The sequence below is a fragment of the Diceros bicornis genome, chromosome 27 (genome assembly GCF_020826845.1).
Source record: "Diceros bicornis minor isolate mBicDic1 chromosome 27, mDicBic1.mat.cur, whole genome shotgun sequence".
Lineage (NCBI taxonomy): Eukaryota > Metazoa > Chordata > Mammalia > Perissodactyla > Rhinocerotidae > Diceros > Diceros bicornis.
The window spans coordinates 26,298,363-26,370,451 of NC_080766.1; the positions used below are offsets into that span (position 1 = coordinate 26,298,363).

The 72,089-nt window shown below is 34.4% G+C and overlaps 1 long non-coding RNA gene across 1 annotated transcript; it reads right to left on the minus strand.

Moving 5' to 3' along the window:
- Positions 1-24,293: 24,293 nt before the first annotated feature.
- On the minus strand, positions 24,294-24,893 carry LOC131392791 (uncharacterized). Its single transcript, XR_009215785.1, has 2 exons — positions 24,834-24,893; positions 24,294-24,622 (listed from the first exon to the last, which is right to left on the minus strand). It is a non-coding gene; the product is annotated as an uncharacterized LOC131392791 (long non-coding RNA).
- Positions 24,894-72,089: the final 47,196 nt, after the last annotated feature.

Here is a 72,089-nt window from a genome sequence, read left to right on the forward strand (position 1 = left end):
AATTTCTGCTACAAATCAAAGAAAATTTCTACATTTTTAATGTAAATTTCTTTTTAAAAATATTATATGATTTTTGGGGCCAGCCTGGTGGCATACTAGTTAAGTTCATGTGCTCCGTTTCTGTGGCCTGGGGTTCACTGGTTCAGATCCTGGGCACAGACCTACTCACCAATAATCAAGCTATGCTGTAGTGGCATCTCACATACAAAATAGAGGAATATTGGCGTGGATGTTAGCTTAGGGCCAATTCTTCTCACCAAAAAAAAAAAAAAAAAAATTTGACATGATTTTGATGCCTTTCTCATTCATGAGATGTTTTATTAATCTATCAACAACGGTAACAGATTTTATTAAATTTATCTCCCTAATATCCCCCACTTGACTTCTTCTAGGGGGCATCTTAATATTTTCTCAAAATCCAGCACAAAACCCAATCTTCCATAAAGTTTGCAAGAGCATTCCTTCAGAAAGTGACTGTTGTTCTTCTGGAAACAGCATGATTTCCAAAAATTTGCTCCATAAAACATTCTGACCCTTGATATGATTTTTTATCAATTTTGTTTTTAATTAAGTCTGGAAAGTACTGTATATTATAGCCCCTCTTTTAGAGATTGAAAAAGCAGATTAGTTATTAAAAGTTCAGAAATTTTCTGAAGTAGTAAACCAAATTAGCTTGATTTAACCCAGGTATTTCTAAATGTATTTGATGATGGAAGCTTTCTCCCATCTTCTAAGATATTTTAACAACTTCTTGAACTGCATTTAACGTATCTCAGTTTAAGAAAAGCTGCATTATAGAAAGTAGATAAAATTGATTGGTGATTAATTTATATACTACTTTATGATATTCTTCATTAGACTGAAATTGGCTAAGTTTTCTTATTTACCTTTTTAGACACTTATGAGTGCATTGAGTATTGCCTTTCTTAGTTCTCCCAAAATATCTAGCAAAAGACAAGCATAGAAATATATTTAAATATATATATATAATTGAAGATGCAGAAAGGCTAAAAATAAGAGATAACATCATATTTAATTCATTAAAATTACGTTGAAATATTTCAGACATAAAAATGGTATAAAAAATAGTATAGAGAATAGTATATACATACTACTTAAGCTTAAAATATAAAACTTCAGACTAAGGGTTGAAGATGCTTGTATATTCCTTCCTGGTGGCATTTTACGCTCTCTTTTTAGAGGAAACCACTATCCTGAAGTTATCGTTCCTCATTTTCAAAAGCTTTTTAAATAATTTATTACAAACCCTGTATCCTTAAACAGTAGAGTCTATCAATTTATGTATTTTATACTTTACATAAATTGTTGCACTGTGTATATTTTTATTAATTCTCTTACTTATAATTATATTTTTGATATTCAGCTATATTGAAAATACTAAAAATTTAGGCATATTTAATACTGAATAGAATTATATTATACAAATACAGTATAATACATATGGTCAATCTTTGGTTGATGTATATTTAAATATTCTGATTTGTTGGTGCTTGAAATAATATTTCTGTGAATATTCTTGAACACAGCTCGATTAGCATTGTGGAATGCATTTCATTATACTTGTGGGAGTAGAATTTCTGCACCATGATATATGCACACCATTAACTTTAGTTGTGGACCAGTTACTTATTATTGGGTAATAAATAACCTCCAAAACACTGTGGCTTAAAACAATCATTTGCATTCATTCACATGACAGTGGGCTGGCTGGGATGACTGGGATAATGGAGACAGCTAAAATGGCTTAAATGATGAGAGGCCTGGATCCTCTGGCTTAAGGGCTCGTGTACTCTAGTCCAGGAGTCAACAAATTAACATACCACAAACCAAATCTTGCCTGTGGCCTGATTTTATATGACCCATGAGCTATGAATGCTTTTACACTTTTTCAAAAAGAAAAAGGAAAACACAAAGAGGTAGAACAGAGTCCTTATGTGGTCCTCAAAGTCGAAATTATTTATTGGGCGATCCTTTATAGAAATAAAACAAGAACAAAACTTTGCTGACTGCTGATAGTCAGCTAGCTAGGGCTGCTTCAAATGGCAATGTCAAGGCTGTCATAGGGAAGGGAGAGGGCAAGCCCCAGCGAACAAACACTTCCCGAGGCTCTGCTTGTGTTAGGATTGCAAATCTCTCATTGGTGAAAGCGTTCACTTAGCCAACTCCAGTAGAGACCCAGAGAAGTGTGGTCCGTGGAGAGTCATTACCGCAGTATTCTACCAGAAGTGCGCATTGCCAATTGGCTCTCCAAATTTCTTATGACAGTATACTTCCCTATAAGTAGTGAAAAAGGGTTCCTATTGTTCCTCACTCTCTCCACTACCTGATATTTCAGACTGAAAACTTTTTGCCTAACTGACATATATAAAATTGTATCTCATTGGAATTTTCTTCTGCGTTTCCCTGAATATTAGGTAATTTGAGTATGTTTCCATATGTTTATTCATAATTCATATTGTCTATTTTGTGACTCTTTTGTTCATGTCTTTAATTTTATATTGGCCTTTTAAAAAGGTAGCCTTTATCTAATTGATTTGAAGGAAATTTCTGTATATATTCTGCATATTATATGTTCCAAATAACTTTTTCTATTTTTTCTTGTCTTTTCACGTTTGACAGTGTGTTTTGATATAGATAAGTTTATAATAGTTATGAAGAAAAATGTATTGATCTTGTGTTTTCTTTAAGAAATTATTTTCCTTGCCAAAGTCATAAAAATATTTTTCTATAGTTACTTCTAATATTTTTAAAGTTCTCCTTTTCATGTTTAGATCTTTGACATAACAAGAATACATTTTTGTAAAGCATTTTTTATAAAAGTGAAATTTTCTCCAAAGGAGAAAAAATTGACCAAACGGCATTAACTGAAGATTCTGTTACCTCTACATTGATACAAAATTCCAATTTTGTCAAATGTCTTTTTTTTGTGCAACTGGGTTTACTTTAATTCTATTCTACTCTATTAGTCTATTTGCTCCTTGCATCAATGTATCTTATCATCTCAATTACAATGGCTTTACAATATTTCTGGTAAGACGAGCCCCTGTATCTTATTATTTTTCCTCAGTATTTGCCTGTTAATTTTGTTGATCTGTGGTGATCTTTGGTGACACACATATACAAACACACACACACACACACACACACACATATGCACAGATACAAACAAGCGATTTATTCAAGTCTTCGGAAACTCCCAGTTGAGATTGTTACTAGAATTGTAATGACTTATGATTTATGGTTTAATTTAGGAGACATATACATATTTATGATACTGAATCTTTCTATGCACGAACATAATATATCTGTTTATTTATATAGAAACTCTTTAATGTCTTAACAAAGTTTCATAATTTTTTCCATTTAGGTGTCATACTCTGTTATTACTGAGAATTTATGAACTAGAATCTTGCTCAGTTTTAGTCAATGACTCATGTATATTTTAGAAGAATGTATATATATACATATAATTTATAGATGCAGCATTCCATATACATGTATTTGATCAAATGTTTTAATTGTGCCATTAAATCTTCACTATTTTTTCTTATTTTCTGTCTACTCAATCTAGGAATTACTGAAATGGTATTACAAAGCTACCAAAGTGAAAGGGTGATTGTGAATACGTCAATTTCTCCTTGAGTCTCATCAGCTTCTGTCATGTGTCTTTATATATTTTGAAGCTCTGTTACTAAGTACATTGAGGTTTATTGATAATTGTATCTTCTTAATGAATTGAACTACATATCATTAAGTAGAGAATCTCCTTTCACTTGATAGTTTTTTTGCTTTACAATCTAATTTCTCTGTTCTTAATATAGCTATTTTAGATTAATTTAAGTTCATGTTCATCTGGTATATATTTTTCTTTCTTTTAATTCATATCATATTCTAGGTCTATCTCTTATACATGGTATGTGGTGGATTTTTTAAAATAGAATATTACAAGCTCTGTCTTTACTGAAAAATTTAATTCACTTACATTTATTGTGTTTACTGGCAAATATAGATTCTTTTCTACCATCTTGCATAGTACTTTTTATTTGCTGTTTTTCCTTTGCATATGTTTGCATTTTTAGAATTCACTTTTGAGGTATAACTTATACAACAAAAGAAAATTTCTCCAGGATCTTATTCTGTTTAAGTGTCAGAGAAAATCTCTTACTATTTCACTTCAAAATAATCTATAACTTGGCTATTTGTTCAATTCAGAATGTAAAGACAAAATTAAAATACAATTTTTTCTACGCAGGACTGGAGAAAGAAATTCTAATAGCCTGAACTGAGACTAAACTCAGTTCCTCAGATTCTCCTTTATCTATTTGTTTTTCTCCTTTCATGTGCTAAACTGATATTTCTTTATCTACTACCCTGTCACCTGAGAAAAATGCTAATCTCTCTTTGATAATGGCCGTGTGTTACTACAAGGGTTGATACTGTTTATTTGTTGCAGAGTCTTTGCTCTCTGAACTGAAGCTCCTCATCAGCGTGGAGGGGAGCAAAGGGGAAGGAAGGTGCACTGTGATGAATGGAAGCTGTGGGAGAAGGAGTAGAGGATTGAGGAGGTGATATTGGAGGGCGAGCCAATCAGCGTGGTGATGGATTTCCCTCTGGAATCCTAGGCTCTTGCTCTCTCCCACAGGGAGAGAGAGAACAGTGAATGACTCTGCTTCTCAAATCTGCTCTGCCTTTTCTGTTACCTTTTGTATTCTCTCCTTTCTTCCTTTTGATTGCCCAAGTTTTTCTTCCATTATTTTTGTTTTCTGTTAGGAAATTTTTATATTTTTATTTATCCATGGTTATCACTCAATTTTAATACTCATACATACTTGAGTAGTCTAAACTTAACTTAGTCAACTAAATCCTCCTCCCAAACACTAGAATAATAGCTTATTTCAATGCACAACTATTGGTTGACAGCTGGTTATATTCTATCAAAATTTTGATGATAATGTAATACCTTGTGCTTATTTTATCATTATAGAGATGTTTGCTTTTTTACTCCTTAAGAGGTATTCTCTCCTTCCTTGAACTGCTTTAAAGATGTCTCCTATTGGTGCCCTGATGTTTTATTATATTGTTCCTAAATCTGAATATAATTTTTTATAACCCATTTGGAAATTACAGTTAATTCTTAACCTCATAATTCATATATTATGTCAGTTTTAGAAAATCATGAGTCCAAATTTTTTGAATACTGCTTACCACCATGTTTGTTCTATTACTTTCTTCTGGAACTCCAGTTGAACATATATTTATGCTATTCTATTCCCGATGTCTCTTAACTATCCTTTCCCAACTCCTTGTCTTTTTTTGTGCTGAATCTGTGTGGCATTCTGTGCACAACTTCATATATTTCTTCAAGTTGACTAGTTCTCCTTTTGGTTGTGCAAATTATATATTTGGATGCAAATTAACTTTTGTTATCTATCTTTTACGTAAAATTGTTATGAATTTCAATTATACTATTAGTAAATTCTTGAATTTCTATTTTCTTTTGAAGTATGATTCTTTTGACGATAGTATATACCCTTCTCAAGTTTTTGTTAACCTTTTAGGCTTTTGAACAAATTATTTTATTTTCTTTGTCTTAAAATTCAAATATCTGAAGATATTAGGATCTATTTCTGGTCTTTATTTTCTCTGCTAACTCTTCCAACTTTTTAGCTTTTTTTCCCATGTTTGAAATTTGGATTGTGTGATCAGGGAAGGTGATTTTAATCTGTGGGAAATTTCGGAAGCTGTCTTGAGTACATTTCTTCACAGAGGATTTTTGTTTGTTTCTGCTGTATGCCCTAGAAGCCCACTCACTCTCACTCAAGAAATACTTTGATTCATTGTCAGCATGGAGTTTCCTGACACACTGGGAGTTCAAAGTCTAAATATTTGTGCGATCTATGAATTTCAAATAGACAGGAGAAACTTGATTTTTGATTCTTACCCAGAAGCCAGGCCACCGAATTACATTTCCTTCTAGTTCTCCTTTCCCTTAGCGTGGGTCTTTTCCAGTCCATACTTTTCCCGAGCATGTGGCCCTTCAAAAGTGTAAATGAATGTGTAGGCCTCAGATCCACTTTCTCACTTTATTCTGGCTTAAGATGACTTAGCCTCCTTTAAAATCAAGCCTCTGTTTATTTGGAAAAATTGGAAAAGACCTCTAAGTCAGCTTCTGCTTTATATATTATAGAGTTTATATATGTATTTCTTTTACATGTCTTATATTTTACATGTATACACATTTCATAATTACATGCGTGTATTCAGAATAGAAAATGCCTCATATTACTATAAACAACTTTTGTCTACTATTGAAAGGAATTTTTATGAAAATCATCTTAGAAAAAGTAGAACTTGCTGTGTAGAGAGTGATACTTCCTTAATTTATGGCCAACAATGACATGCAAAGGCAAATCAATATAAATAAACACATTTTGCCCCCCCTTGATAATATGATAATTTTTATTTATATGGAACTAATTTAGCAGTTAGATAGAAAACGTATGTAGTGTTTAAATATATTTTTAAAATACACTTTCCTAAATTTAAGCAAAAATAAAATTTTTTAAATATGTTTTATATATATTTTCACAATTTAGGATTCAATATGTTCATATTTTTATTCAAGTTACCATCACGTGTCATTTGTTTTTAATAAATACTCAAAGATGAATAAATGAAAGAACTTTCATCAGAAAGCTGTATACATATAATGGCTTTAAACTGTTAATTTTAAATGATAAGCAAGAACCAGAGAGTTTCCAAGTCTAATTTTAATAATACATTAAATATATTTAATATATTAAATATAACCTAGGTCTGCATAGTTAAGTTAAAAGTTGCATAAGTGAAAATATTTACTTGGAAATTTCAACAACAGACATTAACAATTTTCAACACTACTATGATATCTCTATTTTAATTCCACATTATTTCTCTTTAGATAGAATTTTCTATTTACATAGTTAGGTAAAATAGTAAATTTGTAGAGCATTTGCAAAGCAATAATGATTGTGCAGTATTAGCACCTCATGAAATTTGTGAATCTTTAATAGCCTGCCTAGTCACATTTAAAAATCATTGAAATTCATTCACTTTAGCTGCAGACTTTAAAAAATATATTCTAGGACTATTTCAACATAAACTGATTTAGCCCATGCTACAAGCCCTGCCCCACCAGCCAAAATATATTTTTAATATTTTTTCCTTAGATATATTGATTCCCAGGTACTTGCTTAGTGATGTGATAATGATTTGGTCCCCAAACCACACAAGTTTCAAAATTCTGTGAGATTCATTACCCTCCTATCCCCCAACTGATGCACCATTGGCATAGGAACATGGTTTAAGGCAATTTATATGCAGGCTAAGTAATGCAGAGAGTGAGGCAATTATCCCAGTGAGTTATCTACATTGATTAAACTCACCTTCGAGTTGCTCTCTTCTCCAAATCATTTGACGAACATACACAGGTAGTAGATCCAGTTAAAATTATAATTCCCTCCATTCACCAGGTAATACTTTTCTTCCATCATAGAAAGAGAACTCATCTGAAAGATTACGATTGGAAATAAGTAAAAGCCTGTCATTCACGTAGGACAGTGATTCTCAGCTTTCCTGTGCATCAGAATCATCTGGAGAGCTTGTCAAAAGAAATTGCTGGGCCCCCCTCCTGGAATTCCTGATTCGGTGGGTCTAGGGTAGGGCCTGAGAATTTGTGTTTCTAATAAGTTCCCAGGTAATGATGATGATGCCGTTCGAGGCTCCACACTTTAAGAACTGTTGACCTATGTTACTATTAAAGAATTGATCACGTTGTAACATTCAGAGTAAATAAGGAATATTTACAACACACTCCCATCTTCAGAGCAAACTTAGATTTTTATATATACATATATATATGTGTATATATATATATATATCAGGGGCTTAGCCTTCCTCCTTGCCACTAGCTGTTAGCTGACCAGCTATGTCTATTAGCTATTAATTAACTTGCTGACCTACATTCCCATTGTATCTCTCCAATTGTGTATAATAAATAAAATGTTGACTGAAATAATCACTTGCCCAGAGTTTAAGACTTACAATTCTTTAGAATGTTGAATCAGTTCCATTAAATAGTTTCTCCATTAAAAAAATTGAATATAAACCAAAGGAGTTCAAGAAGGAGTGTGAGACAGGTTTTGTGAATCAACTAGGTAGACAGATCATCAAATTTTAACTTAAAGTGTCTTTTTGACAGAAGTAATTGACTACCATGGTCTGCTTAAGTGGAGGAAATCTGACTTAGGGGTATGCAATGGCGTACTTATATGTGTGGAAAGAGGCTGTGGGCAAAGTAAAGGGCTCATTCAGTCACAGTGATGCATTCCCTATGGCATCTGAAAATATTGTAGATTTCATGGATTCTGGGACTGCTCAGACTTCTCCCATTTTGGAGTTGCCACATAAAATACAGAATGCCCAGTTAAATTGAATTTCAAATAAACAAGTATTTTTTTTATCATAAGTATATCTGAAATATTACATGGCGCATACTTTACCAGAAAGTATTTGCTATTTATCTGAGCACCAAATTTAATTGGGTATTGTTATTTGCTAAAACTGGCAACTTTTTTTTGTGTGTGTGAGGAGATGAGCCCTGTGCTAACATCTGCCAATCCTTCTCTTATTTTTTTTTTTTTTTTTTTGCTGAGGAAGACTGGCCGTGGGCTGACATCCATGCCCATCTTCCTCCACTTTATATGGGACGCTGCCACAGCATGCCCTGACAAGCGGTGCGTCTTTGCGCGCCCGGGATCCGAACTGGCAAACCCCGGGCTGCTGCAGCAGAGCACGTGCACTTAACCGCTTGTGCCACCCGGCTGGCCCCAGCTGCTGTATTCTAATTGGACTTGCTCATGTGAAAGGTTGGCAGGAGCCCTATGAGCGTGTATATTTAGTTATGAGTAGAGTCTTTTTCTTTTTTCCCCTCTAAATATATCGTTGTTTGTATGATGCAGTGTTTAATCAGGGAAACAGAACTCTATTGAGTATTAACACCTTACACATTTGTTGGAGAAGTTGAGGAAGAGAAGGTGCAAAAGGAAAAAGTTAGTAACCAAACTCCTGAAACACTCGTGTAGTTTGTCAAGTCAAAACTGGCAAGAAAATCTGGGAAGCCAGGCGTGGCCAGCTGCCGGAGTGGGACTGTGAGAGACAGCTAGTGGAGAAGCTCATGGAAAGCTCCTGCCGCTGCCTTTGGAGGTGAGCCTACGGGAACCAAGGATATTATGGCCGCCTGGTGATTGAACATACAGGATAAAGATCGCTCTTTTAGAGCGAAGCTGGAATTGGAGATACAGATTTAAGAATGGTGCAGTATACTGCTACTATACCTGCTCTTACCACACACACTGTTTCAGGTTGTTAAATTGTAAACCTCCTGTTAGTAAGGAGATGGGCTTAATTGAATCCTCACAGCTGTGTCTTGGTTTATGTCAAAACAGTAAAGCTTTTTAAATCTGTGGTAAATAAGTTTGAATCAAAGCTCTATAGAAAAAATAGAGAACAAAGAGATGACTGGTTGCTTAAAAAAGGCAGGGAGGACGCTTAATTTTTTTTTTTTTTTTACTTTCCTAACCCATACTTTCTTATGAAAACAAGATTAGAAGGAACTGAGGTAAAGACATTGATCCTCCTGATTGGTAGATGTTTATTGTTGATGAAAGTAAGAGTAAGGTGTATCTTCTATATCTCCTAGCCTCTCCATTTTGGCATAATGCCAAAAGAGTATTCTACATATGTGAACATAATATAGGCTATAGTCTATTTTGATTAAATTGTCTAGTCAATTTAAACAGCCATTAAAATCAGGCAACTAGTTTGGATTTCCCTGCCATCTGAGCAGCCTAGGCTGCTCTGTCACAGATCAACCCAACACTGTGTTGGTCGCGTTCATTCTGAGTCTGCAATTTAGTCCTTCAATTCACTCTCTCAAGCAGGAAAATCAGTCAAATGGTAGATGGCTTCACAGTTAAATTACAGTCAAAATCATCTGAACAACTTAATCCTCTACATTCTGTCATTTTTTAATATCTATATTTTTAAAATTTTCTAAGTAAAATGTATTGATTTAATAAATAAATTTTAAAAATCTAGTAGTTTTATCTTGTACAAGTGCATAGAATATACATCAGTTTAAAGACTTAAAACTATTAAGATGATACAAATAGCAAGTACTTATTTTTATTGTTTCAAACTCTGCTCTTTTAAACCGTCTTGCATTTTTCACCACATGCCAGTTTCTCAGAATAAGGAATGACTTATTTTGGGGGTGGAGCTATTAGTGCTGCATACTGTGAATCATCTGATGCTTTAATAATGCAGAGCTTGTCTTCAGTTATATTCCATTACTTAGCATAGAAATAGCCCACTTACAAAATATTCTTTGTTAGTATTGCTCCATGACTTTCTATATAAATTGAACGTTTCTCAACGTCTGGAATAAAACATCGGTTTTAAAATTTCTGCACCGCCATTTTCTATTATAATGGGATCAGAGAAATATCACAAAGTAAACTAATTTGACAGATATTATGAAATTATTAACCTTCTATGGTGTTTCTTAGAGATTTATTTTATTGTCTTCACTTTTGTTTACACAAATAAGTATACTGGTACACTATTTATTAGTGATAAGTTTATAAATATGTTCTAATAGTATTTTTTCTGTAAAATTTTTTTTTGTAATTTTATTTTATTTATTTTTTTCCCCCAAAGCCCCAGTAGATATTTGTATGTCATAGCTGCACATCCCCCTAGTTGCCGCATGTGGGACGCGGCCTCAGCATGGCCGGAGAAGCGGTGCGATGGTGCAAGGCCGGAATCCGAACCCGGGCGCCAGCAACGGAGCTCGCACACCCAACCGCTAAGCCACGGGGCAGGCCCTTTTCTGTAAAATTTATTAAGCAATTTGTTATTCTTTAAATGTAGAATAAAAGAAAAACGATATATGGACCCTTTTCATAGTGCACCATTCCTTTGAATATTTCCAGTCTATTATTTCAAATTGAATGATAATACATTACAGCAGCAGGCACTCATTGAACAAGCTACTCTTATCTGTACACTTCTGCTACTGATTACTAAGAAAAGAAGACCTCATTTTGGAGATAGACATTTTGGTTACTTAGCAACAAACAAAAGATCAAATTCAAGGATTTAAGATAATGGAGAGGAGATAAACACAGGTATATATGAATGAATGCTTAAAATATTCATTTGAAATATAGAAAACTGCAAACTGTAGTGCATTCCACCAGCTGCCCTGAAGCTTGTTGGTGGGATTCACAATCTTTTTCCTGCTTGCCCACCCCCCCAACTCATGGATCCCCACTAAGGCCCAGGAGCTCTTCTGCATACTGTTTGTTAAGTGAAAGTGATTTGTCACTTAAACATGAATATATGTCTAAGAAAATTCTAAGCGAAGATTTGCCTCTCTGTATAGGTAACTCTCGGAGCACTTAGTGCACATGGAGGAAAAACGCCAAATGGAAAAGAGTTATAAAACACATATGAGGCTCTGTCCTGTTTGCTTCACTTTTGATAATACCCTAAATTTAAAGGAACATGATTCATTTAATCCTAAAAAATATTTACTTCCTCCATTTTATACAATGAAAAATTCATATAAGCATTTTTTGAATTAATGACTCTAAATTGCTTTTGATGTATATACATACATATATATCACCTTCATATATTCATAATTTGTATATGTGAAGATTGTAAATATTAAAATTATGTGATTAAATTACAATATTTCATGAACTAATGTAAAGATGAGATTGAAATAGGAAAGAGGGCATCTATGTCCCAAATGCCAGATCTCCCAGTGGTATTAACAACTTCTAAGAAAGATTGCATCTTGTGAACCCTAACAGTTAAGCAGAAATGAGAGAAAACACCTTTGAAGAGTGTCTACATCTATCATATGCTCAAGCCAGTGGACTGGCTTGGATTTAAAAAAAATAAACCAATGATTTGTCACTTAAACATAAATGTATGTCTAAGAAAAAAATAATGACTTCTGGCATTTATTCTCCAATTTAAGGCTCACATATAATTTGCAGAAAAAAAATAGATACACCGGAGGGAGGATCATAATAGCCACCATTAGCTTCTCTGCTTCCAATTAAAGCCTTCATTTCTAGCACAAATAATGAAACAGAAAAATTAATAAATGGGCCTTCCTTCAAAGTTGATCTCAGCATACATTTTTTTTAATCTACTTTGGAAGACAACCAGAAATACACAGCATAAGTTGTTTCGTTTTGTTTTAAATAAAACAGAACTGAAGTGGGAAGCCTTTTGGGAAAGTCTATGAATTATTTTGAGCCATTTTTCCAGAATGTTTTAAAATTAGAGTAATCTAGTCACAATCTATGTGTCCCTAGGAAAATTCCTTAACATTTGTCTTCTCTTCTATTTTATAAAGTGACAGAATTGTGTTTTGGTTAAATGAATTAATATGAAGGTAAATATAGATATAGAGATCTGCCTCAGGGCAGAGTTTTAGGCAACACACAGATATATAGACAGAATTAGGTCAATAGAAGTTTCAGAGCCTCTGTACAACCAGGCAGAAGGGGCAAGGTTAGTACAGCATTTGAAGAGAAGTGACTAGAAGTTTCAAAATTGTAAAGCCATAGTTTTTACCCATAGATATATAGGCAGTCAATGTAAGATGCCCTTCTCTGTAGAAAAAATGAGGCTGAAGGACAATTCAGGCTAGAACAGCAATGCCCTCTGCTGAGAGAGCAGATCAGTCAGTGCCCTGAAGAATGGCACAGTTCAAGATGTGGAAGTCTTGAAAATTTTGGTTCTGACAATTTGTCAGGGCCAGTGATCTCAAACACCACCCTCCAGAGGATGGTTGACAATCAAGACTTTGTCACTGATAATGGAACCACAGTTGGCTGATTAAATCATCCCTTCTTGAGAAATGAAGCCGTGATATGATAATCCCAGATTTATGTTACTGATAACATTTGGACTGGGTAATGAAGAGTAGAAAGAAGAGAATTAAAATATTTAGTAAAATTTTAAGTAAAGATAATTTTATTTAATTGTTTTAACTTTGATCTCTTTGTAACTTTAAAATTAGTGGACTTCTTCCCAGGAAATTCGTAACAGTGCTGAGTTTGTTTTTAAATTTGGGACATTTTATGTTGCTGGCATTCTACTCTTGGAGCATCTTCATGTTGCCTTTTATTTCTTGCAAAACCTTGAATGGACTTATTGGATAATACAGCCATATAACAGATAGAACAGAGTGAATTTTCTGAGTATCTTTGGAATTAATTAAAGAAAATAATTATTTTTGTTTCCTAGATGCAAAAGATAAAATTCCCTTTGTTAGTGTTATGGGACTATACGAAGAGCATGCAGTATTAGATTTTGGAGGAGTTGCTGCAGGAAAGTGGAAGAATTTTCCTGAAAGAATTTCCTCTCTACTTGTGAGGGGCACTCAACCCTCAGAGACAGTAGACTTTACAGCAAAGACCACAGACTAAGAGAACAAAACTGGAGAAGATGTTAGGAAAGCACAATATGTCCCACTTCCCAAGTATAACTCTCCCTTTTTCTCTTCATCCTTTATATAGTCTTCCTCGGGGAGTTAGAGACACATGCCTGATTGGTGAGTCTGGAAGAAGAAACTGGACATTGGATAATAAAGTATTTCTTATCTCTCCTTTTGAGGGCTTTGTCTCCATGAGGTTGGCATTTGTTCCAGTCTTTTTTGTTCCTACATGCTAGTTTTACAGGGGCCTGTAATCCTCAAACTTTCCTCCTGACTAGGGAAAAGTAAATGTAATTCATGCGTGCTGTACTGCAGGTCTAAACTTCATCCCCAAACCCAGCATTTAGCAGTAATGTCTGATTTTTTTTCCGTCATTTCCATGATTTCTACCTCTATTTTTCAACAGCTTCAGAACTTGGATGAGGAAAGAAGTCATATTTATAACTCAAACTCAGTAGCAATCATGACAATGACAGTTGCACGAAAATATGAAGTCTACCTCTCTTTTTTCTTTATCTAGAATGTCCTTTCCTATTTCTGCTGAATGGACACTTTTGTATTAAATCTTACTGTTTCAGCTAAGTGTTATCACTACTATAAACACTTCTGTGACCTTAACCCTAACCCTAACCCAACTGTTCCATTTTCAGTGCTTCCATATTATTTGCTATATTTCTGTATCATATCAAGAATTATATTCATTCGACATGGCACATTTTCATGCCTGTCTTTACTTTGTGGTTGTAGTTGTTATTGTTGCATTGGTTTCTCTAGCACAAACCAAAGACCACAAACCATAGCAGGAATTCACAAATGTTATTCAACAAATGAATACATTTGCCCAAATTTTAATACTTCTTTCCTATGCAGTTTTTACTTTCAAGTGTCTTCAACAGAGTCTACAAACCACTACTCAAAGGTCAAATCTGTCACTACCCCTATCCCCATTGGCCTGTTTTATTAAATAATATTTTATAGAGAAACAGTCACTCTCATTAATTTATGTACTGTCTATGACTGCTAAAATGGCAAAGTTGAGTAGTTGTCACAGAGGTCTTCAGGCCAGCAAACCTAAATCAACTACTTTCTTCCCCTTAACAGTGTCAGGAAGGAAAAACTTTTCTTCTACTCTCTTAAGTGAAATACCAGGGGCCACACAAATTAAACTAACAAAAGACAAATTAGGAGAAAGGCACACAAGTTTTACTAATATTTATGTGCACAGGAGTTCATAAAAAAGAAGTGAAACTCACTGAAGCAGTTAGACATGGGGGTGTATATCCCCTTTTAACAGAGGAAAGCGTTTAGGTTTCAAGGGACAATAAATTTTGGAGAAGTGACTAGGGAATATATGGGGGAACTAATGGAAGATAAGGTCTATTTTAATAAGGTCTATTTTAATAAGGTCTGTTTATGCAAACTCATCTTGGTGACTCCCTGTCTTCAATGATGTGTCATTCTTTCCCTGGAGGGGGGAGGGTGGCAGGCAGGGAAACACCTTCTTCAAAGGGAAATTTATGCCCTGCTTTTTGGCAGATGAGAGGAGAGCAGAGAACTCTTCCTGAATCTGTTGATTCTCAATTGCCTTCAGCTCAAAATAGTCCTTATGCCAAAGTGGCATATTTTGGAGTGGCATGTTCTGGACCCCTCCAACAGAAAGAGTTTGCTGACACTGCTTTAAAGTATGAAAGCCCTTTATTAAGGAAACGCAGGATAGCATTCTAAAGTCTCTAGAGTTAAAATAATTTTTTTCTCCTCCTAGCATATACTTTAATTTCTCAGTATCCTCCTAAATCATTTTTGGCTACTTTCACGTTTAGCAATATTCTTTTAATTTTCTTTATCATACACTTTAGTCTAGTATATAGCACTGTAATATTTCTATTGGCATATTTTAAAATAATTTAAATATACCGTTTCCACTTAAAGATTGTCTTAGCCCAGCTTCCCTAGAAAACTGATTCTGAGGGAAAAAAAAAAAACCCACAATGTGCAATGTGCTTATATGCTAACACTTTAATGGGAGTGCAATCACAAGGAAGCAGGACAGAGTACAAAACATAAATGAGGCAGAGGAGAAGAAAAGTAAATAAAAAAGGGGCTTCACTAACCTGGTCATGACTTTGTAATAAGAGTGGCTGATTGCTCTATCTCACGAATTATCTCCAGAGAAGATGTACAAATCATTGCCGCTCCAATCCATCAGAGAGTGGGGGCAGGAGGGGATGAAGGAAGCAGACCATCTCCCACTGGCCACAGTTCAATCACAGGGCATCAACCCTCATGCACTCCAGTTGCACAAACTGGCTTTCACGGCACCCACCATGAAAGCTGGATCTCAAGACGGCATCAGTGGCCTCCACGGCACAAGCGTTGCATTGTATATTTAAAGCAAATGAATAAAAACACGGCCAAATGACTTAGACATAATGTTAAGGTTACTTTCCTAGTCAATCAGAGTATTTAATAAATTTATAACTCTTACAGTTAAAAGTATCTCAGAATACAGAGTAGTTTGGAAAAGCTTCAAAATTGCCCCCCACCACCTTCTGTTAGAATGTGATAACACCCTGTGTTGGAGCTGAGTGGCATGGAGATCTGGACATGCGCTTCTTGTGAAGAGTACAAGTGTCCAGAGAGTCAAATAGAAAGAAAACCAAGTCAAATTGACCCTGAGCTTCAAATGAGTTTTCAGATACCTGTGTGTGTTAAATTGCATTGGCTATTTCACGTCAATCATTTTGGAAGGACTTAATTTTTAACTAATATATTCATATTTTCCTTTTAGAGATTTTTTAAATTAAGTCATCAAATATTGTAGAACCCTGATCTGTAAAGAAGTGAACAAATGTTACACGGGAGGTTGACTTTTTTGCAAAGTAACTTTTATTCCATAAACGTTAATAGAGATGTGGATTTTATCAAACACCAAAACCCAAGAATTCTGCCTTTCAGTTCATTTTTTTGAAAGCTAAAATTCATGAAGCACTATGGTCATTATTTTCTGATAGTAGACAGACAAATTAATAAATAATTACCTATGTGATCCTTAAAATATAAAGTTATTCCCATGGAAACCTAACAATGTATCATTAGGAAAAAAACTGACCAGAAATTATTGACATGATATGCAATTACAATAATTATTTTCATTTCATAAGTTGCTTCCCGTTTTAGGGCTAATGAGCATGCAGCATAACATTTTTACGTATTATTTATGTAATTCTGGATTTAGTTCTTTTAATGACAGGGCTAAATTCCAGTCTCATGCTTTTCATTTTTTCAATTATACTCATTGCACAGTAAGATGTTCTACTCTAAACATCATAAAAGCAGAAAAAGATAACATTCGTTTATACTTTTGATTAAAAATTTGAAACTTTTTAACTTTAAAGATTTATTTTTCCATAACCCAAAGCTGGCTATAATTGGAAGGTTACTGATAAAATGTTCTGAGAAATGCTTCGAACATCCACAAACACTAAATATGTATTCTAATAAATGCTGCTTTATAGTCTACAACCTTGCAGAGGCAAAAGTATTTGGGATAGCCTATAGGTTTTAATAATTCACCTCACGGAGACATAAGTAGATCAAATTAAAGTGCAATTCTGCTGACTTGATATTTCAGGCAAAAATGTTATGATTTGTTATTTCAGGCAAAAAATATTATGATGGGGCAGAATGCAGACAGACATCATATTTGCTCTACTAGATAAATAAAGGGTAGCAAAATCATTACATTTTCCTTTTATTTTGACTCCACGAGAAAACATAGTCTATAACATTCTGTTAGAAAATCAAATTTTTGTCTTTAAAAATTAACAAAAGATCTTTAAAAATTTCATGGAATTACCTATTACAACTTGACTTGATCTTTATGGTTGCTGAAATTATTAACTAATCAGATAACACCTCTCTTGTCACCTTCTCTTGACAAGGTTACCTTGATGACAGGGTCACAAAGGATTCAATCACATTTCTATTGCCCAAATACCTAGACAAAAACTTGCTCAGTTGAAAATCTTAAAGAAAAATGCTTTGTCATTTTCAGACTTCTTGGCCTGAATGGAAAAGAAATGCAGTAAATTTATTTTTCAAAATGGATGTTTCCCAATATCACGTAGTAAACACTCAGAAATAATTAGATTCCAAGAGTATTTTAATTATGCATACTCTTGCCCATTGGGTGAGGAAAATCCTCCTAAATGCTAAATGGTCATTGCTTGAGCCTAACAGCTTTAGAATTTCTGAGCCATCTACAAAATTTCTTCAGTGTTCTTTAACAAATATTTTTTGGGTGTTTCTGTGTCCTAGGCACAGAGGACATGATGATGACAAAATTACACATAGTCTGAGTTCCTTGGGGCTTCTGTTGACTATTTTATATACATTATGAAAGAAGCAAATAGGGAAATGAGCTAGAGAATAACGTGGATGTGCCTACATCAGGAAGGTGATGGATAAGGCCTCTCTGTGGAGGTAATATTGCAGGGGAGATGTAAAAATTGAGAGGGGGATAGTCATAGGAACCATGGGGGGAAGAGCAGCCCGGGAAAGTGGGGTAGCCTTTAGTTGAGGTGAAGAATTTAACAGAAATCCAGTTTAGATGGAGAAGAGTTAGCGTTGGATGATATTGGAGATGTAGACATAAGTTTGTATTGTATTTCAAGTAGAATAAAATATAAAGCTAAGGATTTTCCTTCTTCAACTGGAGATGAGGGGCTTAAAATGACTGAGATATTACAGTGACTGAAACTCATCTGCTAAAGATTAATCTATCAGCCAGCATGTGTAAGTGATTACTACCAGGCACTGTCTTCTTTTAAAAGCCAGAGGACTCAGAGAGTAGCAGATGCTGTGTGATTGCTGGCTTGGGAGATAGGGACAGATAAACACACCAAGCACTCAGAGTCACTTTCGGGTGTGGGGGTGATCAAAGTTAGTCCTGTTTACCTTTAATAACCCTGTGGACAAAATAGGAGTTGGGAGTAAGGGAATTTAGGACTAACACATCTGTGCACTCACCCAGTTTATTGGAACAGGGCCACTCTGATACACGGTTCCCATCAACTATATTTTTGCATGATTCTTTTTTTTAATTTTTGATTGAGGTAACATTGCTTTATAACATTATACACCTTTCAGGTGTACATCATTATATTTCAACTTCCGTATAGACTACATCGTGTTCACCATCAAAGGCCTAATTGCCATCTGTCACCGTACAAGTGTGCCCTTTTACTCCTTTCGCCCTCCCCCACTCCCTTCCCCCGTGGTAACCACCACTCTGTTCTCTATATCTATGTGTTTGTTTGTTTCTTTGTGTGTCTTCCACATATGAGTGAAATCATATGATGTTTGTCTTTCTCTATTTGACATTTCATTTAGCATAATGCCCTCAAGGTCCATCCATGTTGTCCCAAATGGCAAGATTTTAGGGGCATGGAAGATAAATGATGGAATTTATATTTTTAAAGAGTCACCCGAGTTCATGTGTTGATATTGGCGAATTACAGTAGGATTGGGGAAGCACTTTACAAGGCTGTTATAATAGGATGGGGAGAGCTGAGGTTGGGTTTGACTAGGGTAGTAAAGAAGTAATCAGTAACAGCAACTGTGATAGTAATAGTAATGATAATACTTTATAGCGGTTGAGGATATTTGAAAGAGTAATTATAATATTTCATATGGAATTTAGGTTATACAAAGAAGAAAGTGATGTCAGAAGATATCTGAATCATCATGAAAATATTGTGAAGATAACTGCCTGACAGTTACAATGAAATTGAATGATGGTGGCAGTAAGTTTCTTGAGCAAGTGAGATAGCGGCTAGGATTTTGTGGTTGGGAAGCAAAGTTCTTGAAATAAAATTTTAAAGGTGGCCCAAAATCTTGAGATGACAAATCTAGAGGGTGACAGTAGATAGGTGAGTTGGAAGGGAAGGAAAGACAGATGGATGAGATGGACTGAGAGACCAGAGTGTTAGATAGTTGATCCCTGTGGAGGTTGAATTCACAATGATTAATGACAGACATTGGGAGCGAGAAGCACAAAGTCTTCAGTGAATTAGGTGAAGTTTACCATGAAGTTAAAAGTACAGAGTTACTGGGTTTTCAAATGGAATCATTCTGCTTGAAAATGAATCTAGAAGTTGAGATTGTAAACAAAACTACAATTGCTCATTGAAGAACGGTAAGACAAAGCAATCTCCTGATCTCTAATGTAGAAAGAATTATATTGGATTTGAGATGATGTAAATTGAAGCATAATTACTTCAACTTTAGCATGATAAAGCCCTTTGAAAGCCTTAGAAAGAAAATGCTGAAAATATACAAATTATTACCTTTATGAAAGCAAGCTTGATCCCAAAATCTCTACCTGGAATGCATTTTATTCTTTTAATTTTGTTTTTATGAGCAATTGTACCACAATACACAATTCAATTTAAATAGATATATAGCATTTAATATGATTTCAGAATTGTTCACTATGCTTTATTGATCTAAGTAAAAGACAAAAATCAATATTTTCCTTAACAAAGCAATGGAGTTATCGTGCAAAGGAAAAGATTGTTTCAGCTTGAATTCCTTGCCAAGCCAGGTCATTGAAACATACAAACAAATTGCTAAATGTTTTTCATGGAACATAAATACCAATATAAGACATACATCTTTGGAAAGGCTATCATATACCAAGAGTTGGCCCAAAGGGGAGATGTCATCTGGTGTCTCCAATTTGACATATAAGTAAACTGTGATTGAATTTATCACATAAAAATCCATAAGCATAGGACTTTTAGAAAGTACAAATTATGGGTGATCATAAAGCATGAGCATCACCTGTGAATCCGAGGTGCTTCTGCTCTAAGGAAAGAGCTTCCTGATTCAAAACTTCTCCCATTTTTTTTGTACTCTGTGTCTTCCTTGTCACAGTTTCCATCAGTCCAGCACAAGCCAGCATCTGCTTAAAGGACCAAAAGCAGGATGAGGAAATCTTAGGGTACAAACTCTAAAACAAATGAATGGATGAAGTTCTCCGTAACTTAAAATATTGTTCATTTTCTTTGGGTTCCTTCCTAAATATTGGCTAGTATTAGGTAAAATTATAAAGCAAAACATATAATTAAAAACATGGCTTCCTTGCATACTGTCCATTCTTGGAATCCTAGGCTGAAAGACAGCCTAGGTTATTTTTATATTTGAATAAAGCACTGCTAGAAAACCCTTACAGATCCAAGAAAGTGATTTTGAAAATCCAGTTTTATTTCCATAGATTTATATTCTCAGGAAAAAAGTTTAGTCACTTCTTGATGTGGCGAAATCATTTAGCTTTGAATTCTTTTACCCCCTTCCATGTAGAGGTGGATGAATTTTGATATAGCAAAAGATGATCTCTCCCACTCTTTATTTTTTGGATTACAGTGATGAAATTTAACTCAGAAATTTATTAAAGAAAAGGAAATATACTGTGAAAAGGTGTAATGAAAATAGGAAGACTGATGAAAACTTTGATTAAAATAGGGTTGACATCATATAACTCTAGTAACAGTGCCATATTAGAAGCCATTTATCTGATAACATCGTTGCTTTACTTCATAATTATAAGTATGAAGGAGAGCTGTCTTACACTTGCATCTGTCAATCGATGCTTTATGATTGCTACAAATACATAATTAAGTGAACTGCTAGCCTTCTTTTGTGTTTAGTAGATAGAGCATAAAGAGAAAATAAATGGAATTGATTTGACAGAGTCTAGAAATGAATGCCATAGTAGTGAAGAGCTCAAGTTCTGAATCAAATAAAATTAGATTTAAATTCTGTCTTTCCCACTTTCAGGTGTATAATTTGAGAAATTCAGTTGGTTCCTCTAAGCCTCAGATTCTTCATTTGTAAAATATTATTCTTAGACTTACAGATTTATGAAAATTAAATAGGTGCCGTATATAAAACACTTAATGGCTTGCGTTTAGTAAACCTCAATAAATTATATGTACATTGTCTACGTATCACGTGTATTTATATGCATATTTGTAAACGCGTTCATATAACTAGATGGATATTCAAAATAGGTTTTACTCAGAGAGTTTACATTGCCAAATAATATTATTCTACTAAACAGCTTATTCCGTTAAAAAGACACATGCAAAACTCAAATTGAGAGAGCTTGAGAGAGCTATTTCTTAAATAGCGTGTGTATATGCAGGAATCTACATTAGATTCCATCTTACAATTTTTAGAAAATCAGTTAAAAATAAGTTGGCAAAAGAAATTTAATTTACTGGGTAAAAACGCTGTGAATCTAATCTTTTACTTTTTTGTGTCTACTTTGCTGCATGTCTTATACATTTTATGTCCCTGGGTCACCTCAAAATATAGAAGTGCCTGCCTAAACCACATTAAATTACTCCCAGTATGGTTTTAGAATATGCTGAAATATTGCCTTACTCAGACTGTCTCCACAATCACAGCAGCTCACAGTACAGCTGTTAAATAAAAGGAATTTTACTCAACTGCCTCAAAGTTTAGTTGATTGAGAACTGTGCATATCTAGGTCACTGACAATCTTCTAGATACGATGTCTATAAATTTACAAGTTCGCAGACTCACTATGCCTGTAAATTACTTATGTTTGATTTCTCTAAATCTAATTTAAATAAGTAACTGCTTTCCTCAATGAGCAATTTTATAAAGTGGCTATTGTATTACTGCAGATCTGTATAAGAATTGTTTAATGTCACTACGAAGTTCTAAAATTTTTCTGAGAAAACAAATGCACCAGACCTCAAACAGCAAACCAGATAAACAAGTCCCTCTAACACCCACATTTCACATAAAAATTAGACACACACGTGATATTTTTTATTATATAGAAGATAAATTATTTTGTTCTATAATACGTTTTTAGAATAATTTCTAAATAATCATCAGTTCCACATTCTATGTTTTTCTTCTGTGCGCACATTAGTGGTTTCTAGCACTGGTGAGGAGATGTCCTTCCTAATAATTAGCTAAGTATAAATTAAAACAAGAATATGCCACCAAAATGTGAGAAGACCAGTGTTTTTGAAGATGTATTGATATAGAAACTTTCATACTGTCCCCTTATTATTTTTCTGAGATTATTTTCACGGGCAGAATTCTCAAGTTTCTAAGTACTAGAATTCCAGCATTTGATGCCAGAAGAAAACAGCAGGCCTGAGAAGCTGAAACTTACAATGTTGAGGAAGAAAAGTACAGAGAGAATTATTTTAACAAATAAAATATGAGGAATGTACTTTATTGCATCATAAGCAGACTCTCTTTAATTTACTAATAGACAAAGCATCTCTTGTTTTTCAGATTTCATGTTCTATCTGAATTCATAGTGGGCATTACTTGTTTAGTATCCAGGTAAGAATATTTGTTATGCACCCTTTTATGGCTACAAACTATGCAACATTTTCTAAGCATCCATAAAAGAGAAACACTGCCATTCCTAGTGTCGTTAAAGTACCTTGTATATGTTTTTATACCTTAATTTCTTTAAAGGCCATCAGCCCATGAAAATATAGCCCAGCCTCAGTCTGTTATAATTTGGAAACTTCTTTTGGGGGATTAGACCTGAAAACTATGGATAAGATCCAATTTGTCACAAATGCACATGATAAATTCTTGCTAATAAGGTAACGTATTCCTATTGCTGGTTAAAATGAAATCCATTTGTGCAATTGTCACTTAGTTGTTCTAAGTCATCATCCTAGTGACCTTATGATTAACTCACCTCCTTATTATTGACTTGTCCTAAAATGTTAACTAGGGTCTTGTTTTCTCCAGCAGAGCCGGAAACCCCACATGGTGGGACCATTGTGGCTCTTCATGTCATAGAGGTGTGGATCTTTTCCACAAGGAAAGTCAGGGGATAATTCATGGCTGGAGTGCCATAATCCATAATCTAAGAGTTACACAAATTGCCTAGAAACCATGGATAAACCCAGCTCGTACACATAAAAAAACTAAATCTTTTCAGATTATCATAATTTACATACAATGAATAATATCAATATATCCTGCAAAAATTGAATTTTTAATACAGATTAGGTTTTGTTTATAAACCTGGTTTTCCAGAAACACAGTAAATCTTGGTGTAGTAAAATAATCCAGGGACAGAGATTGCTATGGGGACCACATTTTTAACTGACTAGTGTGAAATAGGAACTTACCACTTTTTGCAAACTAGAACTAGTTAATGCTGATTATTTTAAAGTATATTTTCGACTTCAGCTGTCCCACTGCCACACCTGTCATACCAGGAACTGTCATCTGTACCGGGGATTTACCCCTTAGCACAATTTGGTAATAAGAGTACACCTAACATTTAGAGGCGTTTTTTACTTGTAAGTTGATAACACAAAGAAATAATGAATCAACATTACATCTTTGTGTTCTTTTAGGCAATATTACAGTAACAATAACTAGGCAATGTCTAGCAGTTTCAATGGGGGCGTTCTTACTTATTAGTAATTCTGAGCCAGTAGTCCAGAACAGAAATTTCAGCTCGAACGGTAGTTCAGCAATCAGCATTTCCCAAGACAGCTGCTTACTGGCATAACAATTGATGGTGGTCATTGGGCTGGTTTTCTTCAGGAGAGGAGAGAGGGTTAGCAATCTTGCTCAGTCCCTACATTGTTTCAAGTAAGGACACTTTTATAACGAGAAAGTCAGTTTTGTGCTATGACTGGTGAATGAGGTAAATAAGACCCATACTTGGTGTATGGAGGGTAAGAGGGAAGAGAGAAAGAAAAGAAATTACAGTCTCCTGTTGACATACAGGCAGGGATGTTGTCGTGTTGGAGCCTTTGCTAACCACACAGTACAGGATAGAACTCATTGAGAGCATGTTTGAATAATGGGAGGATGAATGTGTAGCATGGAATTTAATTTGACTGGTCAGCAGGGAGAGGTTAAATTAGAAGGTCTGCCAGCTGCTATCAGGGTCTTCTTGCCAGTCATCACCACCAGAGTGAAATTCAAGTGAGAAGTGGGTTTCTGGTCATGTTTCTAAGGAGAAAAAGAGAAATTAATATTATGAAGTTGTCTAATGGGTACAATTGACATTTTCCAAAATTTGGAAACATAGATCCAAGATGGTAGATGTTGGCACTTGACAACCCATTATTAGACAGCAAACCATGATCGGCTTTTCCAATGAAGTTCTAGTGAGGTTTTCAGCTGAAGGGCCTTGTTGTGAACCCAATTATCCAACATTTACCTTAACATCGTTTGTCCAAGTCAACCTGTGAAGGAATTCTGTTGACTCACTCTGATGCTCTGGAAAAATATAACACAAAATCACATAAGGGCAGTGCTTCACAAACTTTTTCACATCAGTATAGACAAAGAGAGTAACAATGTTGATATGGCACACTGGGGTTACCAGACAAGGCTATCCAGGCCTAAGGTGAGGGGTCAGGTGCTCTAAGAAGCCTGGGGCTCTGCCTAGCCACTCTGAGGTGGCTCCTTTGCACGTGTCTCATCGCACTACTTGGGGAAATCTGATCTGATCTACCAACTGAATATACCAGCCCACTCATTAGCACTTTATATGCATTGAAGAGAATCTAAAGCTCTTCTTTTTCTGAAGCTTCCGTATTTATAAAGAATATAAGCAGAACGTCTGGCAACTTAAGAACTGTTTCTACATAGAATTTAAACATGTTTTGGAATTTCTGATTTGACATTTCAAATGCTCTAGGCAGTGACAGTGCTAATAAATCCGGAAGAGATTATAACCCTCTCTACCAACAGACCTGTAAAGGGGGGCCCATCTTGTTATTAAGAAGTATTCACACCTCAGATCAAATATTTTATTGATATTTTAGAATATTTTAGAAGAATCTTGCCAACAGTCACTGTGTCATTTTTTGCTCAGGGTTATGCTTTACCCATTCTGAATATCCTGAATGCTCTCAAGATTTTTCAGGTGAATGACAGACCCTGAATATATTTACAAAGAGTGTCCGAAGTATGAAGGGGAGGGAAATGGGCCACTTTCTCTGTCTTGAGAGTCCGCCCCCTGCAACACAGTTTGTGTAATTAACAATAAAACAGTTCCTACATTGCTATGCAGTCATGCTGGAGAAGCTTCGGTACCTGTCAATCATGTTCAGTTCTTCCTAGCATCACCTCTTTGTAGGGGGTGCTAGGGCAAGCGTTACACTATGGAAATGAGGAGTGAGTGCTTTGGTGTCTTGAATAACTATCTGGGAAGCACCAAAGATGATCTGTGTGGAAAAAAAAAAATATATACTAACTGTCTTCAAAGTTTCTTTTTCCCTTTTTTTAATTTGTTTTTAATTTAATAGAGAAGGGCAATATCTGAAAATGTTACCAGGGGAGACTGCTCTGTTGAAGGAGTATGAGAGTAGTCTGAAAATGAGGAATGACCACAGCCTCGGCTGTGTTATCAGGCAGAAAACAATATTTTTTAACAGCCTGAGTAGAAGGTAACATAAGTACCGTTAACAATTTAGCTTCTCCAGAAATAAAAAACCCTTGTTACTTTTACAATTTTTCTCAGCCAAGAAGTACCTGAGGGCATTATAAAAAGGACGATAATAGATGCTTTGTAATATGTGAGTGTACAGTCTCCAGGAGGGCTGCCAGTTCTGCCGCCTGGGCAGACCCCAGAGGCAACAAGGAAATTTCACGACGTCAGAGAACACAGACTGCAGAACAGAAACCAGCTTTAATTTACTCTCAAACCCACTAGTCGTTTACCTTTTTTCTCTACTATATATAGGTTTTACTAAATTTTAGATGCATTGATTTATACCTATGTACAGTCATACAGAAACATATTTAAATATTATTTATAGATCTAACACATAATTAAGGGTAACAAGCATATCAAAAGATAAACATATTAAAAGTCCATAATATATCCATTGAGATCACTAATTTCAGTGTTATGAAAAACTGCAAGAAAATATAGATACATTGATAAATATGTGGGGGCTGTACTTTTATTTTCTTTCTTTTGAGCTTTTTATATATAACCATTATCAACACTTTACCTCAGGAATAAACAAGTACCTTATTGTATCTGTCCAAACTCCCAAAGCAATTAGAGATTTAAATATATAATAAAATATTTTTATATTTATGTCAATATATATTTAAATGCATGGTTTATTTTTAATTACAAATTAATAATAATGTATTGTTATTAAAAAAATTAATTCATTATTTTATATAATATATATCTGATTTAATGTCAGTAGTGCGTTTCTGAAAACAGTCATTTGCATGAGTGTAAATAGGGAGACTATTTCCCATTATTTTAAAAGGAAAATAGGGGCCAGCCCCATGGCATAGTGGTTAAGTTCAGCATGCTCTACTTGGCGGCCCAAGTTTGTTGGTTCAGATCCTGGGCCTGGACCTACACACTCCTCATGATGCCATGCTGTGGCAGCAACCCACATACAAAATAGAGGAAGACTGGCACAGATGTTAGCTCAGGGACAATCTTCCTCACCAAATAAGAAGAAGAAGAAGAGGAAGAAATTAAATAAAAGGAAAATAATTACAATTTATTTACAAATGAATCTTCATCAATTTCTTAAAATGTAATCAAGATACAGAAGCGTACTTTTATATGTTACAAACTATCATACCAAAGTATAAAATGTTTAAAACATTACTTCCTGATCACCAAAAATTCAGTTGTTACCCAACAACTATAGTGACTCAGCAATATCTGCTCAAAGCCAGCAACACTTGAGACATGAGACCCCTCAGTTGAGTTTTAGGGAGCTGTTCAAACCATCCAAATGTGATTCCAACATTCCTCCAATTGTATTCGAAATAGAGCTTACAGACTTTTGCCACTAGACACTTTTGCGTTCTGAGACATTAATAATAATTTTTTCTATATAACCATTAACTGATAAACTTGTTATTAAGAGTTAGATACATACTGGGGGCCGGCCCAGTGGCACAAGCTGTTAAGTGCGTGCGCTCCGTTGCAATGGCCCGGGTCTTGCCGGTTCAGATCCCGGGTGTGCACTGACGCACCGCTTGGCAAGCCATGCTGTGGCGGCGTCCCATATAAAGTGGAGGAAGATGGGCATGGATGTTAGCCCACGACCAGTCTTCCTCAGCAAAAAAAGAAGGATTGGCAGATGTTAGCTCAGGGCCGATCTTCCTCACAAGAAAAAAAAGAGTTAGATACATATCAAGCAGTTTGTGTCTTAAAAACTGAGAGGCATTCTACCAGATAAATATTTCCTCATGAAAACATAACTATTCGAAGCAATCTTTTTCATTTTTTTATTATATTGCCAACACCTTTCTACCTCAAAAGTATATCACACATACACTCTTACTCACCTAAAAATGTCAGCTCTTGCCTCTTTTCCTCTGTTATTGTGTAATTTTCAGGCAGTCTCTCTACACAAGGTGGCAAAAATGGTCCCTGGCATTCATAGGCTTGTGTGGTCCAAGCCATCCACAGTGTCATAAGAACAGAGTATTTCTCTCCCCTGCAAGCACATTCAGTCCTGAAAAAGAGATCTGATTGGCCCTGTTTGTGCCATCCGTGCATCCCTGGATGAATTAATATATAGAAGTCAGTGGGGTACTGTAATTTAACAATTTGGGCAAGAGAATCCATCCCTGTGTAGAAGTGGAGTCAGGAGATCTCCAGGAGGATTTCTGGAAAAGAAACATTCTGGATGGACAAAAGTGAAAATAACAGATTTCCATCAAACTCTCTATTCAGGTTTCCATCAAACTCTCTATTCAGGACAGCTCACCCATCCCAATTACTCTGGAAAGTATACTGAAGAGAAAACATTGAATTCTCATGCCTGGCCCTCCTTCCCAGACCAACAAAAACAAGAGATCCCAAAATCTAAATGTCTTTCTCAGATGATTTAGATTGTTGGACAATTAGTGGTCATGGGAGAGTACAGTTCCTGCAATCGAGTAGTTCTTTGGCGGGGTAAAATTAAAGATATGATATACTCAGGCTTTCCCAAATGTTCTAGCCATATTCATGTAAATTTGAGCCACCTCATTTCAGGATGGGTGATTGTGTCATGTTGTGACCACAGTGATAGACTCAGTGGTAGATATTCTTTCCTGTTGTTCTATCATTGTAGATATCAACATCCCCAGGACAGGGAAGAGATCTCAAGACAAACATTAGAGGTAAAAGAAAGATGTTTCTGTTATAAAAAGGAAACCCCTCATCAATCATTACTTGTATTGTTATTTTTAAGGATTTTATAGCAAGAAAAATAATAAGACAACAAATAATAAGACCTTTTTTAATTAATGTACTTTTTTCCAAGATGAAATCATTTTCCATCTCTAAATAGAGCCATATCCATAAAGACAGTTAATCAAATACCAATTAAACTTTTTCATTAATATTTTATTGAAAGGTACATGAGGCAAGGCTAAGAAGATGGAGTAATGAAGAAGGATGAGCGGTGACATGCTAAGTTCTGTTGAAAAATGAGAAACAAAATGACCATTTAGTTCAAAAAAACATACCAGTAATGGTATCAAAATGACCTTTATGAGAAAAAAATGAAGACGAACTCAGATTTTTAGTGCCTGGGAAATATCCCGAGGCTTCATAGAAGATATTGAGATTCCAAATATAGGTTACAGAAGAATGCTATTTCAGGAGCATGATCCACACTGGCTCTGATACAAAGGGACTAGTCATTTAAAGTAAGGGACTAATTCATAAAACTTCATATCAAGCAATTATTTCCAAAACAGATGTAGCGTCTATTTATGCCTGCATTGAAATCCTGAAATTTTGTCACAATTTGTCATTTTCTGCAACTTTTTTGATAACCAGACTTCTTTATTTTAGCTTATTTTGTAATTCAACTTAATTTTCCCATAGGAGCCCACCAGGAATTCACCCATCAGTTTTCTCTCAATTTTCAATTTCAATGTAACTAGTCTTTCTCTTAATAGTTTTCCTCAGTTCCACACTTTAGTGTGGAAGAAAGAAAAAAATCGAAAAATTTTTATGCCATAGAACATCATAACATTTGGTAATTTTATAATGTTACATAATGAGAATATTTATTACCACGTGATTAAAGAGTTTTGAATGCATAAGAATATGCAGGTTAATCATAATTATGTAATTAAATCATATTTAAAATAACAAGATCATATGTGATACTTGAACAATTTTTATCAGGTCCCCTTTTCTGTTCTTCTTTGTATGATTGAAAGAAGTAAAGATGATCTGTAGCAATAAAACGTTACTATGCTGACCCTACGTGTTTGAGGACATGTTTCAGCAGCAAAGAACTTGAGGGAAGAGGCTTAATGTCCACCAATCACTCAGAGTGAACAATAACTGTCAGGATGATTGCCATAACCTTATCAGAGATCCAGTCTACCCCATTTCTTCTTTTTCAATTTTAAGACCTTATTATTTTAGACAGTTTTAGGTTCACACCAAAACTGAGAGGAAATTACAGAGATTTCCTATAAGACCCCTGCCTCCACACATACACAGCCTCTCATATTATCAACAACATCTAAGATATGGTATATATGTATATGCAGTGGGATATTATTCAGCCATGAGAAAGAAGGAAATTCTTCCATTTGCAACAACATGGATGAAACTTGAAGGCATTATGCTAAGTGAAATAAGTCACCCAGAGAAAGACAAATACGATACGATATTACTTATATGTGGAATCTAAAAAAGGCGAACTCCTAAAAACAGAGAGTAGAATGATGGTTACCAGGGCCTGGGGGATGGGGAAATTGGGGAGATGTTGCTTACAGTACAAACCTGCAAAAAATAGATAAATAAGTCCTGGACATCTAATACACAGTGAGTGTAGTCAACAATACTATATCATAAACTTCAAAGTTGCTAAGGGACTAGATCTTAATTGTTCTCACCAAAAAAATAAATAATAATTATGTGACATGATAGAGGTGTTAGCTAACACTATGATGGTAATCATATTGTAATATATAAATATATCGAATCGACTTGTTGTACACCTTAAACGTACACAATGTTATATGTCAATTATTTCTCAATTTAAAAAAATCACTCACCAGAATGGTACATTTTCTACCAAGGATGAAGCTACATTGACACATGGTAATCACTTAAAGTCCGTAGTTTGTGTTAGGGTTCACTCTTGGTGTTATGCATTCTATGAGTTTGGACAAATGTATAATGAAATACAACCATTATTATAATATCATACAGAGTATTTTTACTGCCCTAAAAAATCCTCTCTGCACTGCCTATTCATCCCTTCTCCCCTCCTCCATTCTTGGCAACCACTGAACTTTTTGTTGTGGCCAGAGTTTGTTTTTCCTTTTCCAGAATGTCATATAGTTGGAATCATACAGTATGTAACCTTTTCAGATTGGCTTCTTTCACTTAGTAATATACATTAAAGATTCCTCCATGTATTTTCATGGCTCAATAGTTCATTTTGTTTTAGCACTGAAAAATATTCAATTGTATGGATGGACCACACGTATGTTTATCCATTCACCTACTGAAGGGCACTGTTCTTACTTCCAGGTTTTGACAATCATGAATAAAGCCGCCATAAGCATTGGTGTGCAGGTTTTTGAGGGGACAGGTTTTTAACTCCTTTGGGTAAATACTAGAGAACATGATTGCTGGATTGTATAGTAGGAGTATTTTTAACTTTGTAAGAAACCACCAAACTGTCCTCTAAAATGGTTGTACCATTTTGCATTCCCACCAGCAATGTATGAGAATTCCTATTGCTCCACATCCTTGTCAGCATTTGGTATTGTCAATGTTCCAGATTTGGGCCATTCTAGCAGGTATGCAGTGATCTCTTGTTGTTTTAATTGTCATTTCTCTGAGAACATATGATGTGGAGCATCTTGTTCATATGCTTACTTGCCATCTGTGTATCTTCTTTGGTGAGTTGTCTGTTACAGTCTTTAGTCCATTTTTGAATCAGGTTGTTTGTTTTCTCACTGTTGAGTTTTAAGAGTTCTTCATCTATTCTGAATAACAGTCCTTTATTTGATGTGTCTTTTGCAAATATTTTTTCCCAGTCTCTGACTTGTCTTCTAATCTTCTGGACATTGTCTTTTGCAGAACAGAAGTTTTAATTTTAAGTCCAGCTTATCAATTATTATTTTCATGAATCATGCCTTTGGTATTGTATCTAAAAAGACATCACCATACTCAAGGTCATTTAGATTTTCTGCTATGTTATCTTCTAGGAGTTTTATAATTTTGCATTTTAATATTTATGCCTATGACCCATTTTGAGTTAATTTTTGTAAAGGGTGTAAGGTCTGTGTGTAGATTCATTTTTTTGCATGTAGATGTCCAGTTGTTCCAGCACTGTTTATTGAAGAGACTATCTTTGTTCCATTGTATTGCCTTTACTCCTTTATCAAAGATCAGTTGACTGTATTTATGAAGTATTTGTCTATTCTTTTGCCAATACCACACTGTCTTGATTTACAGTAAGTCTAGAAATTGAATAGCATCAGTCCTCCAACTTTGCTCTTCTCCTTTACCCCATTTCTTTTGATGTTAATGTTTGCACAAGGACTATTCTTGAAGGTGAGGCTAATTGCTGAGACTTAGACAATGCTGTTCAAAAGGATTTGTTTGGGGGAACCTGTATCTATTAAGAAGAGATGCTTCTGGAAACAGAGGAGTAGTTGGGAATTGTGGTGATTATTTTCATGTGTCCCCTTGGTTAGGCTATAGAACCTAATTATTCAATCAAACACTGACGTAATTTTGCTAACTTAGGTGTTGCTGTGAAGGTACTTTGTAGATGTGATTAATATCTACAATCAATTGACTTCCAGTAAAGGAGACTATACTCCATACTCTGAGTGAGGCTTATATAATCAATTGAAAGGTCTTAAGAGCAAACTGAGTGTTTCCTGGGGAAGAAGAAATCCCACCGTGAACTGCAACCTCAACCTCTGCCTGAGAGCATCCAGCCTGCCAGCCTCCCCTATGGATTTCAAAGTTGCCTAACCAGACCCTACAATCATGTAAGCCAAGATCAAGTCCTTGAAATAAATTTCTTTACAGACACACACACACACACACACACACACACACACACACACATGCTTATATGTCTCCTACTGGTTCTGTGTTTGTCTGATGAATACAGGAATCACATTAGCTATTCATTTCACTCTTGTTATGTCATATTGGCCTGAACTTGACAACAGACCAGATTTCTCCTTGCTCTAAGCTGTGGAGAGGCAAATGGAGTTCCTGATACATACTGTATATGCATGTTAAGTATTTCTTTTTAACAATTCTAAACCATGATCATTTGAAACAAAAGATAACTAAAGTTGGAATCAGAAGCTCAAATGATCACTTTTTATATATGAGATGATTTATTTGGAGGTCATCTCTAGAATAGCATAATTTGAAGGATACATTTTTTCTCCTCTAACTATACTAAATCAGCACTGGGAAAATTCCTTTAACTTTGCAGGGGCTTTCATCTGTATCGATCTATCCAATATGCACTCAGTCATACTTACTGTGTATTTTGTATTTCTATTCTTCAGTGTCACTTCTCACTAATGGACTGGTTCTGTTACTGTCATTTGATGACTTCTCCATTGCCATCTTACTTCATGAACTCATTATTTTCTAATTACTATTTTATACCACTCTTTGATTCATCAATTTTTAATATTCCACTTAATTGACTCCTTTGTTTAAATGATGTGAGAAAAAATGAAGCTAATTTTATCATTTATCTTATAAATTCTGGTTTAGGAGAGCTTCGTTTGGTTGTTCCATATTCTGGTAGAAGAATTAAAGGAAATATTTTGTGCACTCTATTCAAATTTCTACCACTGAAGTCATCTTATGCCATGACCTTTCAAAATGCTCTTCAAAGACTTCAGAAATATGCATACTGCCATTCATTTATTGTGAAGTTTTATGTTATGTTTTTATTTATTTTTTAATTTGTAACATTTCACATGATATATTTTTTTTATCTTAACTCAGATCTTATTTCTTATAGTTAAGAGTCAAAAAAGAAGTCAAAGAATTGGTAATAAAATGTCAGAGTATGTCAGGGATGTATCTGCAGTTTTAAACTTGAAAAGAACATATTACTGAACAAAATTAGAAGAATATTAAAGAAAAATTCAATTTCTATAACATTCAGTGTAACCTTTTCCATAAAAGACACCAAAATTTGCAAAATGTAAGTAAGACTACTTTATTGTTAACAATATTTTACTGCATATAAAACTATATGTTTTTCTTTACATAAGGTCAAGAATCTAAATCTTAGTAAATTAACATACTCGCTAATTTGAATACCGTTAAGATTCCCATTCATGAAAACCTCCTTAGAACAGATAGAATTTAAATATATAACTTGGAGATCTGTCTTTGACTCCCAAATGGATCAATATGGGTCCTAAATGTTAAATTTATTCCAAGAGATTATCACGACGGATGGAAAATCTTTATATATCTGTCACCATAAGCATAAAGTTACGTATATTTTTTCTCTATTTTTGCAGACATCAGACTATAATATGTGACTTACACTTATGAAAAGAGATTTTTTTCACTCCACATTCGTTCTATGTTAACTTTCAAATCTTTTTGAATTCTACACAAAATGGTTACTCTGATTCTTAGAGTACAACCATAGACGAGGTAAGTCTAGAATTTGAAATACAGGCAGAAATACGGTGGGTGTTACTGAAACCATCCTGCATAAAAGGATATTCATTATCTCAAGTATCTTGAGGGTTAGAGATGTAGAATTTGGAGTCAGTCTTTCTGGTTTTTTTCCCTCTAACGAATTTATCTTATTGAATTTACACCATGTAGAATGAAGTTCTATGCAGCATATAGTTGATTGGATATTTTAAATTTTCCCCAGATTTGCTGTTTTTCTGGAGTATATTGATCAGTTTATTACTAAGAATGGAGTTTTAATCACATTTCAAATAGAGGAATTGAAGACAGCCAGAATCCAAAAATGTCTGGTGGATACCATGGAGAAAAACTTAAATTCACCTCCTTTAAATAAAAGATTTCCCATTAAAAGCCTCTTATAAGTGGGTAGACAAAGGGCAGCAGCGCTCTTGTTTTCTACAAAAGATTCCTCCATATCCATGTGTGTACCTGTGTTATTAAATCACTTTAGTTTTCCTAACATGCACAGTAAGGATCTGAGAGAGTTAATTCAGACTAGAAGAAGTAGTAATTTAAAAACTATTACTCTCTAGCTTAGATTTTAGAGATCGGAAATATAATTCATTTGTAAATTAATTAAAATTGGAAATCATTTAGGAAAATTCAGAATGAAGAATGGTTGCAATAAAGATCATGGAAAATTTTTGGAAAACCAAATATTTATGAGGATATTTGGCATTGGTAAAAAATATATAACATATGTTAATATTCTTTTGGCTATCTCAAAATTTTCAAATTACATTTAATAAGGAAATAAGTTGCAAAGTATATGTCAGATTTCTAAAGAGTACTGGAGAAAATGTTAGCACAGATTCCAGTAGGAAAAAAAAAAGGGAATATAAATGGGAAATGGAGGGTGGGGCTTCTGGCTTTGCACAATATTTAATTGGCTAAAAATAGCCAATATCAGTTGCTCTGATGTGCATTTAGTTAGGCACACAGTGTTATGGCTTCATTTCCTGATTAGAGATTAGTAAATGAAAGGTCCAGTTCTTTAAATCTCTCTAATTTCTGATGTAGTAGTTGATATTTTTCTCAAGTAAGAAATCTTTTCATATTCCCTATCTCTACCTTATGCTTTGCAAGTCTCATTATTGTTAAAGTATATTGTTCCTTTTAATGAATTTGGAGAAAGAAAAAACAGTTAATAAATATTGCAGAATTATTTGTCAACGTTATCTTATAAAAATATATTTTTATTTTAACAGCTTTATTGTGGTATAATTGACATACCTTAAACTGCACATATTTAAAATGTACCAATCGACCAGTTTTGGCATACACATACACTGGTGAATACATCACCACAATCAACATTTTGAACATCAACAATTCCAAAAAGTTTCTTCATGACCTTTTATAATCCCATTCCCTCATGCTTCACCTCCCTTCCACCCCCAGTCAATAACTGATCTGCTTTCTGTCACTGTAGACTAATTTAAATTTCCTAGAGTTTAATATATATGAATTCACACAGTATGTACTCTTTTTTCATCTCACTTCTTCAATCAACATAAGTATTTTGAGGTCCATCTACGTTGTAGTGTGTTTCAATAGTTCATTCACTTGAATAGGTAAATAGTATTCCATTGTAAGGATATACCACAATTTGTTCATTAGTTCATCTGTTAATGAGCATTTAAATTGCTTCCAGATTTTATTTGTGACAAATAAAACTGCTATGAACCTTTAATTATGTCTTCGCATGAGTATATGCTTTCGTTTTCCTTGGGTGAATTCCACCTAGGAATAGAATGGCTTGATCATGTGGTAGGTATTCATTGATCATTTTAAGAAACTGCCAAACTGTTTTACAGGGTGGTTGTACCATTTTATTTACCATCAGCAGTGTATGAGAGTTCCAGTTTCTGCATATGGCCCCTAAGACTTGGTATGGCCAGTCATTTTAATAATAGCCAATCTAATTAGTGTAGAGTGGTTTCTCATTGTGATTTTAACTTTCATATCTCTAATAACTAATGATGTTGGGCATCTTTTCACGTGCTATTATCATCTATATATTTTCTATGAGGAAGTATCTTTTCCAACCTTTTGCCCGTTTTTCTATTGAATAGTTTGTTTTCTTATTACTGGGCATTAACAGCCTTTTACATATTCTGAATACAAGTCTTTTATTAGATATTCAGTTGGCAATATTTCTCTCAATCAGTGGCTCATCGTACCATTCTATTAATAAAGTTATTCAGAGACATACATTTTAATTATTTTAATCCCTTCTTTTTCTGACTTTTCTTGTTTTAACTGAGCATTTTACGTGATTCCTTTTTCTCTCCTCTCAGCATATTATTCATACTTCATTTTAAAAATATTTTCATAATTTGCCCTGGAGTTTGTAATATATATGTACAACTAATTTAAGTGCACTTTTAAATAACACTATACCACTATAAGAGATACCATGCTGTTACTATGCTATAACACATACTTTATAACAGAATATTACCAATTCCTGTCCCTTATAACATTGCTGTCACTCATTTTATTTATCTATATTGTATAATCAGTCAATATATGGGTACTATTATAACTTTGAACAAACTTTTATCTATTAGATCAATTAAGAATAAGAAAAAATTTTAAGTAAATTTTACCTGCATTTATTCTTTCTTAGACACTTTTTCTTTTTTTATGTAGATCTGAGTTTCTGATCTATATTACTTTCCTCCCTGAAGAATTTATTTTAGCATTTTTTAGTAGGATGAGTCTGTTGGCAATGAATTCCCCTAGTTTTAGTTTGTCAGAGAAAGTCTTTCTCCTTCATTTTTGAAGGATAATTTTGCTGGATACAGAATTCTAGGACTTTTATTTCTTGTAAGACTTTAAAAAAATTTATTCCACTTTTTCCTTCCTCACATGAGTTCTAAAGAGAAGTCTGATGTAATTTCTATCCTTGTTCCTCTATAAGTAAGGTGTATTTTTTCCTCTGGCCTCTTTCAAGATTTTCTCTTTGTCCTTAGTTTTCAGCAATCTGAGTATGTCATAACTAAGTGTAGTTTTTTGTTTTTGTTTTTGTTTTTGTCCTACTTGGTGTTCAGTGAGCTTCCTGGATCTGTGGTTTGGTGTCTGCCATTAATTTTGGAAAAATCTTAACCATTATTACTTCAAATATTTCTTCTGTTCTGTTCTTTCTTCTCTGTCATATTCTTATTACATATGTATTACATACTTTGAGATTGTCCCACAGTCTCTGGAATTGCTGTTGTTTTTTCCTTTTCTTTTTTTTTCTTTTTTTTGCATTTCTGTTTAAGAAGTTTCTATTCACACATCTTCAACCTCACTGATTCATCCTCAGCCATGTCCTGCCTACTGATGAGCCCATCAAAGGAATTCTTTGTTTCTGTTACAATGTTTTTGACTTTTAGCACTTCCTTATTATTGTTTCTTAGAGTTTCCATCTCTCTGCTTACATTACCCATCTGTTCTTGTATGTTGTCTACTTTTTTCATTAGAGTCCTTAGTATATCAGTCATAGTTATTTTATTTTATTTAATTTATTTATTTATTTATTTATTTATTTATTTATTGTGTGTGTGTGTGTGAGGAAGATCAGCCCTGAGCTAACATCCGTTGCCAATCCTCCTCTTTTTGCCCTGGGCTAACACCCATGTCCATCTTCCTCTACTTTATATGGGATGCTGCCGCAACATGGCTTGACAAGCGGTGCATCAGTCCACACTTGGGATCCGAACCCGAGAACCCTAGGCTGCTGAAGTGGAGCACGTGAACTTAACTGCTATGCCTCTGGGCCAGCCCCTAGTCCCAGTTATTTTAAATTCTCTGTCTGATAATTATAAATCTGTCCCATATATGAGTGTGGTTCTGACACTTGCTCTGTCTCTTCAGACTCTTGCCTTTTGTCACACCTTGTACTTTTTTGTTGAAAGCCAGACATGATGTAGTGGGTAATAAGAATTGAGGTAAATAAGTCTTTATTTTGAGGTTTTGTTATTCTACCTAGAAGTTGGGCCATTTTAAATGTCTCTTGTAGCTATAGGTTTCAGAGTCTTCAATTTCCCCTAGTGTCCTTATTTCTGTCTCTCTTTTTATCTTCAGGTTTCCCTAAAAAATCCTTCTTAAATAGAGTGTACCCTTGCAACTCTTTCAGCTGTAATCTACTTTATTATACTGGAGTCCTCTTGACATGGTGGCAAGGCGTGGAGGGAGGAGAAGCATTCTATAATATTATGTTTAAATTTCAGTCTTGTAGTGGGTTTGTGTCCCTGGGCTGTGATATTCACAAATGTTTCTCAGCTTTTTTCCCTTCTCTTAGCTGAAACAGGAAGGCTAGAGGAAGCTGGAGTTGGGTCATTTTTCTTTTCCCAGGTTAAAAAAGGCTCTGGTAAAGTCTTTTCCCGTGCTGAGTAAGGCTTTGTTATGGAGAACTCTCTGGGCACATTTCAAAATGGCTACTTTTTACTTCCCCCTTCCAGAAATATGAAAGTTTTCTTCTTAGCTCTTTATCTTGAGAAACTGGTAGGGTATCAAGAGGTAAAAGCCATGAAAGTGTGGCGGCTCCTCTAAGACTGGGCCTTCAGGAGTTTCTCATTCTCACACTAGTCTATGCTCCACCTCCAGCGATTCATCAAAGTTACCATTTAAGTGTTCTTATCAGTTCCTGGCTCCAAGGGCTTCTATCTGAGGTAAGCTGATCTTGTCTGTGATTCCCCTATCCCTGTGTATTGGCCTATCCCTTCAGGGTGGGAATTTTCTCTGAAAATTCAATACTCTGATGGGTCCAAGAAAAGTTGTTGATTTTCAGTTTAGTTCTTTTCTTGTTTTAAGAAGGGCAGTGATGGCTTCCAAAGTCTTTACAAGTTGGAGCTGAAAGTGGAAGTCTCAGAACTTTTAAATTTTATTAAGTCCTCTTTATCAGTTTTTTCTTTTATGGATTGTACTTTAGGTGTCATATCTAGGACACCTTTGCCAAGTCCAAGTTCACAAAGATTTGTTCCTAAGTTTCATAGTTTAGGTTTTACATTTATATCTATGATTTTTTAAATTAATTTTTAACTTGGTACAATATAGGGATTGAAATTTATTTCTATGCTTATGGATCTCCAATCATTCCAGAACCATTTGTTCAAAAGACTATCCTTTGTCAATGAAATTGCCTTTGCACTTTTGTCGAAAATCAGTTGCCCATATATGTGTGGGTCTTTTTCATTACCACACTGTCTTGACCAGTGTAACCTTATAACAGATCTTAAAATAAGGTAGTTAATTCTTCATTCTTTTTTTTTTACCTAAAGTTGTTTTGACTATTTTAGGTCTTTTGATTTCTATATGATTTTTAGAATCAGTTCACTGATGTTCACCAAAAAAAAAAACTGTTGAGATTTTGATTGGGATTGTAGTAACTCTGGATTTAACTGAGGAAAATTGATATCTTAACAATATCGAACCTTCTGACACATGATCATAATATGCCTCTCCATTTATTAGGTCTTGTAAAATTTCTTTCTGCAATGATTTATCTTTTCCAGGGTATGTAATTTTCATATCTTTTTTCAAATTTTCCACTAATATTTCATATATTTGATGATGTAAGTTATATTTAAAAATCCAATTTCTGATTATTTTTGGCAGAATGTGAAATACAATTAATTTTCACATACTAGTACTGTATGCCACATCCTTGCTGAACTTTCTTATTAATTCTAGTAGCTTTATTGTGTATATCATTGAATTTTCTACATAGATTTATAACTTCTACAAATAAAGATGATGTTACTTCTTCCATTCTAATCTGGATGCTTTTCTTTTGCTTTGTGCACCAGCGACAGCTCCCAGTACAGTGGTGAAAGAAGTGGTGAGAGTAGACATCCATTTCTTGTTCCTTATCTTGGGGGTCAAGCATTCACTCTTTCATCATTAAATATGATGTTAGCTGGAGGTTTACAGGACATGCTCTTTAGTTTGTTGAGGAAGTTTCTTTATATTCCTATTTTAAGGAAATTTTTTATTAGGGATGGATTTATTAGGGTTGGATCTTGTCAAATGCTTTTTCTGTTTATGTAGAAATTATCATGTGGGATTTTTTTCTTTTTTAAATTGTTAATGTGGTGATTTTACATTGATTGATTTGCAAATGTTAAACCAACCTTACATTTCAGAAATAAAGCCCACTTGGTCCTGATGTATTATCCTTTTAATATAATGTTGAACTCAGTTTGCTAAAATTTTGTTTAGAATGATTTGAAAATTATTTTCTGCTTTTTAATTTTCTAGAAGAGTTTCTATAGAATCAATATTATTATACCTCATATGTTTATAAGAATTTATCAGTGAAGCCATCTGGGCCTGGAATTTTCTTTGTCAGATAATTTTTATTACAAATTCTATTTCTTTAATAGATATAAAACTATCCAGGGAACATTTTGATATATTTTGTTGTATTTTTGAGCACGCTTTGGTAGTATGTCTTTCCAGGATTTGCTTATTGCATTTAGGTTATCAAAACTATTAGCCTACAGTTGCTTATAATATCCCCTTATTATCTTTTAAATACATTTAAAATTAGTAGTGATGTCATGTTCTCATTCCTGATATTGATAATTGTGTCTCCTCTCTTTTTGTTGTGATCAGTCTAATTAGACGTTTCTCAACTTTATTGATCTTTTCAAAGAACTACCTTTTGGTATCATTGATTTTTCTATTGTTTCTCTGTTTTCTATTTCATTGATTTTCATGCTGATTTTTATGGTTTTCTTTTTCTACTTACTTTGTGTTTAATTTGCTATTCTTTTCCTGTTCCTTAAAGTGGAAGCTGAAGTCAATGATTTAAGATTGTTCTTCTTTTCTGCTGCGGGCATTTAGTCATACGTTTTCACTTAAGCACAGCTTTAGTGACTTCACACAGATTTCTAGATTGCGTTTTTATTTTAATTTAGTTCAAAATATAATATAATTCCTCTTTTGATGTACTTTTTGATCCATTGATTATTTATAATTGTGTTATTTTATTTACAAATATTTGAGGATTTCTAGAGATCTTTCTGTTAGGGAAAAATCCACTGTGGTTGTAGAACATACATTAAACGACTTGCATCCTTTTAAATTTATTGAGAGTTATTTTATGGACTGCCCACTTTATTTGATTCTCCTCTCTCTCTGAATCTTTTGGTAGTTTCTCTTGCTATGTCCTAAGGTTCACTAATCTTTTCTTCTGCAGTATCTAATTTGCTGTCAATCTCATATATGGTATTTTTTGCCTTACCCAATTGTTTTTATCTCTAGAAAATTTATCTGAATATTTGTATGTCATCTATTTCTCCTTGAATGTATATAATACAATTATAATTGTTTCAATATCTTTATCTGCCAATTCTAACATCTCTGTCAGTTCTGTGTTCATTTTGATTGATTGATTTGTCTCTTTATTATGGGTCACATTTTCCTGCTTCCTTGCATGCCTGGTAATTTTTTATTGGATGCTAGATACTATGAATTTTAGCTGGGTGCTTGATATTTTTATATTACTATAAATATACTTGGTGTTTTTGCTGAGACATAGTCAAGTTTCAGGGAAATTATTTGATCCTTTTGTGTCCTTCTTTGAAAAATTATAAGCAAAACTAGAGCAGTGCTCATTTGAGGCTAATTATTCTCCACTACTGACACAAGACACTTCTGTGAACTTTACTCAATGCCCCATGAATCATGAGATTTTCCATGCTGTTTGGTGGAAACATCACTATTTCCAGTCCCCTTCCACTAATTCTTCAGATTATTCTTTCCTCAGCCTTGGATAGTTTCCTCACACTTGTGTATTAGTCAGTACTCAGCTGAGTACTCAAGGGGGACCCTCTACAGGTCTCTGAAGTTCTCTCTCTGAAGTTTCATCCTCTCCAATACTCAGCCCTACATATTCTAGATGTTCTGTCTCCTCAGACTCTCAGCTCTGTCTCCTCAACTCAGCGAGTCCTCTGGTCTCCACCTGGGTTACCCTTTCTTCACCATGGCTGGGGAACTCTGCTAAAGCAGCAAGCTGGGGCAATCATAAGATTCACCTCATGTAATTCCCATCTCTTAAGAATTACTGTCCTTCCTTGCCCATTTTAAAGTTCCTTAAAAATCATTATTTTATATATTTTGTTAATTTTTGTTATTTTAGTCAGGAGGGTAAGTCAAGTCCCTTTTTCTCCATCTTGAGAAAAGTCCCTTATATAAAATATTTTCAATTTCCAAAATAATTTTGTATACTTAATAAAAATTGAATTTAATAACTTTGAGATAGTTAAGATATATACTCTAAGAAATGTGGGGGTAATTACATATAAATAATTTATTTCTTTATTTCAAAATTCTAAAACCAAATATTTAAATGATAAGCAAGAAGAAAGCTCAGTGTAGCACAAAGTAGAATAAAATTTGTTTTGTTATGTTTTTCAGTCTAATTTTACAAATACAGATGCTTTAAAATAAAATGGCTTTTTTCTATTCCAATTTGATTATAATACATAATGCGTGAGACAAAACTGGATGGGTTACGAACAAAACCAAATCCTTAGCTAGAAGGAGGAAATTTTGATGAACACCTTTATTATTTTGATTTTTCTAAGACAAACACCTTAAATACTCTTTAAAAATTGGTTTTTAGTTGTTGTCAGTGCCGTGGAGTCAATTCCAACTCCTAGTGACCCTGTACACAGCAGAGAGGAGCCTGCCTGGTCTTTTATGTGCCATCCTCTCACCTTCTGGTTCTGTATCAGACAATGCTCCACTGCTGTTCATAGGGTTTTCATGGCCAATTTTTTTGGAAGTGGGTGGCCAGGTCCTTCTTCCTAGTCTGTCTAGTCTGGAAGCTCCGCTAAAATCTGATCATGGGTGACCCTGCTGATATTTAAGATACTGGTGGCATACCACCACAGCTACGCACCGCCACCACAGTATGTCAACCAACAGACAGGTAGTGTGGTGACTTAACTGAGAAACGAACCCAGGCCAGAGTGGTGAAAGCACTGAATCTTAACCACTAGACCAACAGGGCTGACCTAAAAATTGGTTAATGTTACTTAATTGATGAAGAGGGACCCCAAAACAGAAGAAAGCAAAGTCAATCTATCACTGCAAGTATTCGTCTTTCAAACAGTAGAATACAACATTTTTCACTCCTTTCTTAGAAAAAATAAAATTCAAAGCCAAAGGAAATAGACTTCTAGTCAGAGAGATGGTTCAACAAACTTCTTAATGAAGGTATCTTCCCATTCTGGATCCCTCTACCAGCAGACCCAACAGGAAAACAAAACAATTATCCCAGGATATCTGATTCCAAAACCAGAATAGGAAAATTTCAATAAAGAATGCAAAAACATAAGCCAGAATTTCAGAATGCAGATTAGAGTCATCTCCTGCCTGCTCTTTTCCACCCTATTTCAGGACTTCATTACTTTTCACTTGAAATTCTGTAATAGCTTTCTACGTATTCTCCACAATTCCCAACTTTCACACCTTCAAATTGTTTTTCATACTTCCCCTAGACTAATTTTCACAGAGCCCAACTTTCACACATCAAGTCCCTGTGCTCAAGAATCCAAGATGGTCTGATTTAACTATCACAGCTAATCAAAATTCAGTGCCTGCTGTTGTACACAGGTCCATCCAAATTGGCTCTTTCCTATTCTCCAAAATTAGCCACTAGTCCACTCAGGCCAGACTTAATTTAGCCGTCATATTCATCAACCAAGTAATATATTTGCTCATTCTGCATCTTAGCCAAGAAAGTCCTTGTTCCTCCTACGAAATCTGATCTTCTCAGGTCCCATAATCTGCAGTATTCACTTACCAAACACAAGCCATGAATCCACTTCTCTTCTAAATAGACATTTACTTTTTTCTCTTATTACTTAATAATAGTCTATAGGGTTCATTAAAATAAAGGTTCTTATAGTTAAAGAACTGTCTATCACACTTCTCAGCCTACAGTGCTTAGCTCATGTCTCCCAAACTCCCATTCTCACACTTTCACTCCATTTCAGTAGATAAACTTACATCCTACTTCAGGGAAAATAGAAGCCATCAGAGGAATACCTCCTTATTTTCCTGCAATTGAACATATCCAAGATCTCCGCTATTCTCCTTCCCTCTTAGATAATAGAAGAGCTATTCTTCTTCTTACCTAAGCCAACCCCTCCGCCTGTCACTTGACTTTCATCAACTCCTATTTTCTCAGCTATCAATTATTCCTTTTCCCTTTACATATTTACCATCTCCTCAAGTGAATCTTTTTATTGCCTTAAAATAAAACTCCTCCCACCATGCTACATGTCTGACACCCACCGTCCCCTCTGTATCCACCCTTCTTGAACTTCAGACCAGGATATGCAATAGCTTTTTCAAGTCATTGCCTTGGATAACTCCAAGTCATTTCAGGCTCAACATGTGCAAAATAAAATTCATAATTTCATGAATTCCATCCCACCAAAACAAGCAAACAAACAACAACAAAAAACCCACTCCTGACCCTATTCCAGTGTTTCCTGTCTTGGTGACTATTGCTGTCTGCATGTCAGAAACTTAGTAGTCGTGATTCATTCTGTCTTTTCCTTTTCCTTCCATACAGAGTCCATCATAAACTCTGGCCAGTTTTACATCCTAAATACCAAGGACATTCTCCTCCTTCTCTCCATATCCATATCCACCCTCTCAGAAAAGCTGTCTCCATTCATTACTCTAACATTCTCGTCTAGCTTCTGTCCAGAGCATTCTACCAAGACCTTGCTGAAGTGTCCATTGATTTCTCTGTTGCTAAACCAATGGAATTTTTTTGTCTTTGTCTTGCTTAACCTCTCAGTAGAATTCAGAACTGTTCTGAATTCTGTCCTTCTAGAAATACTCTTTTCCCTTGTCTTCCATGAAAATTCTCTTCTAGATTTCTGACTACTCTGGCCACTTCTCTTTTGACTTTCGATGTTAACTTGGCCATTAAAATTGAAGTTTCACAACTCTCTGTCTCTGTCTCTATCTCTATCTCTATTTCTACCTCTTGTTACATAATCTTATCCATGCTATGGTTTCAATATCCACTCACATACACTACACCATCATTTTAGCCCATTAGTGCCTACTCCTCTGGAGCAAGGTTTTCCCAAATTTCCCAGGTAATGTCAGTTTCCTTATTAATTACTTTCATAGTATCCTGTAGCTTTCTTTATATTATTTGCCAGTTTAAATGTTAAACTTACTTATATTATTCTTCTATTAATATCTTTTTCCACCATCACACTGAGAGTGAAATGAGAACTAATTTCACAATTTTAACTTTTATTTTTCTTTTTATTTCTTTTAAATGCAAAGGTCCTAGAACTGCACCTAGAATTGGATGTAACAGATGCTTAATAAATATTCACCAAATCAATAAATGTTAAATAAACCTATACATCAATAAAACTTAGTGCACTATATTGGTTATGAACGATAGTCAGGAGACTGCTCACTTTTATAATGTCTACAAAAATTAAGCAAATTTATTTGACAATACGTGATATTTCTTTTACAAAGATGACACCTTTGATTTGATGTATTATATCCTTGTTTATAATGTAAATGTCATAAGCTGTGACATAATAGATGTTTATTTCAGATATAAGGATCAATACACATTCTCTCATTGGTTAAGTTTGTTTCCGATATAAAGATCGATATACGTTCTCTCACAATTCAATAAATTAGAACGTGATCTGATTTTGAAAAACTGGGAACTAAATGATCAACTGCATTAAGACCATAGTTTTCCCCATAGGTATTGAGTTAATCTACTTCTAAGGCAGTATAAATTAACTTGTAATACCAAATTCTTTTATCCTTTTTCTCTGTAAAAAAGAAAATTATTGCACTTATTGAACTCTAAAACAAATTAGGTTCTGCGAATTTATTTTCTCCATAACAGAACTAGATTGTATTAGTACTTGAGAACTCAACTGGCACACTAGACCTTTCACTTAATACATTCCTTCTCTTAATTTACATTCGGTATTACGGAATGCTTTATACTTGATAATAATAGAAGATATACATACAGAATTTTTATTTTAAAGCAACTTCCTAAAGTCATCGTGTCTATGGATATATTAACGAAACTAACAACACATTAAGCATCAAGTATATATCCCTTAGGCAGAAGTCAATATGTATCTATTTGAAGGAAAAGGTTGGCTTTAAAGATTGTTTTCCAAACAATATATTTTTTACCCCTAAACACTGCACTCTTAACATATTGGTAAAATTAGTCATATCATGTCATGTCATACTAGTGTAATATTCTCTTTTTCTTCTAATGTTTATGCATCATACCAGTATCTCCCATTCTATTCCCTTCTTTCTCTCTTTAGGAAAATACAATGACAATTCTTGCTATCGTATTAGAACAAAATTCATTCCAGTTGTCAATTTGTAAAACCTAAATGCTATGGAAGGAAATGAAGAGAAAAGACCTCAGATTAGAATGACCAGCAGGAGGCGGTTTGCTGCAGTGAGAAAGGCATCCATCAAGTTCTCCACCACCTATTAGCTAAGGCGTCTTTAAATTCTCAGAGCTGTAGTTTTCCTGTATATAAAGAGGCGTATTCTCTTACAGAGATTTTGCAAGTGGTAGGGTCAATATACGCGAAGTGCTTGGCATATATTGCCAAGGTTCTTTGGCAAGAATGTTGAAGTTTCTTTGTAATATTATCATTTGCTCCTGGTCAGAATGAATTTCTCTCTTGGGTAAGTTACTGCTGTAGGAAAGGCAAGTTAATAAGCAACAGGGCACTTATGGGATTGAAACTGTTGATGTAAGATAGGGGGAATATGCTGTATATTTTAACATAGTTTTAATATTATTTCATTTCCTTAAACTAGATATTCCTTAAATATTATATAGAGTAAAATGTTGAGGTTTTCTAAGAATATTTAAGGCAATTTGTTTAAAACAAAATCTATATGCATGGTATAAAAATAATTTAAATTAAGTGGAATAATTCCATAAAATTATTGCTATTTTAACAAATAAGCCAGAATTTTAGAGGAAAATAAAAACATATTACTTTACTCAAATATATAGGTAGGTATAGATCATAAAATTATCTGTGCATTTTCAGTAATGACATGTCTAATATAGAGAGGAGATGTAAAATGTGTGTAATTGGACCAGAAAAGATAATGAGGGAACTCAGTTAAGTAAACAGCTTTAAGGATTTTCATAATGCTGCAACATAGTTTTGCTTGGGGCAAAGCTATTCTTCCCTACTTACATGATACTAAAACGTTTTTGGTATGGCCAAATTTTAACCTGTGTTTTTAAATTAAATATTGCAATGGATTATAAGCTTTTTTCTCCCTACAAAAAGGTCTAAAAGTTCAATACACAATAAATATAATTTTTAAAATTTAAGAATGGAGATAATTTTTTATAACAAAACAGTTTGCAGCAAGCATTTAGGACTTACCTGTATTCAAATTTTAGTTCTGTCACTTACTATCTATAACCATAAACATGTTTCTTGATCTCTATTAATAACCTGTTACTATGTTGAGTCATTATATTACAGAGTATCTGGGAATTTAAGAAAAAAAAGTTTCAACAAATAATACATAACCAATATGATAGCTACTGATCTTATAATTACATTAATTCCTAAGACCAACACATTTCTATATTTTAAGTGAGGGTAAAAAAAGATTTGGAGTCTCCTCATCAACAAGAAAGAAAACACTTAGAGGTTTTTAAGTGAATAAAATTATGCCATAGAAAAAGTTTATGAAGTAACACCATTAGGTAAAATTGCTAAAACAAATAGTCAAAGAGTAGTTATTCATTTTTCTTCAGTTTAATTCAACAATCATTTATTAAGAGTGTAATACATACCTAGCTTTGTGCTATGCTACTGGGAGTATAGAATAAGAAGATGGCAAATTCTTACCTCTGTTAATTATTGAGTTAGTAGAAATGCAACATTGAGCTTTGAATCAACAATCTTGCCGCAAAAATAGATTTACTTCTAAAGCAAGAGATAAGAATATACATGAATTTGAAAGCAAAAGCTAACAAGGACATTTCACAATGCTTGGTTCAGAAAATATGTGCTCTGGATGGTTATTAGCTTGAAAATGATAATATTCATTGCAAGTATCTGAGAAAGTGTCATGCTGGAGTTGAGATTTATTTGAACTTCGAGGAGTGTTTGGCTTAGGAAAAGCAAAAAGGATATCACCAAAAGAACAAACAAACAGAAAACCACAAGAAATCTAGAGATGAAAAAATGCATGTTGTGTATTGGGTGACAGTAAAGAAATAGACTACCAGACAGGAGAAAACAGCCTTTCAAATGTAGTGGAATGTGAGGAAGGGTTTACTACTACAGAAGGTTGCATGTTTAAGAATTTGATTTGGACTTGATCTGAAGGTCAGTGGGAATCTCTATGCATTGTTGAGCAAAGGTACACTGCCTTCTGCACTCCACAGTAAATTTGAGTCAAATATGTAGTAAACTTAATTCACTATATGTTTCACATTGGATAATCTACTGAAACATTGTTTACCTTAGATTCATTGGATAATCGTAAAGATAAGAGGAGTGACAGAGAATCTCTGCATTCCCTCTAGATTGCTCTCCACCAGGTGACTAAAGACAGTTGGGACAATAGCTGAAAGTGGGTCACCTGTACCTCTGCCTTGCTAAAATAATGGTCTATGGAAATTGTCTAAAATCTCTATCTTCAAGATTTGCCCATTTTCCTAGGCATACTCCTCTTAACCTGAAATCAGTGCATATTATTTTCTTTTGTGGGTTTATTATAAGTCTATGGTAACATCCGTTGACTATATGTTACCATTTTAGTAAAGTCTATGGTAACATGTGTTGACTAAATAGGTTAAAACTTAAAGATTAATTTCTCTAACTCAATAGTTCCCCAGTAGCACAGGTGTTGATGAGTGACATAATTCAAGGAAATGTTTCTTGAGCTATCACATATTGTCATCTCTAACATTATTACACACTAATTAGAACCCAACCTTCCTTGTTATTGTGTTATCTGAAGATCAATTTGCTAATCACTAACACAAAAGCGTGGCAGGAATAATACAGATCATTTCCGTCTTCTAATCGTCAGACTTGGCTCATGTCTTGGAACCCATCAGGACTTCCACATTGAGAGTCAAAGTTAATCCAGTAGCCTTCTTCAATATGGCAGGAGAACTACCAGCAAGAGACATGATGATGAGCATCTTATGTTACCACAGGCAGCAGGTTCTTGAGAGGCAACATTAGCCTCTGTTAACTTGCTTTTGAATTTTTTTCTTCAGTGAGATATTTCTGTACAGCTGGTCTGGGACTCACAAGTCTCTTACTTTCTGTTGTGTCATAAAAAAGATATTTTTTTTCACATGCAGACTTAGGAAAGCTAAAAACAGCAATATGTATGTTTATTCTAGAAGCCAATTTATCTTTTCTTTGAAAACCTGCAAAAATACAAAATTCCCATAGCCTTTCCAAAATGCAGAAGTTAGAACAAGAAAGTAAAAGTACCAATAAAATATGCATGTGAATGCCCCAGGCTGTTCACGAAAACAAAATCTCAAGTGAGTACATTTTTCTTTCTTCATTAATTTTGTTACTATTCCAAACTAAAAGACTGAGAGGTTTTTTTCTTGGTGATACATCTAACAATGTTATTATATTAAGTCAAATGTATTATCAATCTATTTTGAATACAGGTTTCCCCCTCTATCCAAAAGTAGAGCATTTATATGAAACCCTTCATAAGCCGAAACGGCATAAAGCAAAGAAGAAATTACCATTAATGTATATGGGAATAAATTTTGAGCATTCCTAGGCCCCAAAAATAACTTAACCAAAATAAAACGAGGTAAAGTTCAGACGCTCACAGACAGAGCTCAAAGCTATGGTGACTTGTTGCTGAGATGCTGAGCGTAGTTCCCGGGGAAGCAGCCTGGTAACGCCACTGGGGCTGTTCAGGGTGTGCGCTGCCTCCATCATGGCGCACTGCCAGACAGATGCCAAATACTACTTTTGCTTTTTGCCTTTTTACACAAAAGCGAAAAATCCTCTTTAGATTTCTTTCAGTTAGGGAAAACAGGCACTAATGCAGGTCTTTCATAAAAACGAAGTGGTGTAAAGCAAACTTTCAGAGAGTGGCAGAAAAATAAGGCATAAAAGTTCTGTGCTTTTACCAGTGTACCTGTCTTCAGTAAGTGAGAAATTGAAGCACAAAGCATTTGTTCAATGCCTATTGGACATTAAATAGAGCTAATAAAAACAATTTATTTCCAAAATAATTCTGACTTGGACCCATGTGGTCCATCATATCTATCTACTACTTACTTTTCTTATGAAATATTCGTGATCTTTCAGTGTGCTATTTACTAAAATTATTTTAGTTTAAGTCTCCCAAGATCGATATAGTTGTTTCCCAAATGTAGTTTATCAAAGTTTTTATTTTTTTTAAAAACAGTTCATGAGAACAGTTATAGAAAAAAAAAATGGGGGTTTGAGTGAATGTTGATAAGTTAACATTATTAAATTACTGTTAAGAGTGGTGAGAAACATATGGTTTTGAAAAATTATGATAATTACAGGTGAGAAATCTGGAAAGATTAGCTGCTTAGCACTTAATTGAGAACATGAACATTTAAAGTTAAAAAGTAAATAAATATGTGAGGTGATAGATGTGTTAATTAACTCAATTGTGGGAATCCTTTCGCAGTGTGTGTATATATATATAAAATCATCACATTGTACAGTTTAAATATATTACAATTTTATTTGTCAATAATACTTCAATAAAGCTGAAAAAAAACACTGAAAGTTAAAAGAGAGAGACTACAAAATGGGCAAACATAAGAAGCCTCTCCAATGTCTTCTATCTTGATGATTCTAGATCTTCATTATTAAGTGTGGCATTTTTTTTATTTATTAATTTTTTATTTTATTTATTTTTTTTTGGTGAGGACGATTAGTCCTGAGCTAACATCTGTTGCCAATCTTCCTCCATTTTGTATGTGGGACACCACCACAGCATGGCTTGATGAGCGGTGTATAGGTCTGCACCTGGGATCTGAACCTGTGAACACCAGCCACCAAAGCAGAGCACGTGAACTTAACCACTGTGCCACCAGGCCAGCCCCGAAGAGTGGCATTTTTTTGATTGCACGAGTGAATGGAATTTGGGAGTGTATTAGTTAGAGTTATCTAGAGAAACAGAACCAATAGAATAGATAGAGATGACAGAGAGAAAGAAAGAGAGAGAGAGATGATAGAGATTTATTATAAGGTATTGGCTCACACGATTATGGAATCTGAGAAGCTTCACGATCTGCTGCCTGCAAGCTGGAGATCTAGGAGAGCCAGTTGTGTAATTCAAAGGCCTGAGAGCTAATGGTGTAGATTCTAGTCTGAGTGTGAAGACCCTGTAACCAGGAGCACTGAGGCCAGGAGAAGATCCGTGTTCCAGCTCAACAGTCAAGTAGAGAGCAAATTCAACCTTCCTTTGCCTTTTTTGCTCTACTCAGACCATCAATTAGATGCTGCCCACCACATTAGGGAGTATAATCTGCTTTATTGAGTCTACCTGTCCGAATGCTAATCTCTTCCAGAAGCACCCTCACAGACCCACCCAGAAATAATGTTTTACTGCTTATTTGGGAATCCAATGGCCCAGTCAAGTTAATATGTAAAATTAACCATCACAGAGAAAAACTGGTAAAATAATATAATCATCAGTAGATGCTTATCTATATAATTTTGGGGAACCTTTCTTTTCTGGGCCAAACTCTGCATTGCTTTCTACATAGCATTAGATCATGTCTCTTTATGTCACTCTGTCCTCTTACCTTACTTTATTTTTCTGTTAGCTCATGTCACCCACTGACATATTATGAATGTGCATCCTGACTTGCTTGGCTATGTCTTTCCCTTCCCCCCACCCATAATAGAATATAAAATTCATAAAAGTAGGAAGTTTACTTTGTCCACCACGGTATCTCAAGAACCCAAAACAGTGTGTGGCACAGCATAGGAGTTCAGTAAATACTTGTTGAATGAGTGAATGTTCTCTTATTGAATGAATCCATGAATTATTCTAACATTGTCTTTTATATAACCATTCCTCCATTGTTGAAAATTTAGTTTCCAGATTTTTTGTAGAAAAGGAATATGTTTACTTTATATATCAGTCCAGTTCCACTTTATTTGTCCACACATTAAGTGGAAAAACTAAAGAACAGAGAATTAAAGTGACTCAGTATTGTTACACAGCCAATTATTAGTAGAAAATGTAACAAAACTGAAGTGTGCAGCATCATAGTCTATGCAGATTATTTAGATGTTTGGCAGCTTTTTCATCCTACCATTTCACATCAGGCGGAGTCTAGTGCAGGATGCGATTTGCTTGTGGCAGCTCAAGTCTGTACTTTCTGAAGGCATACACTCTTTTGCCCTCCCTTCTGCACTTTCTCGTGTGCTGAAGATAGGTAAGGAAAGCTTTATTGTTGTCTCACAATCTGGGCCATCCAACACATCCTATATGGAATCCTAAAGAAAACAAAAAGGAACAGAAAAACTTCGCTTATTTCTATCTTCTTTGGATGTGCTAGGTAGTCATGATCAGAAAGAAGGCCTGGCCTGATTCAGAATGAAACAGAGGGCGCACACCATCCTCAATGGACACCAGGTCTTTGCAACATGAGCTGAGCAAATAGAGCTATATAAAATGAAAGAATTGAAAGCCCTGCAGAGGCAAACTAATTTTAGGACACATCCTCTAAAGCTATTAGGTTCATTCTCCACATGTGCTGCACATCAACGAGGTCTATAATTGCTAAAAGGTCTCTCTATGTGTCCTTTATTCCAGTGTGGGCAAAGACAATGGGTTGCGTCCAGTAGCATTTACAAACCAGTTGTGAAAGTCATGGTTGTGAGATCAGATGAATAGAGTGGGTGGGCAAAGACAACATTCCTTCAATCAGCTCTCCAAAAGGAGCCATTTCCCTCCAAGCTCCCTTTGTTTGGGAAGGTTGCAAAGCTGAGCTCCTCCTTAATTATTGTTGCAGCCTTTGCCTCTGCTTCCAGAGGTGGCATAGGCTCTGCTGGTTTCCAGGTGATGCTGCCAAGTTGCTTTTATTCCTTTTATTGTGCGTTGGCTCACTGAAAACTCTCCTGGCAACTGCCCAAGCGTACACACATGGCCTGCCGTGGTGGAGCCAAGTTCCCTCCTAAATGCCTATTCCTGGGTTTCTTTACCTTGTTATAGCATATGCAACTGAGATTTAAGGTACAGTTCCAAAAAGAGTCCAGTTCTAATCCAAAGGCTGATTCATTTAATTGGATGATGAGTACCCTCCCCTTAACTTTTTGGTTCCAATGGTTCATCAGAGTCTTATTTCTACTGTTGTGTTCTCTATATGTAGATATGCATTTGGAAGTTGCCAGATAACCATCGCCAAAATTTTGCGATAATAGAACACAAAATTAGGTGACTTTGAGAAGCAAAGTCTAATTCTATCTACTTGACTTTATGCACGGCTCCACAAATATTTTTATCTTATGTTTAACTTACTATGACAACTTGCTTCAAGGGAAAGTAGTTTAATGTGATTCTAATTTTCATCATACTTCCAAGGTCTGTGCTTTTTGGGGAATCATAAAGGACCTCCATCTTCCCAGTGGCCTGATCATTGGCTTCATGTGTCCTCTTTGTTCAAGCCTCTCATCCCACTGCAAGATTTGTTCTCTTTTTAAATGTGACCAACAAGGATATCATCTAATCAGCTGTGAGGTGTGCCTCAGCCTTTTATTTGCTATAGTAAATTTCTTGTTCCTGTCCTTGAAATTATTTCAAATATAAACTAAAACAGTTTCAAACTTATGTCTACAGAGCTGTCATTTCACTCACTGAAGTTCCCATGCTTTCTTAGTTGTGAGAAGAAGGATTTCAGTTAAAATTGGAATGCAGGGACAGCACATAACTTTCTACTAGCTCCAAAATGACATACCTTCCCCAAACTGTTCATTAGCTCTTTTTCTTGGTCCTTCAAATCAGAATCAAAACTCACTTCCAATAAAGCTCTTTCAAAATTAATCTCACTGTAACTTTTGATGAATATTCTTTCCTTCTGTGTTTGCTTCTTTACCATGGGCTGATTTTGATATTAGTTTTTACAAGGATATTATATTGTCTTGACCAGACCATGTGGACTGTGTGTTTTAGAACTTTATCGCAAATTATGAAAAAAAACAATAAAATGGTGGGTTTTTAAAAAAAAATACCAAGTGCAGAAACTGATCCAAACCTTGAAATTTCTTTAATGGAAAGAACTTCAGGTGATCTACAGCTCTTTATTTCTGAATTGAAACTAAATATCAAAATGCAAAAATAAAAATAAAAAATAAATAAAATCTTTGATAAATCCATTAACGTTAAGTTTTCTCTCTCTTTTTGATTTGTATACTATAATTTCCAAAGTCTTGAAATAGTTTGTAAATTAAATGATGCTATAAGACAAGGTACTTAGGGATTATGATGGTTAATTTTAGATGTCAGCTTGACTGGGCTAAGGGATGCCCATACAGCTGGTAAAACATTATTTCTGAGTATGTCTTTGAGGGTGTTTCTGGAAGAGATTAGCATTTGAATTGATAGACTGAGCAAAGAAGATCACCCTCAGCCATGTTGGTGGGCATCATCCTACCTGCTGAATACCTGAATAGACCAAAAAGAAGGACAAATTTGCTCTCTGCCTGAGCTGAGGCATCTGTTTTCTCCTGCCCATAGACATCAGTGCTCCTGATTCTCGAGCTTTCCAACTCAGACCTGGACTTACACCATTGGACCCCAGATCTTGGGACTTTGGACTCAGACTGGGACTTACACTGCTGACTCCTCTGGTTCTCAGGCCTTTCGTTTTGGACTGGAACTTCAGTTGGCTTTCCTGGGCCTCCAGCTTGCAAACAGCAGATGTGAGACTTCTCAGCCTCCATAATCACAGGAGCCAATTCCTCATAATAAATCTCTTTCTATATATCTACATAAACTGTGTTGGTTCTGTTTCTCTGGAGAACCCTGACTAGCACAGGGATAATGGAGGAAAAGTAAATCATGTGAAGAACTTGAACCAATAGATGGTTTTCAGTAGCCAAGTTACAGAAATAATATTTGCATCTAGGACAAACTAAGTACTTAATAAGTATCAATTGAATGATGTCAATGAACAAAAATTTAACTGAGTAAATTTAAAGATCTAATTAGCTTTATTCAATGGTTCATGAATCAGGCAGCATCCCGCTTAGTAAATAGAAAGGTGCTCCTAGGAGTTGGACAGAATGGAAGGTATTTATAGGCAGAAACTGTGTGGGACAATAAAATTATTAGCAAAAGAAAAGACAGGATTGTTTCCAACATGAACACCTTGCTTTAGGGGAAGGACAGCAGGGGCCTTATAAGGCAGATGACCTCACTAATGTTGATCAGGAATTTCCAGCCTGATTGATTTAAGATGATATTCCCTAGGAGGCGCTGAAACTGCAATTAAATCTTGCTTTGTTGTCCTGGGGGCAGTGACTCCAGCTGGAGCCTGTTGTTTCTTTTTTTTTTTTTTAACAATAAAAAAATAATAAATGAATGGATGATTAATTAATTAGGCTTTAAATGTATCAGCATATTAGATTATATTTTAAGACATACCCAGGATTTGATTTACTCGGATATAGTAAGATGTGTAGACATGGAAATGACTGACCTGAGGAAGAAATTTATACTCACAGATCCCTAAAAGCAGGAGGCATGTCACGCCACGCTACATGTAAGCAAGCGCCAGGGGCAGTCAGGAGGCAGAAGGAGCGAGCAGAAAACATGGCTAAGAGCCTTTATTGTGGTTTTCAAAGGAAGGAAAGGGGGAGGTAGGTTAAGTAGGCTTAGATTTGGCTGGGTTGAATAACTTCAGTGGGCTCTGGGGTATAGGGGCTGTCCTAAACTGGCTGATACCTGGCCGTAGGGTGATTAAGGCAGAATACTGGCCTAGAGTGTAAGAGCCAGATGAGGGGTGGAGGGAGGGCTCTGGATTGGTTAGTTTGCACAAGAAAGGCAGGGTCCCTGATGAGTTGTTTTCTATCTCTAGGAATTAGCTAACCTTGGGAGAAACTGTCCCAGTGTCAGCCAGGCCCCAAGATGTCAAGATATCAAAATAAAAAAACATGCTTAATGCAGATTAGAAGATTTATTGTCTATTACTTTTGTTTGCTCAATCTCTCTTTCTCTGGGGGTGGGAGGCATGTCACATTTATTTAGTGTGATTCTGGTCAGACTACTCAACAAGCAGCCCTACCATATCTATTAATCATGGTGCCCCACATGCTTGAACACAGTGATTGAACTGTCAATAAGCATAAGATGTAAAGCTTTGTCAGACTTCTTATCTAGGGTTTCTATGTTAGGGGAAAGAAATCAAAGAAATAAGCAAAGTTATAAGATGGAGAGAAATGGAGTGTAAGTGAGAGGGGGTCCTGATCACATCATCTGAACCCCTGAATCCAACTGCGCTGAAGGTATTCCTTTCAGTTGGACTTTTCTCAGTTAAGGATAAGGCAATAGAATGTTTTTTCTCCTTAAGAAATTTTGAGTTGGGTTTATCAACTTACAATGCAAATAATCATGATACAATACTTTTAATTTTTTGTACCAGTAATCGTAATCAATCCCAAGAAGAAATACTAACCTCCTCCAACCCTGACACCAATTAATGTCAAGTGTTAGTGAATGGCCTCAGCCAGTTCTACTAAGGATAGAGAAATGTAATCCCTAGTGGATTCCCTCGTGGATTTTCTATTAAGATACATCAGGTATCAATTAATCTGATAAGATTTCACTCTGTAAGAGGTGACATCATATTAATATTGTGAAAGATATAGCATTGTATCTACATTGGTATAATTTGTAGCTAATTAATACTAATGAAATAAAATTGAACATTTTGATGTGTAATATTTTAATTGGGATTTATAATAAAATATTTATTTATATTTAAAAATAACTTCAATATCTAAACTTGAATTTGTCAATTAACTTAGACTCCTCCACTTTCTTTATAGTGTTAGTGAAAGCGTGTGTGTGTGTGTGTGTGTGTGTGTGTGTGTGTGTGTGTAGATGAAGGGTGAAAAAGTAAAGTTAAAGTACTAACAAAAATTATTCAAACTGGTGAACAAGAAATATATTAAGTAAATTCTGGCTTCTATGTTATAGTGAAATTCTTAAAATGCAGTCATCAGTAACTTGAAGAACTAGCACTGACTGTGGAGATCTGTGCTGTAGGAAGTGCAGACCCAGCGGTGTAAGGAAGGCTTGGGGAAATCTTCATCATAGCCTTCTTTGTACTTATCCATCCCTAGGTTACCAGGAAATCTCATCTCTTATGTTCTGCCTGCTCAGCTTTTAATTAAAAAGGTTATGGTTCCCAGTAGTCAGAAAATGATAAAAGATTCTTTAGATTTGTATTGAGAGAGCTTCCCATTTATATTTTCCCACCCCTATACACTGCTATACAAAAATATTTCTATTCAGTGTTCTAAAAGCATTGGTCTTGCCCTCTATTTCAATTTTCCCAAGTCTGACATGTTTCTAAATTATTCGTATTTTAATTAGAAGCCTCTGTCCGATGACTAAAATTTTCTCACCCTTGTTTAAGACTGCTAGGATTATAAAGAGTCATGTTTTAATGATGTACCTTCTTATTTAAGTGGTTCCTAATCTGATGATGTGGCAGATGGTGATCTTGTCAATGCAGAAGTGTTATGCTGTCACAGTGGTGCCTCTAAATTACTTTCTACTTGTGGTAGGCACTCGAAGGCTCCACAAAGTAAAATGCAAAAATTATATTACTGAAAACTACTTGGAATGAAAACATGAGACTTTTGAGCCCACTCTGACCATGCAGTGCCCCTATGCTCTACACATTGTTCAGCTAGCAATCCTCTGATCCTAGGGTATTAGTCTTGCTCTTTCTGGAGAAATTGTTTTAAAAACCTTATTGGCAAGTGATCTAACATTGGAAGGCCTCTAGCTCTCATAACTTTTATGACCTATTTTAGACAAACAAGAAGGAGTGGAAAATAATATATTGAAAACTTACATACTCACCTTCAAGTTTGGTAAATAAAAATTGCAAATATAATTAGAGCTTCCTGTGTACTCTCCCTGTTCTGCTCACTTCCTTCCACCTCCAAAAGAAATACCTTCTTTAACTTCTTAATCATTATTCAGATGCATGTACATACTTTTACAATATGTGGCTGCACCAAAACATAATTTATTGTACTGTTTATGTGTCCAAAGTGGATGTACAATTTAGAGTACTAATAGTAGCACATGAATATTTCCATTACTAAACATACTTACCAAGGCTTGCTGAATCCAATAAAATATTTTATTTTATTGTTGCATTTTCCTCATTAATAGTGAAACGGGTGTCAGTTATTATTTTTATTGGTCATTCGAGCTTCCTCTTTTGCAAATTCTTAATTCACATCTTTTGCTTGTATTTCCATCATGTTGTTTATCTTTTCTTTATTGCTTCATAGGGGGTCTTATGTATTAGGGACATTAATTATAGATACCTATATTTATTGTATATATTGCCACCTAAGCTATGGCTTTATCTTTTCACTGATTTTATGGGGACTTTTTATTAATAGAGTTTTTAAATTTTAGTAGTTACCTTTAAATATATTCCTTTATGATTCGAACTCGGTAAAATCTCACGTAAGAAATTCTTTTCTAGTTGAAGGTCATAAAGATATTTTCCTCTGAAATTTCTCTAAAAGTTTTTAAGGTTCGCCTTTTGTATGTAAGTCTTTTAAACACTTGAGAGGTGATTTTCATATATAGTCTGACTTCAGAAACGGTTTTGTTTTTATTACAGGTAATCTATGGTTCCAGTAGCATTGATTGAAGGTTTCCTTTTTTCTCATTGTTTTCTAATGTCACCTTTGTCACATGTTCAATGACCTCTTCCTAGACTCACTATTCTATTCCTTAGGTCCGTCTATTCTGTCAAAAATACTCCCACTCTCTTAGCTTTCTAATGAGTTACACTATCTGGATAGAGTCCACATTTTTTGACTTCTTAACATTGATTTAATTATTCTCAGGCTTCTGCACTTCCACATAAATTTTAGAATCAGCTTGCCAAGTACCACAAAAAGTCATGATCAGATTATAATTGGATGACATTAAATTTACGGATTAATTTAGAGATCATTGACATCATTATGACATTGATTTTTTTCAAAAGTCTGTGAATGTGGAATAACTTTTCCAGTAAAGATTTGATTTATACTAGGTTACTTTATATTTTTAAATAAGGAGGGGGAAAACAACACTTGTTCTCATTGCAACCCTCTCAATCCCTTTTAGGCAAAAGAAAATGGGATTTTTTCCTTGGGATGAGAACTCTCAGGATCTACTCTCTTAGAGACTTTCAAATTGTCAAATTGAAATAAAATAGCCAGTTATCTTACCAGCAAAATGAGTTTATTCAGGAATAGCCAGAGGAATTGCAATTTGGGAAATTTAAGCTATAGTGGACCATAGACAAATCCAGAGGACAAAGGAGGGGCGCTTGCTTTTATAGAGAGAGGGAGGAGTTGGTGGGGCAGTTCTAAACAAAAGTTCATTGGAGGAAAGTAAGAGTTCAAGGTGGCAATGGCTTCTCATTGGCTGAGCTATTGCTGGGCAAGAAGAAAATCTTCCTTCCTCCTGTTGGAATAGTAAAGTAGTTGCACTTTCTGCCCAAAATTGTAAAGTCAGCTGCAACAGATTGTAACTGGGTGAGAGCTCTCTCTATAGGGCTTTGAGACTCCATTTTAAATGAGGTTTTCATTTATCAATTTTCCCAAATTATACCATACAACAGTGTTAATTATATTCATCATGTTATACATTACATCCCCCATACTTATTTATCTTATACCTGGAAGTTTGTACCCTTTGACCATCTTCATGCAATTCCCACTTTCAGAGAGAGTAACATAAGGGAAATTATTGTGGAAAAGTCAATTGACTTGGAACTTAATGAGGCAGATGTTTGCTCTATGTCACTACTATTTTCTCAATGTCATCTCTGAGTAATTTATGACTTTTTCTTTTACATCTTTGAGAGTGGATCTCTTTCTCCCTCCCAAAATTGCAGAGATTGGTCAAATAACAATGCTAACATTAAATGTACTTATCAACCAAAAACATGTTGAACATTCTTAAATAAAGGGAGTACACATGATCACTGGGATGTCTGTTTAATGTGTAAGCGATGTCAAATATACCATTCTTTAATTCTGAAGTAGTCTTTACTGCAGACATCCAGGAGTTGATTGAAACCCTGACCCACAAAAAGAGAAGAATTTTTGCATGATTGAGACAGTTTCTGTACAAGAGAATCTACCACGAAACACTTTTAGTCCTGGTATCATTAGAATGAATTAAATGAGGGGTCATATTAAATAGTTTGGGGAGGGTTGAACTTCCAAGTTCCTGAAAAAAATTCTGTTAGTAGCTCATTCTCACCTTCTTCAGAGACTTTGCTGCTGTTAGTGATCTAGTTAGATGTGCTCTCACATCAGGCAAGTGGAGAATTGTCTGTGTAGGTGCCAGGGTGAAAATGTTTAATACCAGATTCTCACCTTCTGCATAACTATTAATCAAGTTCTGAAGTCCTCCTCCTGATGGTCTCACTTTTGGCTGTATTTCATCATTAAAGATCTTGATAGTGTTGTTATCACTGTCTTTAGAAATGTGAAAATGTGTCATTAAATGAAAACTCCATTACACTTTGTGTAGAGGTTGTAGTATGGCCTGCAATTCTAATATATAGTGCTCTGGATTCATTTCCTGCTAAAATATCCTCCACAGAGTGGTATATAATCTCTGTCTTTCTTAATAGAAATAAAGCCTGCTCATATATCAGGATATTTCCTAATTGCTTTTTCAAAAACATTAGTGAAAATTTAATTGCCATCTAGCATTGGTTATTTCAAATGAACATGTTAGTTCATTGGGTTTTCTTCCTCAAAATGTCCAAATCAATCCCATAATGAATATTTTTTGACCAAATGAATATCAAAACAAGCCAAGATGAGATTTATTAAAGTGATTTGCTTAAAATACAATTCAAACTTTGATGCAAAAGCTATAGCCCAAAAGTCGCATACCTCAACTATTTTTGTAATGACACGAATTGTTGCCAACAATTAAATATTTTATTTTATGGAATTCTTCTCTGATAATGAATTTCTAGAATGTTAATGTTTGGGCTTTGTTTTCTCAATGCTTATCAGTTTTTATCCTTTATAACTTATTGTTCTTTCAAGTACTGCAGTTGGATAAATATATCCATTTCCATTCAACTCCTGTTATATGACAGAACCTATGCTAGGCATGAAAATCAAGCAATGAATGAGATACACTTATTCTCTTCGTGGAGCTTAAAATCTGGTAGGACTGTATAAGAAAAGGACAGGAGAGATCTAGCTGAGGAAAGAGAAAGAGTGAAGTCTTGAAGGAGAAATTAACATGAAATTTTTAAGGCATAGTGAAATCAACATCAATGTCTTTAATGGAGAGAAAAGTGGATTTTTAGATTTATCTTTATTAGTTATCTAATATTCCATTCGTATCCAGGATACCAGTTATTGAATTCTTGCACCTTTCTCACTGAAATTAATATTTCAGCCCTAGAATTTGTTAGTTATTTATTGTGTGTATAGGCAGGTCAAGAACAATGGACTTAGGGTAAAGAAACTTTGTGGGCCTCTATTTTTCCTCTTACCCTGTTAATGAGCAAATTTTGTGGAAAATAGGCTGAAATGTAAAAATCATTGTGAATGAAAGTATATTGAAACCATGTCATGATATGAAAAAAATAAAATAAAATTTGCTCAAAACTGTATCCATTTCCATTCTTATCTCTCAAATAATAATAAGTACTTTTGAGAAAATTCAGCCTTTCCTTAAGAGCTCACTTTGGAAATTTGCTCAACTTGACCAAACACATCCAATTAGCATTCCTGAAAGCTGACTGGTGGAGCACAGTGTTTAGAGGTACATGTTGCAGAATCCCAGTCTCTAGTAGTCTCAGACAGTTTCAATCCTGGCTGACCCATACATATGCTACCTGAGCGTTCAGGCTTCAATTCATCAACTTGAGCAACTTTACATTTTACAACTTTCAGGTAGAAGTACAGTTCTATAGCTTAAAATATTAGTGGGTATTTTTACATGGTAGGGCCAATTAATATAATTCTATTAATGTCCTGTAATTTGTTTCCAATTTATTTTTATTTTTTTTATTTCAGAGCCATATGAAAGTATTCTAACCTTCTCTTCTTTTTTAAAAACTTTCGTTACTTTTTGATGCTGCCGAGATGACAGAGTTTTTCAGCGTTTTTTACATATTTTTGCCTGTATTTTCAGATAATCTGTCAAAATGACAAGAGTTTTGATAGCATTTTCATAAATAGCATGATGACAATGATGACATATTATAGTCAATGTTTTAATTTTTCATTTAAAAGTAATGATACACATTAAACCCATACATTCTCTTTTAAGATAATTCATAATTGCATTCAGTTTGGGGTCTTTCCCATTAATAATTCTTTTGTGCTTAAGCTTCTTTCTTCACTTTTAAAATATTTGTATTAATTTGAGAAATGATGACTTTGAAGCCTGATATTTTTATTTAAATGTCAATGGCACTGGTATTTCTTAGTCTTCTAGCTTATTTTAATAGTCAATGGCTTCCTATTTACTATGCATAACTATGAGCTAACTTTCAAATTCTCAGTGAGTTCTAGTTTTTCATAATCTCATTGAATGTTTAGCATGGTTAATTTTCTACACATATTCATTTCTGTATTTTATTATAATTTTTTGTTAGATATTTCTTTAGTCACCTCCACATGTTTAACATTTTTACACAGATTTTTAAATCAGCTTTATTGAGGCATAATTTTAATACACTAAAATTTGCCAATTTTCGCTGTAAAAGTCAATATATGTATAAATCTGGTAGCCACTAGCAAACTATTTCCATTACCCCCTAAATTTTACTTCCTTCCCCTTTACTGTCAATCCTCTCTCCTCACCTCCCTGAACCTGGCAAACTCTGATCTACTTTCCAAAATAACAGTTTTACCTTTTAAAAAAATGTTTGTATAAACAAAATCCTATGGTATGCAGCCTTTGTGTTTGCCTTCTTTCACCTAGCATGATGCTTTGAAATTCACCCATGTTGATGTTTATATCAGTCATTCATTTCAGAGTAGTATTCCATTGGATGGATACACAACAAATTATTTATCCATTCATCAGCTGAAGGAAATTTGGGTTCTCTCCTATTTGGCTGTGATCAATAAAGCTACTGTGAACATTCAAGTGCAAGTCTCTGTGTGGATATAGGTTTTTATTTTCCTTGGGTAAGTATTTAGGGATGGTATTGCTGGTCACATATTAAGTATATGTTTAATCTTACAAGAAACTAACATACTGTTTTCCAAGGTGGCTATAACATTTTGATCTTTCTAGATGCTTCACATCCAAGCAAACATAGCCTTTTTTAAATATCGACCGTTTCAATATGTACTTAATTCTAACCCATTGTGATTTTCATTTGCTTTTCCCTAATGACTAATGATAGCAAACATTCTTAATGTGCTTATTTCCTATTCCTATATGTTCTTTTGTGAAGTGTTTGTTCAAATCTTTTTCTTTATCTTTATTTTTTCTCTTCTTTTTGTGTTGTCACAAAATATATGCTCTTGATATATTCTAGATTGAAATTAACTTTCAGAAAAGCAACTTGCAAATATATTCTCGTAGTCTGTGACTTATTTTTTCATTGGCTCCACACAGTCTTTTGAAGAGAAAAAAAGTTAAATTCTGATGAAGTCTAATTTATCATTTTTTTTTGTTTTATGCTTTTTATGTCTTATTTAAGAAAGTTTTGTCTAATAAAAGTTTATTAAGATTTTCTCCTATTTTTTCTTGAAGATTCATGAATGTATCTCTTACATTTAGGTTGATCTTTCATTTTGAGTTTAACTGATGTATATATTTTAAAGTTAGGGGGCCGGCCCCACGGCTTAGCGGTTAAGTGCACTCTCTCCACTACTGGTGGCCCAGGTTCGGATCCTGGGCGTGCACCGACACACAGCTTCTCTGGCCATGCTGAGGCCGCATCCCACATACAGCAACTAGAAGGCTGTGCAACTATGACATACAACTATCTACTGGGGCTTTGGGGGAAAAAATAAATTAAAAAAAAAAAGTTAGACTTGAGCTCAAATTTTTGCACATTAATAGCCAATTGTTCCAGCACCACCTGTTGAAAAGGTTACCTTTTCCTCATTAAATTGCCCTGAAAACTTTCTTAAAAAACCAATTGAAGGGGGCTGGCCCTGTGGCTTAGTGGTTAAGTGCTCGTGCCCTGCTACTGGCGGCCCAGGTTCAGATCCCAGCCGTGCACCAACATGCTGCTTGTCGGGCCATGCTGAGGCCGTGTCCCACATACAGCAACTAGCAGGATGTGCAACTATAACATACAACTATCTACTGGGGCTTTGGGGAGAAAAAGAGAAAAAAAAAAAAGGAAGAGGATCAGCAATAGATGTTAGCTCAGGGCCGGTCTTCCTCAGCATAAAAGAGGAGGATTGGCATGGATGTTAGCTCAGGGCTGATCTTCCTCACAAGAAAGAAAAAAAAAACAACCAATTGAACATACAATTATGGGTCTATTTATGGATTCTGTACACTGTTCAATTGATCTATATGTCAATCTTTACACCAATACCACACTGTCCAGAAGTCAGATAGTCTAAGTTCTCCAACTTCGATATTCTTTTTTCACAAAACTTTTGGTTATTCTAGATCTGTTGAATTTCCATGAAATTTTCTAATTAGGTTGACCCTTTTAACAAAAAAAATAGCCTCTTGGTGTTTTCATTCAGGTTCCTTTGAATCTATAGACAAACTTGGGGAGAATTGTCATCTTAACAATATTGGGTCTTATAGTCTTTGAACATGGTCTATTCCTCTATTTATTTAGGTTTTCTGTAATTTTTCTCAGTAATGTTTTGTAGGTTTCCATGTAAAGGTTTGTATGATTTCTATTACGTTTATTTCTAACTTTTTCACATTTTTGGTAAAATTGTAAATGGTAATTTTTTTTAAATTTCAATTTCCATTTTTTGTTGTGAGTTTCTAGAAATAAAATTGATACATGTATAAGGACCTAATAGCATACTATGACCTTCCTAACTCACATATAATTTCTAGTAATTTTTTATAGGTTCTCTGGATTATCTATATATATGATATCTTCTGCAAATAACATAATTGTACTTTTTTCATTTTAATCTCTGTGCCTTTTATTTTTCTTTTTGCCTTATTTCATTTCTATGAACTTTCTTAAGCATAATGTTGAATAAAAGTAGTGAGAACAAACAAAATATGTGAAAACATTCTGTCATTCAGCATTACATATATTAGCTATAGGATTTTAGTAGTTTTATCAGGCTGAGGATGTGTCTTTCTATTTCCAGTATACTGAGAGTTCTTTTCATGAGCGGATTTTGAATTTATCAAAGGCTTTTCCTAAATTTTTTGAAATGATTTGCGTTTTTTCTTTCTTGGTATTTTAACATGGTGAATTACAGTGTTTGATTTTCAAATGTTAGCACAATTTGCATTCCTTGGATAAATTCCACTTAAATGCATTCTCCTTTTTTCATATATGTATAATATATTTTTTCTTGATTTAATTTGATAAAATGTTGTTAAGGAGGTTTGTGTTTATGATAATGAGGAACATTGTTTAGTACTTTTCTCTTTTTGTTATGTCTTGCTATCAGGGTAATGTTGGTCTCTATATTAAAAGAGTTAGGAAGTGTTTTCCCTTCTTCTAATTTCTCAAATAATTTGTGTATAATTGAAATTATTTCTTCCATAGTGTGTGATATTATTCATCACTGAAGCCAACGGGACTAAAGTTTTCTTTGTGAAAAAGTTTTGACTAAACATTCAGTATCTTTAATAAAAGTGGGATTATTTAGACTATCTTTTTCTTCTTAGTGAGCTTTGGCAGCATCTCCGTTAAGGCATCTGTCCGTTTAATTTAAGTTGTTAAATTGATCAATATGTAGTTTTTTATAATATTTCCTTAATAGCTTTTCCTTGTCTTTGAGCTATGTATTGATAACTATTATTTTATTCCTGATATTTGTACTTGTCTCCTCTCAGTGTTTTCTGATCAATCTGGCTAAAGGCTTAGAAATTGTGTTCATCTTTTCAAATATTTAGCTTTTGTTTTCATTGGTTTTATCTACTGTTTCTCTGTTTTCTATTTCGTTGATATTTGCTCTCTTTTTTTTTTATCATTTTCTTCTTTCCATTTACTTTGAGTTTAATTTGTCCTTTTTCTATTTTCGTAAGTGCAAGATTAGAATATTTATTTAATATTACACATTTTTATTCTCCTTCGGTTCAAACATTCTTAGAATTCCCCTGTGATTTCTTCTTGGACTTACCAGTTATTTGAATTGTGTTGTTTTATTTCCAAATATTTGGACATTTCTCAGATAACGTTCTGCTATTTATTTCTATTTTAATGCTGTTGTGTTTAGAGAACACATTTTGTTTGATTTGAATCCTTTTAGATTTATTGAGACTTGTTTTATGGCACAGAATATAGTTTACCTTGGGGAATTTTCTTGACATGCTTGAAAAGAATGTGTGTCCTGCCAATGTCAAGTAGAGTGTTCGTTAAAAATCAATCAGGTCAAGTTGGTCGATAATGTTATTTGTATGTGTTCAGTATACATTTTGACTTTTTGTCTACTAGTCCTATCAATTACCGAGAGAGGAGTATTGAAATATCCAACTATGACTTTGAATTTGTCTACTTCTCTTTCTGTGCTTTCATTTTTTTTCACATATTTGAAGCTCTGTTAAGAAGTGCACATACACATTTGGGATCTTTATGTCCTTTTGGTGAATTGATACTTTATCATTAAAAAATATCCCATTTTAGGATAAAGAAGATGTGGTATATATACACAATGGAATACTACTCAGCCATAAGAAATGATGAAATCCAGCCATTTGTGACAACATGGATGGACATTGAGGGTATTATGCAAAGTGAAATAAGTCAGAGGGAGAAGGTCAAATACCGTATGATCTCCCTCATTAAGTAGTAGATAATAACAACAACAAACAAGCACATAGAGACAGAGATTGGATTGGTGGTTACCAGAGGGGAAGGGGGGAGGGAGGAGGGCGAAAGGGATAATTTGGCACATGTGTGTGGTGATGATTTTTAATTAGTATTTGGGTGGTGAACATGAAGTAATCTATGCAGAAATAGAAGTATAATGTTGTACATCTGATTTATACAGCGTTGTAACCCAATGTTACTGCAATAAACAACAACAACAAAAAATATCCCATTTTATCCATGTTAATATCCCTTGTTCTAAAATTCCTTTCTCTTACGTTATTATAGCCACTCAAGCCTACTTTTAGTTGACGTTTATAAAGCAAATTATTTTCTGTCCTTCTGCTTTTTAACCTATTGGTTTCTTTCTATTCAACACAGATTTCTTGAAGTTGTGCATTGCTTTTTTTTTTTACCCCACGTGACATTTGTGTCTTTTACTTAGTGTGTTTACACCATTTGCATTAAATGTGATTTTGCTATTTGTTTTCCATTGTTCCATAATTTCTTTGATCATTTTTCCTTCTTTCCTTGATTTCTTTTCAGTAAACTGAGTATTTTTCTGTGATTCTGTCATATGGCCACTAGGCTTAAAACCGCTAACATTTGTTTGAGTCATCTCTCTGGAGCTTAGAATATGTATGTACTATCTTATCATAGTCTATCTTCAAAAAATAGAAAGCCACTTTATAAATATTATTGGATTCTTAAAACAGTACACTCACCTTCCTCTTATCCTTTTCCCTATTGTTGTCACAATTTTATTTCTTTACGTTTTATAAACTCTGCAACATATTGCTATTATTTTTGCTTTAAAGAGTTGTTTATCTTTTTAAGAGAATTTAAAATTTGAAAAAATTTTTATATTTACCTCCACAGTAATAATTTTTAGTGCTCTACATTTCTTTGTAAAGATTCAAATTACTCTGTGGTATCATTTTCCTTTTGCCTTAAGAATTTTATTTGACATTTCTTGTAATATCTGTCTGCAGGCAATAAATTATTTCAGCAATTTTTTTTTCTTAAAAAGTCTTTATTTGGTTTTCCTTTTTGAAAGATGTTTTTTGGATTATACTTTTAAGATGATAGTTGTTATTTTTTTCCCCCAAATTTTAAAGGCATCCCTTTATGTCTTTTGGCTCATATAGTTTCTGATGAGAAGATTGCTGTTATTCTTAATCTTGGTTCCGTTGTTTCTTTTTTTCTGGCTTTGTGTTCAAAGATATTATCTTTGTCAGTGGTTTCCAACAATTTTTTTCTTATATATTTTGGTGTAGTTTTCTTCATGTTCTTTGTGATTTCTTTTAACATTTTTGCATTTTCGTGTTTATGTTTTTCATTAAATTTGGAAAATTTCAGCCATTATTTTTTCAAATAATTTTCCATCCGCCTTCTTTTGTGTAACTCCAGTTAAATGTGTGATAGGCTGATTGATATTGCTCAAAGATCACTATCAGTAACCTGGTCATATGTAGTAGCTCTGCTAATGTTTTTGTTTCATTTTTCTTTCTTCTGTGTTTTATTTGGATAGTTTCTATTTCTGTGTATTCATGTTCACTAATCTTTTATTCTGAAGTTTCTAATCTCCTGTTAATATCTTCCAATGTATTTTTCATTTCAGACAGGATATTTCATCTCTAGAAATTCAATTTTACTCTTTTCACATCTTCCATTTTGCTACCCATTATCAATTTTTCTATACCACCTTGAAAATATAGATTGTACTTATAATAGATGTTTTAATGTTCTTCACTGCTATTTCTGTAATTTTTTAAATTTGAGGGCCTGCTTCTACGTATTGAATTTTCTCCTGATTATTGATCATATTTTCCTTCTTCCTTTCATGGTTGTTAGTTATTTTGGGATGCTAGGCATTGTGGATTTTATGTTTTTGATAGTCTTTTCAATATTGTTGGGCTTTGTTCTGGGACAAGTTAAGATACTTGAGATCAGTTTGATCCCTTTAAGCCTTGCTTCTAAACTTTGCTGGATGGGGGCACCCACCCGTGTCTTAGCAGTTAAGTGCACGCGCTCTGCTGCTGGCTGCCGGGTTCAGATCTGGGGCGCACACGGACGCACCACTTCTCCGGCCGTGCTGAGGCCGCGTCCCACATACAGCAACTAGAAGGATGTGCAACTATGACATACAACTATCTACTGGGGCTTTGGGAAAAAAAAAAGGAGGAGGATTGGCAATAGATGTTAGCTCAGAGGCGGGCTTCCTCAGCAAAAAGAGGAGGATTGGCATGGATGTTAGCTCAGGGCTAATCTTCCTCACAAAAAAATAAATAAATAAACAAATAAATAAATAAATAAGCTTTGTTAGGATGGTCAAAACAAGCATTTAGTAGAGAGCTAATTGTCCTTATTACTAATGCAATACTCTTCTGAAGACCATACAATATGCCCTTTGTATGCCTAAGTCTTTCCACTTTGGCTGATTGGAACACTAACTTTCCCCAGCTCTTTCTGAGCTACAAGCAATTATCCCTTTCCAATATTTCTTTCCCCAACCTCAGATAGTGCCCTCTCATGCATGCAAATTTCATACTCAGACAAAAATAATAGGTTCTCCCTTTACAAATATCCTGGGCTCGCTGTCAATCTCTCTCCTCTCTAGCATCTTGCATTGTAAATTTTAACCACCTTGGTCTTCTACTCCAAACTCCCTCTCCTCAACTAAACAGGAACTCCAAGCTCTGATGGGTCCCCTCTCTCTGTATGTAAACCTGGGAACTCGATCAAAGCAATAAGCTGGAGCAATAGCGGGCTCACCTCCTTCATTTCCTTTATTCAAGAATCTCTTCCCTGCTTCGTATTTTGCCCTTTGTTCAATATCTAAAAAACGATCATTTCATATATTTTGTCTGATTTTCTTGTTTTTTGGTGCTGAAAATAGATTTGGTTTCTGTGACTCCATCTCCACAGCAAACAAAAGTCAGATATTTAAAAAACATATTAAGATATTTGTTTCCTTATTTCTAAATTTGCTATATAATTTTTTTCATCTCCATTCATATTGAGAGTCAGTATATCCAAAATGTTAAGGTGCCAAACTGCCTGGGTTTAAATCTCTGCTTTATCAATTACTTATTAGGAGATCTTGGATAGGCTTCTTAACATCTCTGTGTCTCATTTCCCCCATAGAACTAGCTTCTCACAGAGTTGTTGAGATGATTAAATTAGTTAACACTTAGAAAGTACTTAAAACCACGTGTCATATATTAAGATCTTATTATTACTCTCTCTAATTCCGTTATCTAGTCATTTATATTTAAATCAGGAAATCAAAACCAATTCTTTTTTTTTTTTTTTACATTTGCCGAGCTTTTTCTAATTATTTCATTGAATCTAAAGATAAATTTGGGGAGAACTGACATCTTCACAATACATAGAAAACCAATTCTTAGTATCATAATATTTGTGGACACACTTTATATTTTCTTTATGATTTTTAAAATCCATTTTTGAATAAGTTATTCTAGTATTTTAATGTAAAGAGGTTCACTAATCCCGCTCTTCTATTTTTCTAATATTTGAGTACATATTACATAACCTCTAAGGTAAAGTATTTATACATATGACCTCAATGAATCTTTATGACAGTCCTATGAGATAAATAACATTGATAGCTGCACTCTACAAATGTAGAGAATGAGGTTTAGAGAGGTTAAATGCTTTCCCCAATGTCCTATTGTTTCACGAACACTAGGATACAAACTCGGTTCTCAGTGATTCTAGAACCTGTTCTGTTAGCCACTATGTGATACTACCTTTATTAAATATAATACGTAAGCAGAGTAGACTTAAGTCTAGTTTTGCTTTGCATAGTTCTGCTTTGTACCTGTTACCATGGCTTAATTTTTAATAGTGTCCATAGTCTCTTGCAAAAAATCTTGGTTTGTATGATAAATTACATGTTCACTTTATTTATAACAGGTATTATTGACTGACATGATTTGTAATAAGTATCTAAAACCTGGGGAGAGATTTAAACAGTTAAAGGAGGTGAAGTCTGTAATGTCATTTACCAATGCTTCACTGATTTTTATCACTTTGACTTTTGGATAAAAATGACATAATGATGGCACTTAACAGAAATTCTTTAGAATTTAGCAATTTGTTATTTAGCAATTCCAATTCTGCTGCTAGGTACCAAATGAGATAGATATTGAAGGACAAAGGTTAAATGAAGGAGTGGACATTGTCGGGTACTCAACTTTCTTTTCTTTCCTCCTCAACTTTGGCTTAGATAAAAATAGAATAATTAAATTTTTAGTAAGAATCTGTAATTGAGTGGCTCTTTTGGGGATGGAAGATGGGACAAAGATGGAGAATAAGAGAGAGATAAGATGAATAGAACTAATAAAAAAGAGAAATGAACAGCCAACAAAGTTTTTAATCACATCAGAACTATACTTTAAAAAAAAAGGAAGCATTAGAAATATAAATAATCTGTTCATCCATTTCAGTCATTC